General features: G+C 42.0%; 1 protein-coding gene and 1 non-coding gene across 2 annotated transcripts; one reads left to right on the top strand and one right to left on the bottom strand.

The window, feature by feature from the left end:
- Positions 1-31,827: 31,827 nt before the first annotated feature.
- On the bottom strand, positions 31,828-31,931 carry LOC111763237 (small nucleolar RNA U13). The gene has a single exon (XR_002796141.2). It is a non-coding gene; the product is annotated as a small nucleolar RNA U13 (small nucleolar RNA).
- Positions 31,932-43,808: 11,877 nt separating this feature from the next.
- LOC131280805 (proteasome maturation protein) lies at positions 43,809-45,190 on the top strand. Its single transcript, XM_058309313.1, is given in 2 exon segments — positions 43,809-44,131; positions 45,040-45,190. Coding segments are annotated over 2 exon segments (450 nt in total). The 5' UTR covers positions 43,809-43,832.
- The last annotated feature ends 11,609 nt before the right edge of the window (positions 45,191-56,799 follow it).

Here is a 56,799-nt window from a genome sequence, read left to right as displayed (position 1 = left end):
CTTTCTGATTAAAAAAAAAAGGCATTATTAATATCTGCATTAGGCTACTCAGGTTGCATTCATAAATATGGCAAAGAGTATATTTGAAAAATAAAAAAACATGAATTCCAAAAGCCAAGCCAGTTTTGAAATGGGGAAGCAGATGCATATTAGGTACTCATATGTGGTTTCTTCTTTCTTCAATGGGATCAGGTACTTAAAAATGAGAGAAGGGGAGGAGGGTTATCAATCACATTAAACTTAATCATCAGTGAGTTGATAGAGCAATCAGATTTCTCTTATATCCAAATCAAAAGGCTTTTGCCACATACTACAGTAGTTATTTTTTCAAAATGCTGACACTTACTTTGCGTATTTCAGTGCTGCCCTTCAATGCAAGTAAAAGTACCATGTACTTTCTCATTTCTTTGAATTAATTTACTTCTGCTTAAAGTAGTCATTTATTTTGTTTTAATTTACTGTTTGTTCTGAATTTGTAAAACATTTTTTAGAATGGAAAATCTTAAAAATGCAAAGTAAAAAAGGCATAGTATAAAGAATGCCCAATTATTCATCATTCAACTTCAGCAAATATCAGCTCATGACTATTTTGTGTCATCTACACTTCACCTACTTCTTCTGTATTATTTTGAAGCAAGTCCCAGGCATCCTATCAGGTCTGTAATTATTATCTGTAAATATTTCAGGGTTTTAAAAATATATATTATCTCCATATCAGCATTACCTAAAATATTGACAATAATTGATATCATCAGTTGTCTATAGACATCAAATTTTTTTTTACAGTTTGAATCAGGAACCAAATAAGGTACCCATATTGTAACTGATTGATATACATCAGGAATCTCTTGTAAATCTATTGTAGTGGTTTTCAAACTAATGTGCATTAGGTCATCTGGAGGGCTTGTTAAAACACAGATTTCTAGGCCCTACCCCACAATTTATGATTCTGTTAGTTTGGGATGGGGCTTGAGGAATTACATTTCTAACAAGTTCCTATATGGTGCTGATACCCATCTATTGATTCCCCATCATCTCTCTCTTCCCCCCATGAATTTGTGTGTTGAAGAAACTGGGTTGTTTACCCTGTAGGATGTCCCTTACTTTGGATTTTGCTGATTGCATACCCATTTTACATACTATTGGTTGTCTCTTTCTGTACCATTAGCAGCTTTGATCTGTTATTTCATTAGGCTAAAAAATTATAATACTCTAATTCTCATATTCCTTCTTTCATTAACTGGAATACTTCTATAGATAGAAACTTGCCCTCATCCACTCTTTGGTTACTCAGTGAGAGAGTTTGTTTAGGAAAGTGTGATGGTTAGGATAATGTGTCAACTCAGCCAGGTAATGGTGCCCAGTTGTTTGGTCAAGGGAACACTGGGCTAATTTTATTACAAGGGCATTTCATGGACTTTAATCACCAGTGAGTTGATTGCATAGATGGCTGGTTACATCTACAATCAACTAGAGAGATTGCCGTCAGCGATGAGTAATGTCTCATCCAATCAGTTGAAGGCCTTAAAAGGGGAAGTGATTTCAACATTGAGAGAAGGAATTCCCATCTCTGCTTTCAACAGACGACATCTCCTGGGGAACTCATCAAAGACCTTTGTTGGAGCCTGCCCTACTAAATTTGGAATTGTGCATCACCACAGTCCATGAGAGAATTTTATAAAATCTCATACTTTACAGATATCTCTTGTTGGTTCTGTTTCCCTAGAGAACCCTGACTAATTTAGAAAGAATAAATGCTTGATTACCTGGTTTTAAAATAATGAATTATTAGTACCTTCCAATGGTGACTGACTAGTTGTGTGTGTCTTTAGCAGTTCATGGATTAAACATATTTGGTGTGCTGCAATCTAGTGACGTTATTATTATTGTGGATGCTCAAATTGTCCCATTTTGGGCCAGTGAGAGCCTCTTTTAAGTTGGCTTCTGAGTACATTTGACATGACTGTAGTTGTCATTGGTAGCATTTTTGTAATAGTTTTTGCTAAGTGGCAAGATGTTCTAGAGTCATCTTGTATTTTCTGCCTGACCTGGAAGCAACATTTTCTCCAAGGAGGACTGGTTTGTTTTAATGGAAGATTGTGTTTAGAGATTTATCCAAGGACTAGGGATGCTCATTGGAAATGAGTTAGTGTTTCCTAGGCCTTTTCTGTGGACTAATATTGTAATGCATTTCATTGTTATTGTTTTTTCTTTTCTTTAAGATAAAATACATCATGATTTTCTTTCCTTTTCTTTTCTTTTACCACCCTCACCACCTGTGCGCCTGCTTACATGCCCTTCCTATTGCAACTCCGTGATTTTCTACTTATACTCTGTTCCCCACTTATATTCAGGGCTACAGAATTTTTACTTAATTTCTTTGACAAGTATTTTTATTCCATGCTAAGAATTCCACTTCTCAACATCATGTGTGATAGAATATCACATAATTACTCATTAGTATAATTCCACAATATACACCCCAAAGTCTCATAATATCAATACTATCATACCACCAACAATAAACACTTTGAATACTGAAAATTGTTTTTGGTCTTTAGGGTACCTATCACTATGGGTTCATAGTACTTACTGACATTTCAGGTTATCTGGAATAGTTTCTTTCTTTGAGGTTATGCTACTAACCCGATACATATTTATGTTCATTTGTTTGATTTTATTTTCAATAATTGCTTTTAAATTTAATTTTACTTTATAGTTATACAATGTGGTATGTAACGTTTTATTAGATTTCTTGGGTAGCCCACAAAAACACTTTTAACTTACATAGAGATGGACATCTAACCACCCTTATGACACTACTTTTATGGGTGTATCCTCACTCATAAACCCCGTAATGTGTGTGCAAAGATAGGCAGATACAGAATATTACCAGAAATAATTCTATCTTATTTTAAGTCAACAGCAGAACACAACCTGCAGTGACATTGCTCCCTTATTCTTCCCACACTTATTGGCTAAACGGAGGAGACCCAGCAGGAAGGGAATACTGCTGGGGTGGTGATGTCGCCAAAATTAATTCATTCAGGTCCTCATCACTGCCCCCTTAATTTTCCTGCAGTAGCCTTCCAAATAATCTCCTTTATTATCTCCCAGCTTCAGTTCATCCTCCATCCTACCATCACAGTGATCTTTTAAAAATATAAATCTGATTATCTTGCTCTTCTAAGTAAAGTTGTCCATTGGTTTCCAATGACCTTTAAGTAAATTTAAACTACTTAGCATACCAAATCATCCTAATCTGAATCTCCTGTCTCTTCCCATCACCATAAATCCTAGCCTCTAGTCAAGCAGATTCTGCTTTTTTTTTTTTCATGTTCTTTTTGGATTTTACTACCTTTATTTTTCTGCTTAGAATGTTTTTCCTCTTATTTGTCTGATTTTTATTTATTTCTACTTTCTCAGCTCAAGTATAACCTCCCGAAAGCCTTCTCTGATTTTTACATGGCTAGGTGAGAATTCTCCTCCCTGTGTCTTTAAGCTTTTCATATACAAATCATTTACCAGAAATGGGCAAGTCTCAACTCTGTAAGCCTTGATTGGCTCGTCTGGAAAAATGGTGTAAATAACCCAGTTGAAGTTCCCTTAACCAGCCTCCACTTAACTGACTCTTCAGATGCATTCTTTCTCATTTCCCTTGGAAAGCATGTTGACTGATGTGCACAACACGCTAAAGATTCTCAGCCATGGGAAACGAACTTGGCCCAGTGGTTAGGGCGTCCGTCTACCACATGGGAGGTCTGCGGTTCAAACCCCCGGCCTCCTTGACCCGTGTGGAGCTGGCCCATGTGCAGTGCTGATGCGCGCAAGGAGTGCCCTGCCATGCAGGGGTGTCCCCCGCGTAGGGAAGCCCCACGCGCAAGGAGTGCGCCCCGTAAGGAGAGCCGCCCAGTGCGAAAGAAAGTGCAGCCTGCCCAGGAACGGCGCCACCCACACTTCCCGCCCACACTTCCCGTGCCGCTGACAACAACAGAAGCGGACAAAGAAACAAGACGCAGCAAATAGACACAGAGAACAGACAACCGGGGGAAGGGGGGAATTAAATAAATAAATCTTTAAAAAAAAAAAAAAGATTCTCAGCCATGCTAATGCACTTAAGCTCCCACCAATAAATTGTAGTATATAACTTGTTTTATTATTTTAATCATATAATTACATAAATTGATGAAATATGAATACAAAAAAGGATATTGTTTCTATGAAAACAGGTGAATGGTTTGGAATGGCTCAATAAAAGCAAGTTTGTTAAATATAATTGTTGACTAACTTTGGATAAAATAACAGAATGATATAATAATAAAAATTTAGAAATATTCAGCACTCAGATCCTTCCTTTATGTTTTAGTTCATACTCCACCTTAAAGGAACCAAAACTAGAAAAGAGTTATATCTATTTTTGGTTTGGTTTATGCAGGAAAAAAAACAATTCAGAGGAGGGGGCAAGATGGCAGCAGAGCTGCAAGAGTCAGCTTATTGTACAGGGTAGTAAATAATCAGGGAACTATCTAAATTACCGGTTTGGGGGTCCCAGGAAACCAGAAAGAACATCCTACAAAATCCTTGGAAGAACAGAAGGAAACTACCTATCTGCAGTGGAGAGTCATGAGTAGAGCACTCCACACCATGGAGGCCAGCGTCCATCCTCTTCTGGCAGCATAAGCTGCCTCAGCAGCTATTCTCTGGCTGGTGTTGGAGGTCCCATTTCCCAAAAATGGGGGCGGAAAAGATGGTTGGGCACTGATTTCAGCTACTAAGTAAATTTGGCTGGCTAAAGTCCAATCCTAAGAACAGCTAAAATTTGAACCTGTTCAAGTTAGAAAGAGGCTGGTAGCCTCCATTTTAAGTCTGTCCCTGGCAAGAGGTGAAGAGAGGCTGATTGAAAATCACAGTGCTGGTAGGGACTGGCTTTTTTCCACCCAGGTCAGATTGCAGCCCCAGCCTGGTCACCAGGCCCACCTCCAGCAACAGCAGGCACTTTAAGTCCACACTGACTAGATTGGTGGGTAAACCTGTGGATACATATCCACTTTCAATAGGATAGAAGAGGGGAGAGTTTCTTCAACCTCTCCAGGCACGGGCAGGTGCATTCAGCCTACATGGACTAGAGTGTTATGCATTCCTGTGGATCCATCCCCACCCCTGACAGAGCAGAAGGTATAGTGCTGCCTCAGCCTCCCTGGGCAACAGCAGCCAATTTTGGCCCCCATAAACTAGTTTAGTGAACACATCTGTGGCTCCACCCCTACCCCTGGTAGGACAGGAAGGGGGTGGGGTTTCCTCAGCCTCTCCAGGCAACTGCAGGCGCTTTCAGCCTGCATGAAATGGATTGTTAGATACATCTGTGGATCCATCCCCATTCCTGACAGAGCAGGAGGAGGGACAATGTTCCCTCACACCCTCTCTGGGCAACTGCAGTTGTTTTTGGCCTGCATGGACTAGCTTGGTGGGCACACTGAACGCTCTACTCCTGCCCCTGGCAGGAATGTAGGGGAGTTGGTGCTTCATTAGTCTATATGGGCATCTGTGTGGTAAGATAGAAGAAGCTTCATCAGTTTCTGGGGCAATGTGGGCAGCTTCAGCCTCCACAGCTTACAGTACCAACTGCATCTTTTTTTTCTTTTTTCTTTTTTAATTTATTTCTTTCCCCTTCTCCCCTCCCCTGCCCCAGTTGTCTGTTCTCTGTGTCCATTTGCTGTGTGTTCTTCTTTTTGTCCACTTCTTTTGTTATCAGCGGCATAGGAATCTGTGTCTCTTTGTTGTTGTGTCATCTTGCTGTGTCAGTCTCCGTGTGTGTGGTGCCATTCCTGGGCCAGCTGAACTTCTTTTGCACTAGGCGGCTCTCCTTATGGGGCGCACTCCTTGCACGTGGGGCTCCCCTACACGGGGGACACCCCTGCGTGGCAGGGCACTCCTTGCACACATCAGCACTGCGCATGGGCCAGCTCCACATGGGTCAAGGAGACCCGGGGTTTGAGCCATGGACCTCCCATGTGGTAGGCGGACACCCTATCCACTGGGCCAAGTCCGCTTCCCCCAACTGCATCTTCAGCTCCTATTCTGCAACCAGTAAGGGAGAAAGGGCAAGAAACAGATGAAAATGACCTCAAAAAATTCAGATTGGCAAAACACAAGCCGCTAAAAAGTTCCGAAGAGGGGCTGTAGCACAAAGCCAATCAAAAATAGAAAGCCCTAGACTAAAGAGAGAAAAGAGGCCAACAATAAATACATCTAGTAAATCAGATGCTGAGACACCACAAAAAATTACAATCCATACCAAGAAACAGGAAGATATGGCCCAAAGGAAGAAACGAACCCTCCAGATGATATAAAGGAGTGGAGACATATAATTATAGATGTTCAAACAAATCTCCTTAATATGTTCAGTGAGATGGCTGAGGAGAATAAGGACATCAAGAAGACATTGGCTGAGCAAAAGAAGAATTAGAAGGCATATATAGAAAAATAGATTTTGTGAGAATAAAAGGCACAATAAATGAAATAAAAAATACACTGGAGGCATATAACAGCAGATTTGAAGAGGCAGAGAAAGGACCAGTGAGCTTAAAGATAAGGCTTCTGAAAGTGAACATACAAAAGAACAGATATTCTCAGGGAACTAAATGATGGCAAGAGATGTGCAAACATACACATCATGGGTATCCCAGAAGAAGAGAAGGGAAAAGGGACAGAAGGAATATTTGATGAAATAATAGTAGAAAATTTCCCAACCCTATCGAAGAACATAAATATCTATGCCCAAGAATCACAACATACTCCTATCCAAATCAATTTGAATAGACCTACTTCAATCATACTAATCAGAACATCAAATGTCGAAGATGAATCCTGAAAGCAACAAGAGCAAAGCAGTTCATTGCATACAAGGGATGCCCAATAAGATTAAGTGCTGATTTCTCATCAGAAACCATGGAGGCAAGAAGGCAGCAGTATGATATATATAAGATACAGCAAGAAAAAACTGCCAGCCAAGAATCTTTTATCTGGCAGATTGTCTTTTAAAAATGAGGGTGAATTTACAGATAAACAGAAAGAGAGTTTGCAACCAAGCAACCAGCTTTGCAGGAAATACTAAAGAGAGTGTTACAGACTGAAAAGAAAAGATAGGAGAGAGAAGCGTGGAAGACAATCTAGAAGTGAAGATTATATCAGAGAAGTAACTAAGAGTGGTGAAAAGATATGACAAATAAAACCCAGAGATCAAAATGGGTGAAGTAAGAACTGCCTTTACAGCAATAACATTGACTGTTAATGGATTAAACTCCCCAATCAACAGATGGTAGAATGGATAAGAAAATATGAGCCATCTATATGCTGTCTTCAAGAGACTCATCCTAGTCCCAAGGATACCAATAGATTGAATGCTGGAAAAATATATTCCATGCATACAGTAACAACAACAACAACAAAAACTCAAGTAGCTATACTTATATGGGATGAAATAGACTTTAAAAGTAAAGTTGTTATTAGAGACAAGGAAAGTCACTATATACTAATAAAGGGAAATTCACAGAAGGAAATAACAATCATAAATGAATATACACCTAACCAGATGACACAAATGACATGAAGTAAACAATGCCAAAACTGAAGGGAGAAATAGGTAGCTCTACAATAATAGTTGGAGACTTCAATACACCATTCTAATCATTGGATCTGTGCAGAGGATCAATAAAGAAGCAGCTTAAATAATATGATAAATGAACTAAACCTAATAGACATATACAGAGCAATCCACCCCAAAACAGCAGGATATATACTCTTCTCAAGTGCTCATGGATCTTTCTCCAGGATAGACCATATGTTGGGTTACAAAGCAATCTTAATAAATTTTAAAAGATAGAAATTATACAAAGCTCTTTCTCTGATCATAATGGAAAAAAGCTGGAAATCAACAACAGGCAGAAAAACGGCAACATCACAAATATACAGAGATTAAACAATACACTTTTAAACAAACAGTGGGTCGAGGAAGAAGCTGCAAGAAATATCAATAAATATCTCAAGATGAATGAAAACAAGAACATAATATCAGAATCTATGGGACACAGCAAAAGTAGTGCTGAAAGGGAAATTTATAGTCCTCAAAGCTTACATTAAAAAAGAAGAAAGAGGGAAGAGGTTGTGGCTCAATCAGATGAGCTCCCTTCTACCATATGGGAGGCCCTCAGTTTGCTTCCTGCCCTCCTTGTGAAGGAGCCTGGGGCCTCCTGCATGCCACAGAGCACTACCTGGTCCACAAAAGCACTGCAGACCACCACCCAGCCCACAGATGACACGGAGCACTGCCTGGTGTGCAGATGCCACAGAGAGCTGACACAGCAAGGTAACATAACAAAAAGAAGGGAGACAAGTGAGAAAACAGAAGAGCCTGCAGCGAATGGACACAGAGAGCATACAGCAAGCAAGCTGTAAGGGGGCAGGGGAAATATAAATAAATAAATACAGACACAGAAGAATGTACAGCCATTGGATGCAGAGAGCAGACAGCACACAAAAAAAGCCAGAAGGGTGTGTGTGTGCGGGGGGATAAAAATAAAACAAATAAAAATTAAAAAGAAGAAAGAGTTAATATCAGCAACCTAACTGCACAGCTGGAGGAACTAGAAATAGAACAGCAAACTATGCCCAAAGCAAGGAGAAGGAATGAAATAACATAGATCAGAGCAGAAATAAATGAAATTGAGAAAAAAAACCAATAGAATTAACAAAACCAAAAGCTGTTTGAGAATATCAACAATCCCTTACCTAGACTGACAAAGAAAAAAAAAAAAGGCAAGACAATGCAAACAAATAAAATCAGAAATGAAAATGGGGCCATTACTACTGACCCCACAGAAATAAAAGTGATCACAAGAGTATAATGAACAACTGTACACCAACAAACTAGACAATGTCAGTGAAATGGAAAAATTTCTAGGAACATACAAACAACTTACACTGTCCCTAGAGCAAACAAACCAATAAACCAATCACAAGCAAAGAGATTGGAACAGTCATAAACAGTCATCAAACTACTCCCCAAAAAGCCCAGGACCAGATGACTTCACAGGTGAATTCTACCAAGCATTCAAAGAAGATTGAATACCAAATCTTTACTCAAAATCTTCCAAAAAATTGAACAGGTAGGAACACTAACAAACGCATTCTATGAAGCCAAAATCACCCTAAAACCAAAGCTATATAAATATATTATGAAAAAAGAAAATTTTAGACCCATTTCCTAATGAATACAGAAACAAAAATCCTCAGCAAAATACTCACTAATCGAATCCTACAACACATTAAAAGAATTATTCATCATGAACAAGTGGGTTTTATTCCAGACATGCAAGGGTGGTACAACACAAGAAAAGCAGTCAGGGCGTCGGACTTGTCCCTGTGGTTAGGGCATCCGTCTACCACATGGGAGGTCCAAGGTTCAAACCCCGGGCCTCCTTGACCCGCGTGGAGCTGGCCCATGCAAAGTGCTGATGCGCACAAGGAGTACTGTGCCACCCAGGGGTGTCCCCCGTATAGGGGAGCCCCACGTGCAAGGAGTGTGCCCCACAAGGAGAGCTGCCCAGCGAGAAAGAAAGTGTAACCTGCCCAGGAATGGCACTGCACACATGGAGAGCTGACACAACAATTGACGCAACAAAAAGAAACACAGATTCCTGTGCCACTGACAACAACAGAAGTGGACAAAGAAGATGCAGCAAATATACACAGAGAACAGACAACTGGGGAGGGAAGGGGAGAGAAATAAATAAATAAATCTTAAAAAAAAAAAAGAGAGAGAGAGAAAGAAAAGCAGTCAGTGTTGTACCACATAAATAAATAAATGAAAGAAGAAAAATCACGTGATCATCTTGATTAATGAAGAAAAGGCAATTGACAAAATCCAGCATCCTTTCTGTATAAAAACACTCCAAAAGATAGGAATCAAAGGAAACTTTCCCAACATGTTAAAGGTCATATATGAAAAATCCACAGCTAACATTGAACTCAATGGTGAAAGATGGAAGCTTTCCCACTGAGATCAGTAACAAAAGAAGGATAACCTCTGTCACCTCTGTTGTTCAATATTGTCCTAGAGGTTTTAGCTAGATCAGGCAAGAAAAAGAAAAGTTGTCCAAGTTAGAAAGGAAAAAGTAAAACTTTCTCTATTCATAGATGATATTATCCTATACCTAGAATTCGCCTCCCCCCCAAAAAAACACACTACAACAAAGGTACTACTAGAGCTAATAAATGGATTCACCAGAGTGACAGGATACAAGATTAATATGCAAAAATGAGTAGTGTCTCTATACACTAGTAATGAGCAACCCGAGGAAGAAGTTAGGAAATGTAGAATGGTGCAGCCTCTGTGGAAGACAGTTTGGCAGTTCCTCAGGAAGCTCAATATATAGAACTGCCATATTATTCACAATTACCAAAAGATGGAAACAACCCAAGTGTCTAAAACCAATGAATGGATAAACAAAATGTGTTAACACATATAATGGAATACTAAGAAGAAATGAAATTGGGTATGTATGACAACATGGATGAACCTTGAGAATATTATGCTGAGTGAAATAAGCCAGATGCAAAAAAGACAAATATTGTCTGGTCTCACTAATATGAACTAAATATAAAGAATAAACACATGGAGTTAAAACATAGACTATAGGTTACTAGAAGATAGGATGAGGGCTAAGAATGGATACTGATGCTTAATGTATGTATAATTTTCAATTAGCTTGACTGTAAAATTGTGGAAATGGATAGAGTTTATGGTAACACATTATAATGAGTGTAACTAACATGGCTGGTTTATAAGTGGAATTGTGGTTGAAAGGGGTAATCTAGTTTTCTGTCTGTTGAAAGAAAGCTAGAGAATAATTTAGGGACTGAAAAACAGTGAATTCAGAGGTAGATGAGGGTTGTGGTTAATAGTACAAATACAAGAATGTTCTATGAACTAGAACACAGGGACATCACTATTACAAGGTGGTAAGAATATAGTGATAAATCGGAAAAATACAATTAATTTAATATATGGACTATAGTTAACAGCAATATCATAATATTCTTGCATTAATGTCAAAGGAAGTACTATACCAAATCTAAGGGTCAATAACAGTGGGTATATTAATTAGCCAAAAGGGGTGCTGACATAAAGTACCAGAAATCTGTTGGCTTTTATAAAGGGTAATTATTTGGGGTAGAAATTTATAGTCACAAGGCCCTAAAGAGTCCAACTCAAAGTTACTTCTTCACCAAACTCTATTGCCATGTGTTGAAACAAAATGGCAGGCGATGTCTGCCTGCCTGTCTTCCTCTTAAACCTCCATGGTCCCAGCTTCTTCCAATCTCAGCTATAGGCTGGCATAAGGCTCATCTCTCAGGACTTCTCAGCTACTCTGTTCTCTTCAGCTGCAAACTATCAGGCAGGCTAATCTCTCTTCCCAGGGCCTCTGCCCATGTCAGTGGAACTGCCTCTCTTTCTCTGTGTTCTCTGTGTGTCTATTTCCGTGTAAGAGTCTGTTTTATTGGCCTACCAAGGGGGTAGGGACTCAACCCTGCATGCCCTAATCTTAACATAATTTAATCAAAGGCATCTCGACTGAATCTAATACAATCAAAGGCCATCATGCCCAGAGGAACAGACCAGTTTACAAACATAATTTATATCTCTTTTTGGAATTCATAAATAACATCAAACTGCCACAGTGGGTTATGGGATTTTTTTCCTTTGGACTAAGGAAAATGTTCAGAGGTTTGTTGTGATGACAACTGCAGAACTCTGTGATAGAAGTAAGAGCCACTGAGTGTACACTTTGGATTGATTGCACAGGGCATGGGATTGTATAACAGAGTGAACCATGTGGTGGAAGATGGACTGTAGTTAACAGTACAAATATGAGAGTGTTCTCTCACGAACCATAACAAATATACAATACTAATACATAATGTTAATAATAGGAGATATATGGAAAAAATATACCAAGTGTATGCTATGGACCATAAGTAGTGGTAATAGTCTGATCATGTTCTTTCATAATCTGTAACAAATCTTACAACAGTATAAGGTTTTGGTGGAGAGGTGAGGTACAATAATTCTGCATGATTGTTTTGTAAGCTCACAACTTCTCTAATAAAAGAAATGAAAAAAAAATCAACAAACTCATACTCAAGGAAAACACTCTTGCCCTACATCAAAAGTGAGTTTGATAGCTTCACTAGTGAAATTTGCCAAACATTCAAAGAAAAGTTAACACCAATCCTTCTCAAATTCTTCCAAAGAATTGAAGAGGAGGGAACAGTTCCTAAGAAATTCTATGAGGCCAACATCAGATGAGGCCAAATACCAGATAAAGATATACAGAAAAAAAAAGAAAGAAAAGTACAGACCACTATACCTGATGTATATAGATTTTTAAAATTCTTAACAAATTACTAGTAAACTGAAACCAACAGCAAATTAAAAGGATTATACTCTATGACCTACTGGAATTTATCCTGGCAATGCAAGGGTGGTTCATTCTAAAATTGATCAGTGTAATATAGACATAAATTGAAGAAGAAAACAAGCAAATAAACCTGACACATGATCATCTCAATTGACAGAAAAGGTATTTGACAAATTCCACACCCTTTCTTTAAAAAAAACAAGGATAAAAGGGAGCTTGCTCAATATGACAAGGAGCATAAGTGAAAACCCACAGTTAATATCATATGCAATAGAGAAAGACTGAAAACTCTGCCAGAAATCAGGAACAAGATAAGAATACCTGCTTTCAAGAATATTATTCAATACTATAAAGGAAGTTCTGTCTAGAGCAATTAGGCAAGAAAAAGAAATAAAAGGCATACAAATTGGAAAGGTAGTAAAACTATTCCTATTCACAGATGATATGTTCCTATTTATAGGAAGTCCTGAAGAATCTATAGGAAAGCTATTAAAGCTAAAAAACGAATTCAGCAAAGTGGTAGGATACAAAATTGACATACAAAAACCAATAACTCCTATAACTGAACAACAAAAAGACAACCCAATTAAAAATGGTCAAAGGATTTGAATAGACATTTCTCTAAAGAAGACATACAAATAGCCAATAAGCACTTGAACAGATGTTCAACATCATTAGGCATCAGGGAAATACAAATCAAAACTGCAATGAGATACTACTTCATACCCACTAGAATGACTTCTATTTAAACAAATGGAAAATGACCAGTGTTGGCGAGCATACAAAGAAGTAGGAATTCCCTTGTGTTGTTGGTGGGAATGTAAAATGGTGCAGCCTCTCAGGAAAACAGTTTGGTAGCTCCTCAGGACGTTAGGATTACCATGTGCCCCATCAATCCCCTTCTAGGCATATACCTAAAAGAACTGAGAGCAGTAACTCAAATAGATATTTGTACATCAATGTTCATAGCAGCATTATCCACAATAACCAAATGATGGAAGTAACCCAAATGTCCATCAATAGAAGACTGTATAAACAAAATGTGGTATATACATGCAGTGGAATATTCCTTGAAAAGGAATCAACTTTTGATACATGCTACAACATGGATGAACCTTGAAGACCTCATGTTAAGTGAAATAAGCCAGACACAAAAAGACAAATATTGTGTGATCTCACTTATGGGAAACAAATAGAATATGAAAATTTATAGAGTCATAAATTAAAATAACAGGTTACCAGAAGCATGGGTGGGGGTAAGAGTAAGTAGTTAATGTTTAATAGATGCAGAGTTTGTTTGCATTGATGGAAAATTTTGGTAAAGGATTGTGTTGATGTTAGCACAACATTGTGAATGTAATTGTATACTTGGAAGTGGTTAAAATGGGAAATTTTATGTTATATCTGTTACTATAATAAAAATTAAAAGAAAAATAACTGCACAACACAAAGAGTGAACCCTCCCTAATGTAAACCATGAGGTTTAGTTAATAGTATAACATAATAATAATGGTTCATCAATTATAACAAATGTACTACACTAACGCAAAATTTTAATAATAGGGAAAATGTATGTGAGTGGGTGGTATACAGGAATTCTGTACTATTTGCAAGATTTTTCTGTAAACATACAACTGCTCTAAAAAAGAAAAATTTAAAAATTAAAAAAAAATAAAATGGGCAAAATATTGAATAAACATTTCTCCAAAGAAAATATACAAATGGCTAATAAACACATGAAAAGATGCTCATTACTGCCATTAGAGAAATGCAAATTTAAACCACAATGAGATACCACTTCATGCCCACTGGAATGGCTTATATTAAGAAAAAAGAAAATAATGAGTGTTCGAGAGGATGTGAGAAAAAGTGACCTCTATACATTGTTGGTGGGAATGTAAAATAGTGCAGCTGCTGTAGAAAGCAGTTTGGCACTTCATCAAAAAGAATTACCATATGACCTGGCCATCCCACTTCTAGGTATATATACAAAGGAATTGAAGTCAGGGAATTAAACATTTGTACACCAGTGTTCATAGCAGCATTACTCACAATTCCCATCAACCTAGTATCCCATCAACAATTATATGTATAAACAAATTGTGCTATATACATACAAAGGAATATTATTCAGCCATAAATAGGAAGAAGTCCTGATACATGCGACAACATGGATGAACCTTGTAGACTTCATGTTGGGTGAAATAAGCCAAACTCAAAAGGACAAATATTGTATGCTCTCACTAATATGAAATAATTAGAATAAGCAAATTCGTAGAGTCAGAAACTAGAATATAGTTTACCAGGGGATGGGGGAGGGATAGTGAACAGGAAGTTAGGGCTTAAAATGTACAGGGATTTTCTTTTTTCTTTTTTCCCCTTTAATTATCTATTTATAATTACTCTAGGCTAGAGCCAAAAGATTATTTTTATAATGTTCTAATGTTTGAAAGCTTTAACTTGATCTAATAAAATCTTGCTGATAAAGTGCTAGCCTTGCGGATGAACATATTTCATTTTCTTCTAGACCTGCTTCGAGGTTCATTGTATAATTTAAGAAACACTAATTAAAAATCTTATCTTCTCCTCCAATTAAAAAAGAAATAATAAACCCATTCTCTGCTTATCTTCGTAGATAGGATTTATTGATACACAATAAGGATTAGGAAGCCCCCAGAAGACTTCAGAATAACATGAAGTACTATTACATCTACTCACTAAAAATTATATGACTACAGATATAGAGGTCATAATCTCTAAAAATCTGATATGACTCAATCTTTAAAAGTTCTAGGAATATGTATATTATCTCTCCATCATGATTCTTCTCAGCTATGTTAGATCAACTCCACAGCCCCTGGTACAGAGATTAATAATAGTCAATGTCCTCTAGGAGTAGAGGAGATAAACAATAGTGAAGGTGATATATACTGCATGAGAGGTAGGTACACAAAGAGAAAGAAACCACTAATTCTCTTTAGGGAGAATTTTGTGTACTGTGCTAGCAAAAAATAGTAAAACCCTTGCTTCAAGGAGCTTATGTATAGATGAGGAGGCATTTAAATGAACCAACTAAGTATGGTAACTATTCTGATGAACAGAATGTGTTATTGGAGCATATTTAACATAGAGGAGAACATTTAATGCAGACTGTGGTCAAGGAAGCGTTTCTGAAAGAGGTGACAAGAGCCAGATTCTGAAGGATTTATTGGAGTTGGGAAGAGAAAATGTTGGAGGAGTATAGATTCTGAGAAAATATGACAGTGTGAATATAGTACATCTCTTATTGTCTGCCCAACTGTGGTGATTTGAAGCAGTATGTATCCCAGAAAAATCATGTTTTAAAGTTAATTCACTCCTGTGGGTATAAACCCATTTTAAGTAGGACCTTTGGTGAGGCTATTTCAGTTAAGGTGTGCCCCATCTCATTCAGAATGGGTCTTAATCCTATTCCTGGAGTCCTTTATAAAGGAATGAATACACAGAGAGAAAGCCATGGAAACAAGAAGCTGAAAACAGCAAAACCAGAAGACAAGAGAGACCAGCGGACGCTGCCTTGTGCCTTGTTATGTGGCAGAGGAACCAAGCATTGCCCAGTAGCTAGTCTTCGGGAAGAAAGCATTGCCTTGATGATGCCTTGATTTGGACATTTTCCTGGCTTAAAACTGTAAGCCAATAAATTGCCATTGTTTAATCCAACCCATTTCATGGTATGTGCTTTGAGCAGCCTAGGAAACTAAAACACCAACATCCCTTCTTCCTTTTATGATAACAGCACTCTGCTTTCCCATAGGAAACCATACCTCCCCTACTTCATGTGGGTTTGGAGGGCAGCCAGTCAAATTGTCCCTTCCTCCGCAAAGGTGCACATTTAACCAAGTGTGGCCAATTAGAATGCTCTATCCTCCTGACCCCAGTGATTGGGTTCCAGGATGGGCACATGAACCAAATAAAACCAACCAGGAACTACAGTGACATTTGGTATGTGGAAGCTAGAAAAGAGGGGCCTCTCGTCCTTTTGGATCCAGAGCTATAAGCATGTAGGCTTGAACATTAGCCATATTTCCTAATAAATGGAGAAACTGAAAAATGAAATCAATAAATATATGGAATTAGAGCAGGGGGCAGGCAGTTAGATAGCATTATTTGAGCACCTGAATTTTAACCATGGCTGAAGAAGAAACCACCCTTGGACTTCCCAACTACACTAAAGGAAATACAGGAAAAGGAGCACGCTTTGGAGAAAAGATCTTGAGTCCAATTTTAGAAAAAATGAATGTAAGAAGCTTGTGTAACAGCTAGGTTAAAATGTCTAATCTGGATATATGTTTCTGTGGCTCAGAAGGCAAATCAGAGATGGAGTTATGTATTTGGGAATCATCAGAATACAAGTGAATGTTGGAATCATAGGCTTGGCTGTGATCCACCAAGAGAATGTATAGATTACCAGGGAAGAAGAACAAATCCTGGTAAACATTATCATGTTTAAGAGAGGCAAAAGCTCCTACATAAAATAAGAGGAAAATCCAGAAGATAGGGAGGCTATATGAGCTGAAGATGAGTAAATTTTCAAGAAGTAGGCACCATTGAATTTTCTCTCATATACCCCATGCCCAATCCATCAGCAAACTCTGTTGGCTCTACTTTTTTATCATTTCTACCTAAACTGCCAGCTTGGTTAACATCACCTCACCTAGGTTATTGCTCTATCATCCTATCTGGTTTCCCTGGTTCCTCTTTCCTATTCTTAACAGCAGCCACATACCATTCCTTGGAAAAGTAAGCCCAAACACTAACTTTGCTCAAGACCCTACATTGGCTCCAACTCAGAATATAAAACCTCCACTGAATTGGTCCAGAATCTGCCTGGAGCCCTTGCAACATTCTCTGTTCACTTTAGGAAAGAATGGGGAAATGAAGAGGGCCACAGCTTTGTTCAGACTCAGTTGTGAAGCTGGGGCCTCACAGCAGCTTATCCACAGCCCGGAGCATATACCTATTTTTCTATTTTTCACTGCCTGCCCCTGCAGTTAACAAAAATATACTCTTCCTTCCCTTTCTCTAACTCTCTGAAGCTCTTCCTTGCTTAGACAAACCTATTTCTCCTACTGGCATGAAAAAGAATGATGGCTCTTTTTGTTTCATATGCACTTTTTTTTTAAGGGTAAGAAATTTCTTCCCAGAAGATACCTGGCCTCTTCACTGCTCATTGGCTAGAACTGGGTCACATGCCCACCCCTAAACCAATCAGTGCTAGGGGGAATAAGACAGCCCTGACTGGCTTAGTCTACCCATGATTACCTGAGTCATGTAGGGGTGGGCTAGACATTAGAAGAGAATTGGGGCTCTGCAAGCCTGGAAAAGGGAGATATGGCTTTTGAGAAGTTTACAAATATTTAGGGATGTGATAGTGATTTAAAGAAGCACTCTAGATAGAAAAAGGCTAACTGAGGGGGCAATTAGGCTCTAGGCTTCTGTGGTTTGGCAGCCTCTCTTACGGTTTATCTTGCTGTTTGCTGCCACCTGGTGCAGGGATATTTCTGTCATTAAGACCAAGTACCCAGCCTCAAGTTTTGGGCACTGAAGAAAGCAGCTTCGTAGTAAAGATCTCAGAGCTGCAATAGATATTAGAAAATGTGCACCTTGTTCTTGAAACTCCTTTGTTGCAGGGGTTTGCTTTTTCTAGTTTTCGAACTTTTGTCTTTTCACCCACTCAACCTATTGCTTATGTGAGTGTGCCACCTAGTGACGGTAATTGGCCCTCATCATGCTTCAGGGAAATGAAGTCCTCAGTTTTTGGAGCTATCAGGGGAAGGGAAACAGGCAGAATGGATCCCATGCTGAAAAGATTCTAGAATGGGAACTCTAATGTGGCCCACAGGAGCTCCCTGTAGTTGAGCAGGAAGACACCGACCTCCTAAATGCAGGATAGGATTTACCATATTTTTCCATTCCTAGACTCTCCTGCCACTCCTCAAACCTCTCAAAATTCTTCCATGATTAAAACAAAAACAAAAACCAAACAATAAATAAACAATAAAAGAGGTTTGCTTTCATCTTAGTGTGGTGACACACCTTAAAAATAGGAGAGAAAGAGAGCAGTTGGACCCAGAGCACCCTTATCCTACTTGCCCCGTCATCATTTTCTTTCCTCTGATTACACATCTTCATTCAGTCTAGCCCTTCTCCTGCTGGGCTCACTTTTCCCCAGTCATTCATTTTCTTCCCACTGAGTCCTCTGCAGCCCTCTTCTTTGCAGAGACTTTTTTTTTTTTTTAATACTCTGTCTGTGTTGGTGAAACCAAAGTGGACTGGACCTGAGCATTGTCCCCTGCATCCAGATCATATTTACCTCCCATCCAATTTGTCTTTTCCCCTTTTTTCCCCCAGCTCCATTTTCAAAATTGACAGATTTTCTTTTTTCTGTTCTCTGGGTCTCTGATATTAGGAAACCCACCAAGTCATATGAGGAAAATCACTTTGTTTTTCTATCGTTTGTTCCCGCTAGTATTAGTGTCCGTTTTTAAAACAGATTATTTTTTATAACAGTTTTTGGTTTACAGAAAAGCAAGCATTAGTGCTTTTTCCTCTGCATTCCTCTTTCCTACCACACTGCCAGGCAAGCACTCTATTTCAAGGTACCAAAAACAAAAAACACCTACGATGTAAGGCATTCGCTTAGTAGATTAGGACCTGATATTACTGGCTGAAAAGCTGGAGTCTCCTCTTATACTATGGCAAAACATTAGGTAAAACTACTGATATGGTAACTTGAAAGGCACACACAATTCGTACTGTGCTGTTACCTCTATGGAAGGTAATTGGAAAGAGCCAGAATGTTAAGTCTGAGTTGGCTGCTGCTTACAGTTTGTAGCTAAGTATTAAAAGAAAGAAATAGCACAGGTAATCTCTTGGGCTTTAGGCAAGCAGAGGAAGGAAAAAAGAGTACAGAAATTTGAGACCTTCTGGATATAGAAAAAACAACTGCTTTTGTACCAAACAATAGCAGAAGATGAGACTTGTAGCTCAGTGGCCTCTACTAAGAAATCCCAGACAAAGTTTTCTTTCTCATCTATGCCTATTGTTTTCAGGTAGCTTCGAGGCAACTGCCATGATATTGAGAAAGAGGCTTGGGGATGAGGTAGTAAAGAAATGAAAATGACTGAAGAACTCTGTCTAGAAAAGACCTCTGGGTGTGGCTACTGACACAACTAGATAGAAGCAAATAGATATAATATCCTCTTTTTTTAGATTTATTGATTTCTTGCCCCTCCCTCCATTGTCTGCTCTTTGTGACCATTCACTGTGTGTTCTTCTGTGTCTGCTTGTATTCTCATTAGGTGGCTCTGGGAACTCATCCTGGGACCTTCCAGAGTGGGAGAAAGGTGACCATTCTCTTGCATCACATCAGCTCCCTGGTTTTTGCTAAGTCTCTCGTTGTCTCTCCTCTGTGTCCCTTTTTGTTGTGACATCTTGCTGTGTCAGCCCTCCATGTTGGCTGGCATTCCTGCATGGGGAGGCATTTCTGCACCAGGTGGCACTCCTGTGCGGGGCGGCACCTCAGGTGGGCCAGCACTCTGTGTGGGCTGGCTCTCCACAAGGGCCAGCTTGACTTCACCAGGAGGCCCTGGGTATCAAACCCTGGACCTCCTATAGTAGACAGGAGCCCAATTGCTTGAGCCACATCCATTTCCCTTAAATATCTTCTAAGTTTTTGAAGTGAGAGTATTATTGATCAAAGCACAGGAAGCCTGGCCTAAAAAGTCTTTGTTGACAAAATACCAAAATGACAGAAAAAGTCCTGCATTATCAGTAGTTACTTCAAATGTAAACAGATTAAATTCTCCAGTTAAAAGTCAGAGAGGCCAGCAGAATGAATAAAAATGCAAGACCCACTATGCCTTTTATAAGAGACCCACCTTAATCCAAAGATACAAATAAGTTGAAAGTGAAAGGATGGGGGAAAAAGTTACATGCAAATAGTTACAAAAGAGAGATGGGGTAGCTTTACCCATACCAGATAAAATATAGACTTTAAGTAAAAAACAGTTACAAGGGATAAAGGTAATTACTATATGCTGATAAAGAGGTCAATTCAATAAGAATGAGTGGACTTGGGATCCTTATCAAAAATCAGTTGGGGGAGGTTGACTTGGCCCAATGGTTAGCACATCCGCCTACTACATGGGAGGTCTGCAGTTCAAACCCCAGTCCTCCTTGACCCATGTAGAGCTGGCCCATGCACAGCGCTGATGCACGCAAGGAGTGCCGCGTCACGCAGGGGTGTCCCCCATGTGGAGGAGCCCCACAAGCAAGGCGTTTTAGTTCTTCTTTCTTTCAGTGTTCCATGTACAAGTTCTTTGCATCCTTGGTTAAATATATTCCTAGATATTTTATTCTTATTTCATTTTCTGTTGAACACCCCTGCATCCTGGGATAAATCCCAGTATGCCATGACATACAATCCTTTTACTGTGCTCTTGTGCCTGGTTTGTTCATATATTGTTGAGGATTTCTGTATCTATGTTCATAAGGGATATTGGTCTCTAATTTTCTTATATATTTTTTTAATATTTTTATTTTATTTTATTTTTTATTTCTCTCCCCTTCTCCCCAGTTGTCTGTTCTCTCTGTGTCTATTTGCTATGTGTTCTTTGTCTGCTTCTCTTGTTGTCAGTGGCATGGGAATCTGTTTCTTTTTGTTGCGTCATCTTGCTGTGTCAGCTCTCTGTGTGTGCGGCACCATTCCTGGGCAGGCTGCACTTTCTTTTGCACTGGGCGGCTCTCCTTACAGGACACACTCCTTGTGTGTGGGGCTCCCCTACCCGGGGACACCCCTGAATGGCACAGCACTCCTTGAGCGTATCAGCACTGCGCATGGGTCAGCTCCACACAGGTCATGGAAGACCAGGGTTTGAACTGTGGACCTCCCATATGGTAGATGGATGCCCTAACCACTGGGCCAAGTCCGCTTCCCTAATTTTCTTATATTTTTATCTGACTTTGGAAATAGGATAATGCTGGTCTCACAGAATGAGAAGTGTTCTCTATTCTTCACTTTTTTGGAAGAGTTTGAGAAGGATTGGTGATAATTCTTCTTTGAATGTTTGGTAAAATTCACATTGATTCCTGGTCCTGGAATTTTCCTTTTTGGGAGGCTTTTGACTATTGATTCAGTCTTTTTCTTGTTATAAGTCTGTTGAGATTTATTTCTTCTTATGTCAGTATAGGTAATTTTTGTGTTTCTAGGAATTTGTACACTGCATCTAAGTTATCTAATTTATTGCCATATAATTGTTTATAGAATCCTCCTATAATCCAAGATTTCTGAAAGGTCAATAATAATATCCCCCCTTTCATTTTCTTCTTTTTTTATTAGAGAAGTTGTAAGTTTACAAAACAATCATTCATAATGTGCGGAATTCCCATATATCACCCCTCCTTAGAACATGATCAGACTATTACCACTAACCATTGTCCATAGAGTACACTTGTTATATTTTTTCCATACTCCTCTTTTCATTTTTTATTTTTGTTATTTGTATTTCTTTGTGTTCTTTGTCAATCTAGCTAAACGTTTGTCAATTTCATTGGTCTTTTCAAAGAACCAGATTTTGTTTTTTGTTGATTCTTTTGTCTGACTTGTGTTTCTTTTACTTATTTCCACAGTAATCTTTTTTCCTCCCCCTCCCTCCCATCCTGCTGTTTTTGCTATCTGTGTCCATTTGCTGAGTGATCTTCTGTGTCTGTTTCTTGTTTTTTCTCCTCTAGGCTATAACAGGATTCAATCCTGGGGACCTCCGATGTGGTAGAGAGGTTCCCTGTAACTTGCACCACCTCAGTTCCTGGTTTCTGTTGTGTCTTGCCTTGACTCTCCCCTGCATCTCTTTTTAGTTGTTGTTGCATCATCATCTTGCTGTGTCACTTGCTGCACAGGCCTGGCTCACTCCTTTACCAGGAGGTCCTAGAGATCAAACCCGGGTCCTCCCATGTGGTAGATGGATGCACAATCATTTGAACCATATCCACTTCCCCACATTAATCTTTATTATTTCTTTCCTTCTGCTCACTTGGGTTTATCTTGCTCCTATTTTCCTAGATCTTCCATGTGTAAGGTTAGGTCACTGATTTGAGATCTTTCTTCTCATTTTTTCTGCCTCTATAAATTTATTTTATATTTACATTTTGTATAGATGGAATAGTTTGTCTCATATATTAAATTTTAAAATTTTTTGTCTCATTTTTAAAAGTAAGCATTTACAGTTATAAAATTCTGAGGAGTGCCTTTGTTGCATCCCATACATTTTGTTATGTTGCATTTTCATTTTCATTCACCTCAAGATATTTCCAGATTTTCCTTGTGATTTCTTTTTTTCTCATTGTTTAAGAATGTATGTTTAATTTCCACATATTTTTAAATTTTCCAGTTCTTCCTCTGTTTATAAATTGTGGCTTCATTCCATTGTGGTTAGAGAGGTTGTTTTATATGATTTCACTCTCTTTTAAATTTATTGAGACTTGTTTTCTTATGTAACATATGGTCAGTTCTAAAGAATGATACATGTACACTTGAGAAGAATGTGTATTCTGCTGTTGTTGGGTGAAGTATTATATGTATGTTTGTTAGGTCTATTTGATGTATAGTATTTTTCACATCCTCTGTTTTTTTACTGATTTATCTACTTGTGAATGTGGTATATTGAAGTCTCCTACTATTCATGTAGAACTGTATATTTCTCCCTTCAAATTTGTCAAGGTTTGCTTCATATATTTTGAGGCTCTTTGTAAGGTATATATTTTTATTAATTGTAATACTTTGTTAATAAGCTGACCTTTTTATCAATAGATAATGCACTTGTTTGTCCCTTTAACAGTTTTTGACTTAAAGTATATTTTGTCTGGTTTTAGTATAGCCATTTCCAACTTCTTTATGTTACCATTTGCATGGAATGTTTTCTCACTTTCAACTGATTTGTGTCTGAATTTAAAGTGATACTCTTGTAAACAGCATATAATTGGGTCATGCTTTTTTATCCATTCTGCTAATCTCTGCCCTTTGACTGGAGAGTTTAACCCATTTATATTTAATGTAACTACTGACAAACAGAACTTCTGCTGTTTTGCTCTTTGGTGTAAGTCTTATACTTTTTTTGTCCCTCAATTCTTTCATTACTGTCTTTGTATTTTAGTTCTTCATTTGTAATGAAACTTTTAGAATTCCTTCCTGCTTCCTCTGCATTTTTCAGATATTTTCTTTGTGGTTTCCATACAGCTTAAATTTAACATCTTAAATCTAAAACACTTTAATTTGATATGGTATCAAATTAACTTCAATTGCATATGTAAATTATGTTCCTATACCCTGCCATCCTCTCATATTTTTGTTGTTCATTTCATAAATTACATGTTCATATATTATGAGTCCAAAATCATAGACTTATCATTGCTTTTTTATGCATTTGCATTTTAGATCTTCTAAGAAGTAAAAAGTAGAGTGACAAATGAAATATACAATACTAATGGTATTTATATTTACCCCTATCATTATCTTTACTGGAGATCTTTATTTCTTCACGTGGTATTGATAGGATATCTAGTGTCCTTTCCATTCAACATGAAGAATTTCTAAAATAATTTCTTATATAGCTGACTTAGTGGCAAAGATTTCCCTCAGCTTTTGCTTCTGTGGGAATGTCTTAATCTCTCCCTAACTTTTTTTTGTAAGATTTTTTTAAGTAGGGAAGTTGTAGGTTTACAGAAAAATCATGCATAAAATGCAGAATTCTCATATATCACCCTATTATTAACACCTTGCATAAGTATGGTACATTTGTTAGAATACATGAAAGAACATTTTATATTGTACTATTAACTATAGTCCATCATTTAAAATAAGGTTCATTGTTTGTGTTGTACAGTCCTATTGAGGCAGGTTACTACAGGAAAATGAGAAGATGAGCTACAACATGGCTGACAGGCAACATGGCCACGAGACCCCACTGAAAACTTGATCCTGACCTTGAGGTCCCAGTTGGGACTATTTCTGGGGCTGAGGGGAGTCCCCAGATATCCCGAACAGTCCTCATCATTGGTTCCTATCATTGGTGGGGTAACCAACAACAGCTGGGCCCCTCCCCTTAGCACTAGCAAGGGGAGGGATAATTAGCGGCTTAAAAGGTGACCACACAAGACAAACACTCTCTCTGACCACATCAAATCTTGGTGCATATTTCCATCCTTCTCTCCCATTTCTCAGCATGCTCTCTTCTTTCCCCCCATTTCTCAATAAATTCTTTTTACTGGCCTAAGTAAACTGGCATGTTTTAAAATTCTTTTATGCAACATAGCCAAGAACTTAGAGGAATCCAACACTTACCCGGCTTCATTTGGTGAGTGTCAGCCAGGAGTTCTAGAGGCAGTAACACTTTCTGACACCTGGCAAGGACTGATGAGTCTAAACTTTTAATTATAATCAGTCTGTGCCCTCATTTGGTGCTGTCATTTTGCAGGGGGTTCCTAGATAGGCTCCCACAGGACATAAACTTGGTCTGCCCAGATGTCTGGCTCCCTCTCAGAGGTGGTAGGGGTGAGCCCCCATGCTATGTAGATCCAAGGAGATTCTGGGTGGTGGGTAAAACTCCTTGAAACCTGATTGGGCATGTGGCCTAAAGCAGGAGACTGCTGAGAATCTACCAGGCCTTCTCTGTGAGTTCAGAATGGCTACCACCTGTTGTATCATTTTCTTAGGCCGCTAGTTAACTCCTTTTAATTTTAATTAAAAGTGCCTTTGATCTTCCAACTACTGCTGTCATTATTTTGGGTCTATGAGATGCTTTAGAATGCCTCATAACCTAAAAATGCATTTCATTTGTTAGTGAGGCATAAGTCCCACCCTTGGCGCACTGAGGCTTTACTCCTTCTCAGCCCTGGGAAGGCACTGAGATTGTCTCTGGGAACCCCCCGCCCCAGGCTGCTTGCTGGCAAGTCACAGAACAATTAGTCTCTAGTTTTTTAATGGGCTTTTAATGTCAGTTTTAACTACGGAAGTAAAATCCTGGGAGTTTCCATGAGATGACCTTACTCATGGCTAACTCCTAAGATCTCTGCAAAGTAGGCAAAAACTTTTAAAGATCCATAGCTAGTCCCTTTCCTAGCAGGAAAGCCTGGCTTGGCGTTTAAAGTCTGGGAACTGGACCCAGAAGTCTCCCAAGACCTCTAAGGATCTGGGGACACCCAGAGACATAAAGCACCCGATCGCCAATGTGGGGACAGTGAGCAGGGCACCCTGATTTCCAGGGTGTGCTGGCTTGATGAACAATCCAGTCAGGTCTAGTAGTGGGATGCCACCCAGACTGATGAACATGTTTTATCCTCCCCTAGGATACTGGGCAGCTCTTCCTGCATTCCAGCAGACTCCCCATTGGGTGCCTTCTCAGAAATTGGGACAACCTGCCTACTGATGGTCTAAAAATAAAAAGGCTAACCTTTTCCTCCCACAACACATGGTCTAAAAATAAAAAGGCTAATCTTTTCCTCCCACATCACATGGTCATAGTATGGTCAAGAGTAGGCTCTGTATAGGGCCTTGAACTCCAGTTAAAAGAGGAGAGGACAGACAGATCTGAAGACCAGATCCCTAAAAGGGGATGAGGAAATGTACTACCAAACCAATCAATTTTATTTTCTTTAATAGAAGAAGTTATTTTAAATTTTATTTTAAAATCCTCCCCCTACCCACCCACCCACGGCTCCCTTGTCTGTCTGCTCTTTGTCTGTTGGTCTTCTTTAGGAGGTACCAGGAACCAAACCCAGGACCTCCCATGTGGGAAGTGTGTGCCCAACCACTTGAGCCACTTCCACTCCCTGATGGTTGTGTCGTCTGCTGGTTGTGGCCTCTGCTGGTTGCAGCATCTGCTCTTTGCAGCAGTTGTGGCATCTGCTGGTTCTGGTGTCTGCTGCTTGCATTTTCTTCTCATTGTGGTGTCTTGCTGGCTGTGGCACCTTTTCTTCTTTAGGAGGCACCAGAAACCAAACCTGGAACCTCCCATGTGGGAGGCCCAATTGCTTGAGCCATAGTCACTCCCCTAGAAAGTTGGGTATTTTGTTGTTTTGGTTTTTTTTTGAGGTACTGGGGGCTGGGGATTGAACCCAAAACCTTGTATGTGGGAAGCCAGGGCTCAACCACTGAGCCACATTGGCTTCTCTGAGTTGATTTTTTCATTTGTTTTTTCAATTTATTTATTTATTTATTCGTATTTTATTTTTTTCATTTGTTTTGCTTGTTGTTGTTTTTTTTCAGGAACCAAACCTGAGGCCTCCCACGTGGGAGTTGGGTGCTCAATGGCTTGAGCCACATCTGCTCTCCCTAAACCAGTTTAAATAAGTTCAGGAAAATTACTCAGAGGCAGAATCTAGAATCCCAGCCTTATTTCAAAGAAAGTTGGTAGAGGCAATAAAAATGCCCTTGTGGTAGATGCTAACTCTAGAGAAGGACGGATCCTCCTAGGAAAGCTGCAGAAACATTCCCTCGGTCCCCCAACTTCCATTAACTCCCTTTTAGAAACAGCCATCTCAGTTTTCAACAATCAAGACCACATCACCAAGATGAAGAAGGTAAGGAGGGAGGGCACAGGGCGGGGACAGGCTCACCTTCTAGCTGCCACCATTAACGGCACCGTCACGTCAGGGTTACCCAGATCCAGGCTCCCTGTCACCAGGAACCTGGCCCCAAGCTGCCTCACCACGTGGACTGCTGGGGCTTTACCCCAGGGGAGGACGGAAGGGGCCTGAAGCCATGTGTGAACCGTCAGCCAGAGTAGCCCCAGGTGACCCTTGATGGGGCAGGTGATTTCTTAATTAACATGGGAGCCAATTGGGCAGTCCTAGCCTGCACCCCGGACCTCTCCTAACCTCGGTTGTGCCTAATGAAGGGAGTGAATGGGGGATTAAGAGTGAGACTATTTTACTAAACCTCTCCCCTGTAGAGGAAGGAACCTCCTCATGTGCCATCAATTAAGATTAAAAGGTTCCTGGCTATTCCTAGCTCTCTATTTCCTTGTAACGTTCCAATCCTTCCAGCAAAAAAACAAAAAAACGAAAAACCCTTGCAGAGCTTTACCCCTTATGGGAGGAAACTAATGGGATACAAGCCCTAGAGCAGCCCCAATTCGTGTCTCATCAGGGGCAGGCCTTCTCTGGACCCCTTAGCTCTACACTTAGCAGCTGCCCAGGGATGTTCCTGGAGGAAGTAAGCTGGAGGTGAAGCTGGCTAGTAAGACAGGGAATCAATAGATGGATCTGGAACCTGGCAAGAAGTCCACATGGACATCAATATCCTCACAATGGCTGCTGGAAGGCACCCCAAGACCTCCTCAGGAAGCCAGGAGAAGCCCCAGATATTCCCCAAAGACTTTATTATTGGGCCCTCCTGGGGGAGTGATGGGAGGGGTAATCAATCAAAACAGCAAACAGCTGGAACCCCTTCCCTGCCGTTAGCAAAGCGGAGATAAAAAATTAATGGTTTAAAAAGCAAGCACGGAGATCTCTTGCTGTCTTACCTTTGCATCCGTTTTTGCCTTCTGTACCCTGCTCTCACCATTCCATGATGAACACGCAAGTAAAACCTGGACATTTTTAATCTATAATGGGGAATTGTAGTCTGTAAATCAGCCCTCTTTATCAATCTTTAGCCCCTTCCTCTCTGCTTGGGACCCATGATCTGTTCTTTTCTCCCATTTCTCTTCCCTCCCTACCTTAATGAATTACTGGCCTAACTCACCCGACATGCTCTTGAAATTCATTTCTGCAGCATAGTCAAGAACCTACACAAATCCGGTTACATATTATCCCACAAGAGGTTTCTGCCATGGACAGACACTGGGAGCTTTGCGTTTAGGTGATTCTAAAGGCAGGTCTGTCCGTAAACTAAGCTGAGTGCGTAAAATGCTCTCTTCTGTTCTAATCTGTGCTTGCTTTAACTTTGTCAGTCTGTTCAAGCCTAGGAACTCATAAGTCAATTTTCGGATTCGCCTGTTAAAAATTGGATAATGGTGAAAGGTAACCTAAAATTAAATCTTAAAATATCAATACTATCTTGCAATGGAATTTGATGTATAAAAGAAACCATATGGAATTAGATCAACTGCAGGAAAAAGAAGAAAAACTTAGAAAAGTTGTTACTAATAAAATTGTTTTAGTTGCTTAGTTAATAAACAGAGGTGCCCAAATTGTTTTTAAGTGGAAACTTACTAGAAACTGTAAGAGTTAAGATCATTATATAGATGCCTTTATATTATAAAACAGCAGGAGGATAATATCTGAAATTGCTATAAGTGGATGGATTTAGCCTAGAACCTACTATTGTGATATTTCTAAACTGAGTTTACCTTTGCTTATGGTTACTCCAGGTTTAGCCACACCCCTGCTTTAGCTCACTAGCTCCATCTGCCCTTAGACTTCAACTGTTGTGATGGTTATTATAAACTGAGTTTGCTTTTGATTATGGTTACTTCAGGTCTAGCCTCACTCCTTGCCTTTGTTCATGGTTTTTTTTTTTAGATTTTATTTATTTCTCTCCTCTCTCCCCTTCCCCCAGTTGTCTGTTCTCTGTGTCTATTTGCTGCGTGTTCTTTTTTTTTTTTTTTTTTGTCCACTTCTATCCTTATCAGCGGCTCTGGGAATCTGTGTCTCTTTTTGTTGCGTCATCTTGTTGTGTCAGCGCTCCGTGTGTGCAGCACCATTCCTGGGCAGGCTGCACTTTCTTTCATGCTGAGCTGCTCTCCTTATGGGGGGCACTCCTTGTGCATGGGGCTCCTCTACGCAGGGGACACCCTTGTGTGGCATGGCACTCCTTGCGCGCATCAGCACTGCGCATGGGCCAGCTGCACATGGGTCAAGAAGGCCCTGGGTTTGAACCGCGGACCTCCCATGTGGTAGACGGACGCCCTAACCACTGGGCCAAGTCTGCTTCCCTGTTCATGGTTATTTCATGACAACTTCTGTCCCCCATGGTTCATGGGAAAGCAAACTTCAGACACTCCTGTCTTCTGTCCTTCCACTGGTGCCAATAACCATACTTTCTCTCATGACTCCAAGCGTAGACCAAATTGCTGCCTGGTGGAATTCTTGACCCTTGGGGTTAAACAACCACTCTTCTAGCCCAGCGGCTGCTGGAGTCCTGTTATCTCCAAGGACTGGGAGGTGGGCAAGGCCTCCCGTCTCAAGTGTTAGGGCTCCTAAAAGTGGCAATTCATGAGAGAACCAGTTTCCCTGAGGCTTCAGTGACCTCAGTGAGTATATACTGGAATTAGTGTTTTTCATTCAAGGTCTGCCAAAGTCAAAATGGGAGATAAGCAAAGTTCTGAAGTAAAGGAAAATTGTATTTTAAAGCATTGAGAACAATTTGGTTATAAGCCAATAATTAAAAGAAATGAAATTCTTGTGCAAAACCACATGGTCACAGTGCAGATTAATTAGAAATAGCTTTCAAAGAATCTTTTAAATGCTGTTTTACAGTTAAACTTATTTTGTAAAAGAATGAAAGTTATAAGTAATTTTAGTGAGTTGTGCCTAACTCTTTTTGTGTCTGCCTACTTGCACAGTGTTTATTTTAATACGTTGGGATGGTAATATCAAATTAACAAGTGAAAATTCTTAAAAGAGCTATAGTAAAATTGTTAAAAATTAAATATGCAGTTATATATGTGAATGAATATTCCTGGAGCCCAAATTAGGCTAAGAAGGATGGAACAGTCATATAAAAATCTGAATATAGAACATATTGGGAAAGGGGAAAAGATTTTCCTAAACTCTTTGACCTACCCAGCCCCCAGGGGCTCCTCTTTATAAGAGGTCTTTGGAAGGGACTAGGTGTGGCAGATTAAAACTCTGTCTTCTAGGCTGGGGAATTAAGAATCAGTTTGCCGTATAATTCCCCAGTTTAAACCTTTATCAGTCTTAAAATAATAGTGGTTAATAATCCAATTGACTGGGAAACGGACTTTGGCCCAGTGGTTAGGGCGTCCGTCTACCATATGGGAGGTCCGCGGTTCAAACCCCGGGCCTCCTTGACCCGTGTGGAGCTGGCCATGCGCAGTGCTGATGCGCGCAAGGAGTGCCGTGCCACGCAAGGGTGTCCCCCGCGTGGGGGAGCCCCACGTGCAAGGAGTGCGCCCGTGAGGAGAGCCACCCAGCGTGGAAAGAAAGAGCAGCCTGCCCAGGAATGGCGTCGCCCACACTTCCCGTGCCGCTGACGACAACAGAAGCGGACAAAGAAACAAGATGCAGCAAATAGACACCAAGAACAGACAACCAGGGGAGGGGGGGAATTAAAATAAATAAATAAATCTTTAAAAAAAAAAAAAAATAATCCAACTGACAAATTTCAGTAAGTAAAGGAAAAGTCTTGAAAGTTTTGGAAAGATCTTTTCTAATTTATGATTAAAACAAATTAAACAATTATATTGCAGAACCTAGCAGTCAGTATGCTTTTAAGATTATTCACAATTTTAGAATTTTATTAAAGAAAAGAGGTTTTAGGCTCCTATAAATGAAGGAAAAAAAATGGTCCCTGCATAAACTATAATGCTTTCAATTTTATTTAGCTGGGGTGTAATCTCCCTAGATTTATTGGATACCAATTAAATAAACATTATACATATTGTTAGAGGTATCTCCCTTACAAGGTTTACAATGGTTAACAAATACTGACTTGCATTCCTGTGATATAGAATGGCCTCCCATCCAGAGCCTACATGTTCAGAGAGAGCTCATTTCCTCACAAGAATAGACAAAGGAGCCACGTGGCACCACCAACCCCTCCCACATCCCTAGAATTCACTACCCCTAGCCCAGCACCCCCTAGTCATATGAGAGGAAAAATTCACCTCTACAGTTCCCTATTGGCCCTCGGATCTTACCCAAGCCTCAACCCCCTCCCACTGACTAAGCATTTTCCTGCCTATAGAGGCACTGTATAAATTCATAACTACCTCTGCCAGGGGCAGGCTGAAGCCTCTCTTCAGACCCCCACCATGATGGCAGGGGGCCTATAGTCTATTCTTCAGATCCCCTCCATTGAGAGAGCTTCTGCCTGCAACCATCAGTCTCCTTGTCCCAGTGAGTGCCTTTTCTCTAACACATATTAAATCTTTAAGGTGATGAAAATTTTAAGTTCATGTCTAATGAAATTAAGTAAAAGAAGGAAATGTAGATCTGTCTTCTCTTCAATGGATAAAGTAAATTTCATTGGTTGCTAATTGTAAGCTTACTTAAAAGTAAAGTAACTTCTAGTTAATTATAAGAAGTTTGTAAAAGCATCTTCATTTTTTTTTTTCTTGTCCTTTTTTCATGTCAGTTGGGTAATGTGCCAACCTCATAACAAGGCTTGAGGGAGGCCCATCTCACACAAATGTGTGAATACCCATTCATCATGCTTATGACTCACAAAAAGATCAAAAAGCTTCTTCTAAACTGAAGCATTTAAATGGCTAATTCCAGGAAGCCATTATTAATTAGAAACTTAAATTGATATTAATAACAAAAAGTAACTTCATAACAGAGAAACCTGTCAGAGGCCCCTTTAATCTCCATATTAAAGTGGTGGTTAGGACAGATAATCTTGATTCCATCGGGAAACCTAGATTCTCATAAAATAATTGAGAGAGTAGTTTTCCTGTGCTGCTAAAGTAAGTTACCTGTTAATTGGGAAGCAGATGTGGCTCAAGCAACTGAGTTCCCACCTACCAACCACATGGGAGGTCCCTGGTTTGGTTCCTGGTCCCTCCTAAAAAAGACAGTGAGCTGAGCGACTGGCAGGCAAGGCAAGCTGACACAACAAGATAACATAACGAGAGACATGGGGAGGGAAAACAATGAGAGACACAACAAAGCAAAGAGCAGAGGTGGCTCAAGCAATTAGGCACCTCCCTCCCACATCAGAGGTCCTGGGTTCAGTTCCAGTGCCTCCTAAAGAAACAAGGAAGACAGAGCAAGTGCAAACAACAATAGGGTGGGGAGAAATAAAAATAAATCTTAAACTGTTAATTAACATCATCCTGGTAAAGGTGTAGAAGTAAAAAGCAAAGTACGGGATAGTCAAGTTATTTGATATGTTATACATTGCATTGGAAGAGTTTAGAAACTATAAAGATGAAAAGAGAGAGATTTCAAAACTCTCTTGTGCATTCAAACCAGGTATTCAGTACACTGCATGCTGCCTCTCCATTTGAGTTATTGGCTAGGGTGGTCACTAAAACCCCTAAAGCTATGAAAGTATCTGCTACATCTCTGGTTATGCTCCTGAAGTGGAGCATTTCAGATTCAGACTCCTGCAGCAGGTGGTGATGGCTTGATAAGGCCAGACATACAATTGACATTGCCTCCAGTCTGGCTCTGTTTCATGGTACCAAAGGGTGCTATATACCAGGGCAGTGAAACACTGGAGCCTTACCTTCCTAGTCTCTGTCTAGCATCAACAGTGCTGCAGCATGCTGGCTGTGTAAGGGGCATAGCAAGTGGAGCAATGATTACCAGAGTGATGTAAGTAGAATTTAAACACAATTGGCATTATAGTCTGCTCCCATGGAGAGATAACATGTATGGTATTGCAAACCTGGAGCTTAGATCTATTAACTGCAGCTCAAAGAGGAACTTGTGCACTGATTTGCATTAAATACTGTACCTATATGCCTGATGATTATGATTATATCTCTTCCATTGTAGATCTTATGCAGAAGGATATTGAACATGTTAAAATTTTTGATAAATTTAATTCATTTTTGAAGTAGTTGATGAATGTACCTCTAAGATAAAGAAATGGTTCTCTCAAGCAGTCTTTATTTTACTTGCCATATGCTTACCTTTTTGTTGTCTATACTGTCTTTGTGGGTGTATGTCTAGGGCAGTGCCTCTCCTCATACCTCTCCTAGCTGTCCTAAGTATAACCACTGCTGTGGGAACTGGGGTTGGCAGTTTATACCCAAACCCAGCAGTTCTACCACAATCTCTCCCTAGAGTTAACCAATAGCATAAAAGAACTCAAGGAAGAATGCTGTTTTCCATCAACTTTGGGAAGATGCAGCCTATGAAGACACCTGATCTTTCTCACTCTCATGGTCCTGTATGTCATGGCTCGCCCCATCTTCTTTATCCTTTTAAGAGGGCCATATATCTCAAAATTCTAACTAAGTTTATTTCTTACAGAATCCAAGCTTTATTAGTTATGCAGGGATTTCATCCGTTCCAACCAGGGTGCTGGACCCATCTTCCCTTAATCACCATAGAATAGCCAGAGAGGTTTAAATTGTTAAGGTGATGGAAATCTTTAAGAAGTAGACAGGCAGGGACTACTGGCCTAACCAGCAAGAAGTAACTACAGAACAATAACCACTGCCCCTCAACACTCCCTTAAGAATAAGGGCATGAACTCTCTGAGAAGAATTGAGGCAGGTTAGTACAGGGAATTAAGGAGGAGAAGACGAGCAACAACATGGCCAACTGACAACATGGCCACAAGACCCCACCAAGACCTTGACCTTGAGGTTCTAGGTGGGACTCTTTCTGGGGCTGAGGGGAGGCCCTGGATATTCCAAACAGACCTCACCATTGGCCCCTACCATTGGTGGGGTAACCAGTAACAGCTGGGGTCCCTCCCTTTAGCATTAGCAAGGGGAGGAATAATTAGTAGCTTAAAAGGTAACCACACAAGCCAAATCTCTCTCTGCCTAGAGGAACCTGCATCAAATCTGAATGCGTATTTCCATCCTTCTCACCCATTTCCCAGCAAGCTCTGTTTTTTCCCCCCATTTCTCAAATTCTTTTTACTGGCCTAACTAAGCTGGTGTGTTCTTAAATTCTTTTCTGCAACATAGCCAAGAATCTAGAGGAATCCAACAGTTCCGCAGCTTCATTATGTTTTTAAATATTTTTATTCTAGTAACATATCTACAACCTAAAATCCCCCCCTTTAAGCATGTTCACACATGTAATTCAGTGCTGTTAATTATGTTCACAATGTTGTGCTACCATCACCACCATTCATTACCAAAGCTTTATGATCAACCCAAATTGAAACTCTACAATTTAAGCATTAACTCCTCATCGCCCACCCCTAAACCATCCTGAGATAATCTATATTCTAGATTCTGACTCTCTAAATTTGCTTATTCTAATTATTTCATATCAGTGAGGTCACACAATATTTGTCCTTTTGTGTCTGGTGCCCCATTCTACCCTCACACCAACAATGAAAGAGAACTCCTACTTCTCCACATCCTCTCCAAGACTTGTAATTTTCTGTTTTCTTAATAGCCACCATTCTGGTGGATATATAATGGCATTTCATTGTCAGTTTGATTTACATTTCCATAATACCTAGTGATGTTGAACATCTTTTCATGGGCTTTTTGGCCATTTGTGTATCTTCTTTGGAGAAATGTCTACTCAGGTACTTTGCCCATTTTAAAAACGAGTTGTTTGCCTTTTCATTTTTGAGTTGTAGGATTTCTTTATAGTTTCCAGATATTGAACCCTTATCAGATATGTGGTTCTCAAATATTTTCTCCAATTCAGTAGGCTGACTTTTTAATTTCATGATAAAGTCCTTCGATGCAGAAATATTTTTAACTTTGATAAGGTCCCACTTATCTATATTTTTCTTTTGTTGCTTGTGCTTTTGGTGTAAAACCTAAGAAACCATTACTTAACACAAAGTCCTAAAGAGGCTTCTCTACATTTTCCCCTAGGAGTTTGATGTTACTTGTTCTTATATTTAGGTCTATGATAAATTTTGAGGTGATTTTTTGTGTATGCTATAAGAGAGGGATCCACTGTCATTCTCTTGCACATGGGCATCAATTTTCCCAGAACCATTTATTGAAGAGACTATTTTTTTCTTGTTGAGTGGACATGGCACCCTTGTCAAAAATCAATTGACCAGTGACGCAGATGTGGCTCAACCAGTTGGGTGCCCACCTACCATAGGGGAGGGCCTGGGTTCAGGTCCCAGTGCCTCTTAAAAGAAGATGAGCTGTCACCACCCCCGCCACAGTGAGCTAGATGCCACACCCAGAATGGATGCCACAAGCCAGCAGATACTGTAACCCACAGGGAATGGATGTGACTCAGACTGCAATGAGCAGAGAGACGAGAGAACTATCTGAAGGAAGTGGGGGGGATAAATAAAAAAATCTTTTAAAAAAACCTTTAAAAAATGAACTTAAAATGACTAAAAAAAAATCTTTGAAAAAAATCAATTGGCCATAAATGTGAGGATTGATTTCTGAACTCTCAATTCAATTCCTTTGGTCTATATGTCTGTTTGTGAGCCAATACAATGCTGTTTTGATTCTGTGGCAGTTTGATATTATTTATGAATTCCAAAAAAAGATACAGATGGTTTGTAAACTGGTCTGTTCCTCTGGGTGTGATACCCTTTGTATTAGATTCAGCTGAGATGCCTTTGATTAAATTATGTTATGATTATGGCTTTGATTCGAACATGTCATCAGAGCAACTTAATTTGAGTACCCACCTCCCCTTAGTGGGCTATATATATGGACATTTCCTCAGGGAGAAGGTGGAAACAGATACACAGAAAAAGACATGGTTTTGACACTGTTGCCCTGGGGAAAGTTGAGCCATTCACCTGATGGTTTATAGCTGACTTTGTGAAGAGAAGAGAGCAGCTGAGCCCAGAAAGAAATGAGCCCTTGGAAGAGAGATGAGCTTTATGCTAGCCTACAGCTGATATTGGAAGAAACTAGACCCATGGTGCCTTAAGAGGGAAGGGTAGGCTGAACCCTTGCCGACGTCGCCCACCATCTTGCGTCAACACCTGGCAACAGACTTTGGGTGAGGAAGTACATCTTACGGTACCTTGAGTTGGATTCTTTAGGGTCTTGTAACTGTAAGCTTCTACCCGAAATAAATACCCTTTATAAAAGCCAAGAGATCTCTGGTACTTTGCATCAGCACCTTTTTTGCTGACTATACAATTACTATGGTTTTGTAGTAGTAAGTTTTAAGATCAGGAAATGTGAGTCTTCCAACTTTGTTCCTCTTTTTCAAGATGGTTTTGGTTTTTATGGCCCCTTACACTTCCAAATAAATTTGAATACTGGTTTTTCCATTTTTGCGAAGAAGGCTGTTGGAATTATGATTGGAATAGAGTTGCAGTGTAAATTGCCTGAAGTAGAGTTCACATCTCAACAATATTTAGTCTTCCAATCCGTGAACACAGAATATCTTTCTATTTATTTAGGTCTTCTTTGATTTCTGTGTATAGTCCTTTTTTATTTTTTTAAAGATTTTTTATTTTTATTTATTTAATTCCCCTCCCCTCCCCTGGTTGTCTGTCTTCTGTGTCTTTTTGCTGCGTCTTGTTTCTTTGTCCGCTTCTGTTGTCATCAGTGGCACGGGAAGTGTGGGCGGCACCATTCCTGGGCAGGCTGCTCCCTCCTTCGCGCTGGGCGGCTCTCCTTATGGGTGCACTCCTTGCGCGTGGGGCTCCCCTACGTGGGGGACACCCCTGTGTGGGGCAGCACTCCTTGCACGCATCAGCACTGCGCATGGGCCAGCTCCACACGGGTCAAGGAGGCCCGGGGCTTGAACTGCGGGTCTCCCATGTGGTAGACGGACGCCCTAACCACTGGGCCAAAGTCCGTTTCCCTGTGTATAGTCCTTTACATCCTTGGTTAAATTTATTCCTAGATATTTCATTCTTTCAGTTGCTATTGTAAATGGATTTTTAAAATATATCTTCTTCAGATTTTCATGACTAGTATATAGAAACACTAATGAATTTTGAGAGATGATCTTTTACCCTGCCACTTTGCTGAAATCATTTATTAGTTTCAGTAGCTTTGTTGTGAAATTTTCAGGATTTCCAGTATATAGGATCATGTCATCTGCAAATAGGGAAAGTTTTACTCCTTTTCCAGTTTGGATGCCTTTTTATTTTTTCCTCTTGCCTAAGTGGTCTAACTAGAATTTCCAGTAAAATGTTTAATAACAGTGGTGACAGTGGGCATTCTGATCTTGTTCCCAATCTTGGCAGGAAAGCTGAGTCTTTTACCATTGAATATGATGTTAGCTGAGAGTTCTTTATAGATGCCCTTTATCATTTTGAGGAGATTTCATTCTACCCTAGATTTCTACATGTTTTTATTTAAGAAGGGATATGGTTTCATCAAGTGCCTTTTCCACATCGAGATAATTTTTCCTTTGTTATGTTAATGTAGTGTTGCTGAGCGGGGAGGTCTCAGTCTCGCTCAGGCCCAAGAGTTGGGGGGGGGGGTCAGCTCCTACCGAACCGCCGGCGGGGGGTGCTCCAGGGATAGAGCACCGGGGCTCTCCAGGCGTGGGGGACGCGCGGTTAGGAAAGAACCATGGAGACCGCCTGAGCGCAGGAACAGGTCTGCTTTATTACGGAAGTACACTTAGCTATATAGGGTTGGGTAGAGGGAGGGGCGTGATGAAGGGAGGGTTGGCTAAGGGGCGGCTGTGGACAGGCTGAAGCTGATGGATAGACCTGAGGTAAGCAGTTACTGGGGAAGAGGGCAGATTGTGGGTTGGCAATATGGGCGGGACTGGCGGGAAGGGTGGCGGGGGCTGGAAGGGGAGGAGGGGCGGAGAAAGGCGGCAACAATTGTTCCTTTTGTTTTAAAAAGAAATTGAAGCAACAAGTTTTGGTGCGCACGGTGGGTGTGAATGGCTCGGCGTGCGCAGCAACAAAAGACAAGGATTATGAGGAGGAGGAGGAAAAGGAGGTTATAAGGACGGGTACTGGAATAGGATGAGGGGTGGGGGGAGACCACGAGGACCGGCTGGCCGTGAGCGGACGACATAGCATCTGGCCAGGACGCATGTGCCCGCCATTAGGGTCGGCGCACGCCGGCGCCTGGCGCGTGCCGAGCCTTGGCAGCGAAACGGGCCCGTGATGCCCCTGAATCCCTCACCCGAGGGGGAGGAATAGTTGGGGAGAAGTGAGGGGAGGAAGACAAGAAGCTATAGGCGTGCGGTCTGGAGTAGGTGGCGCGGGCGGAAGGGGCGTGGTGGACGGCGGGGGGGGGGACTCAGCGGTGGCGATGCATTGGTAGTGAACTTGTACAAAGGAGAGGACAGTAATAGTGCACTGGGTCATGGCATCCTCTGGCGGAGGATGGGCACATGTAGGAACCTGTGGCAGCGGGGTTGTGTCCCCCCCACTCATAAGACGGAAGGTTCGTGCGTCCAGTGAGGTTGGCGACATCAGTAGTGAAAGAGGGGGCGGAGGCGGTTACGTTCGAGGCGAGGAGTCTTTTTTGTTGCCAGAGGGAGAGCGTCCAATTGAAGGGCTGGTGACTCGGGTTGGCGGCGGCTGGGAGAACGAGGGAAGCCAGGACGAAGAAGACGGCCGCGAGGCTGTATGGAGGCATCATCTGACGGTGTGGCATCTGGCGGCTTGACACAGAAGCATCAGCGAGGTCATTCCCTTGAGCCAGCGGTCCTGGTAGGCCAGAATGGCTTCTGATATGAGCAATGAACCAGGGCTGTTGCCTCGCTTCAAGAAGTCGCTGTACGAAAGCGAGCGCTCGATCAATGTTTGAGTCACCCAGTAAGAAAGTGGCAAGCGGGAGGCTGCGGCACACTTGAAGAGTGTATAGGCTGTCAGTGAAGATGTTGAGAGACTGGTTTGGGTGGAGGTTAAGGACTGCAGCAACAGCTAGAAGCTCGCCCACTTGAACAGAAAAGTCATTTGCGAACAGCAGTTGCCGTGGCTCAGGATTCCCAGGAGTGTATATGATGGCAGCAAACGCCGTTTTTGAGGCATCTCTAAAGGCAGTGATAGCCGAAGGGATCGGGTTCCGTGTGGGCAATGGACGGAACGGGTTGGAAAACACCAATTGAGACATTCCCTGCAGCAATCGGTGATGAGGATAGTGGTTGTCAAAGGAGCCGCGAAAGAGCTCTACCAGGCTCTGCATTTGGGCATTGTTCATGATGAGGGAGGTAACTTCCTTGGCATCTAAAGGCCAAACAATGGTGTGTGGCGAGATGCCATACGTTTGTATGGAGAGAAGTACTAAGTCAGTGGCCAGCGCGATCCAGGCCCTTATGAAAGGGCAGATTTTCGGGAGTTTGCTCTTTGACGTATGCAGAAAAAGGAGAGGGCCATCTTGCCACAAGAGACCTGTGGGAGTGATTGGCGTTGGCAGAACTAAAGCCAAAATTGGAAGGTTAGGGGAGAACCGCTCCAGGTGGCACTGCTGCAGAGCGGCGCTAACTTGCTGGACGACTTCTCGAGCAGCAGGAGTGATGGTGATGCTGTGGGTGGCTGCAGTTGGTGGACTGTCTTTGGTCTGCAAGAGCTCGAAGAGGGGTTGCATCTGCGCTGTTGTGATGGGCAGCGCCGAGCGAAGCCAATTGATTTGTCCGCAAAGTTGTTGGAGTTCAGTCAGCGTCATCTTGTGAGAGACATGAATTTGTGGGCTTGTGGGCTGAATGAAGTGATGAAAACGAAAGCCCAAAAATTGAAAAGGAGGTTGGAGGTTTATTTTGTCTGATTGCACGGTAAGTCCGAGGCTTGAAAGGTTTGTCATCACTGCAGAGAGTAGGTCATTGAGGAGCGCGCTGGAGCTCGCTGCTAAGAGAAGGTCATCCATATAGTGGAGAATGTATGTTTGCTCTGGATGAAACTTTGAGCGCAGCGGCTCAATGGCATGGTTGACATAGAGCTGACATATGGTTGGGCTGTTCTGCATACCTTGCGGTAGCACTCGCCATTGGAATCGAAGGGCTGCGCCCTGGTTGTTGGTGCGTGGGACTGTAAACGCAAATCGCGGACAGTATCGCGGGTGAAGAGGAATAGAGAAAAAGCAGTCCTTGATGTCAATGGTTGCTGCATGAAAATGTTGGGGGACTGCAGTGGGGTGTGGGCATCCTGGCTGAGGTGACCCCATTGGTTTGATATGCTTGTTGATCTCGCAGAGATCGTGGAGAAGGCGGTATTTGCCAGTGCTCTTTTTGCTGATGACAAAGACTGGTGAATTGTAGGGACTAGTGGATGACTCTATATGCCCTGCTTGTAGCTGCTCTTCGACGAGGGCAGAGAGAGCTTGCAGCTTGTGAGCTGGCAAGGGCCACTGCTCGACCCAGATGGGCTCCTCTGTGTCCCATTCCAGAGGGATAGGGTCAGGTTTTGAGATGGGAGCAGTGGCCCCTAGGAGGGGGGCAGGCAGCGCAGCTGAGAAGGCTTCTGTGGTGATTCGGGCCTTTAACTGGCTGAGGACATCTCTCCCCCATAAGATGGTCTGGACTGACGAGAGGACGAGTGGGCGAATTTGGCCTTCATGGCCTTCTCGGTCGCTCCAATGCAGAGGCTGGGATGTTTTCCAGGAGGTAGCGGCTCCCGTGGCGCCGATGACTTGAGGGCCGGTTTCTAGGGGCCAGTGATTGAATGCGGTGATTTCGAAGGGAACACAGGAGACTTCAGCGCCAGAATCTAGAAATCCATCGAACCATTGCCCATTGATTTTGAGCTCTAGTGAAGGTTTCTGGCGGCGTGTGATGGGCATTGTCCACATTATGGCTTGGGAATTTTTCTGGGGGCCTCTTGGGGGTGGGGCTGAGGCCTGCCCCGCTGGAAGTTTAAAGGCTGCTGGGAACCTTGGGCGGCACGGCAGTCGTGGGCCCAGTGATATCCTTTCCCACAACGCGGACATGGCGTAGGAGGGCCCCTTGGCCGTCGCAACGGCGGGTCTGAGCGAGGCGCTGGGCCTGGCTGGGAGCACTCGCGGATGAAGTGGCCGGGCTGGCCGCACCGAAAGCAGACAAGTGGGGCCGGATGAAACAGCCATGGCAGAGGTAAAGGCAGCGGTGAGTGTTTTGACTTGTGGGTCGACGTCATGGCAAGCAAGGACCCATTCGTGCAGAGCTTTGTCGCATATGGGAAGGACTATGGCCCGGAACGGCGCAAGGCACCCATCTATAATAAGTTCTTTGGCCAGTGCAAACTGGGCATCCTCGCTGGAAATCTTCCGCTGACAAGCTTCCAGGACGCGGACGACAAATGCTGGGAAAGTTTCATTGGGGTCCTGAAGCAGCTGCGTGAGCTTGGTGGGCTGCTTGGTGGAAACTAGAGAGAATGACCGCTGGACGAGGACTTTTACCCGATGCCAAAACCCTGGGTCAATTTCGAGATAAGAACGAGGGTTTGCATAATTGTTGGTACCCGTGTATGCGTCAGAGGGATCGAGGACGCCGGCTTGGGCATTCTCCACGATTTGCCGGTCAACAGCCACTTGGTAATGGGAGCGCCATTCAATAAATTGACCTGGCATCAGGATGGCACGGGCTAGTGCAATCCAGTCATATGGGAGAATGAGTTGGGTCCCCAACTCCTCAAGTAGTTGTTGCGCATAAGGGCTGCCAATCCCGTCTTCCTTTACAGCTTTGCGGAGGGTTCTGACCTCTTCCGTTGTAAAGGGTAACCAAGTTTGGGGTCACTGCTGTGTGGGCTGAGGATTCAACAGATATAGCTGGGGGGCTTGAGAAGGCGCGGCACTGGGGACTGATGGAGCAGCCAGGGCAGGTGAAGGGCTATTGCCGTACGGCGGCGGCGAGGGATAAGCGGAACATGGGTGAGAAAATGGCGACTTAGCGGCTTCCGGGCGACAACAAAATGGTGGCGGGACCCTTCCGGGTGCCGGCCAAGATGGTGGAGCAGCCACATCCGGTGGCAGACAAAATGGCGTGAGGGGCGCTTCCAGTTTAGTGGAAGATGGTGACCATGCAGCTTCCGGGCCCAAACCGGATGCTGACTGGGCAGGAAGAGGCGGGTAGAGGCGGGAGAAGGAGGATACCGGCGGAGAAGAAGCCAGATGTGCGCCATCTTGGGCAGAAGTGGGGGAAGAAGGCGGAAGTCCGCCATCTTGGGGAGCGGCAGGAGTGGTTTCTGTTGGCTGCAGGGAGCTCGGGCGGGGAGGTTCGCGCTCAAGAGCAGCAGCAAGTTGGTCAGACAGAGAGTCAGTGTCGGCGGGCTCATCGGGATCACAGTCTAGAGGCCGTTTGGGAGAAGCTTCATAAACGGCTTCGGTTGGAGCGCCAAGGAGACAGGCGCGAATGGCAACGAGAACGGGTAAGAGGCCTGCTGGGAAGGTGCGTTTCTCGTGCTCCATGGCGGAGGTGACTCAATCTATGAGTCGCGAGTATGTGTCCGGGCTCCAGAGTTGGCAGGTGGCGAGCCACGGATTAAAAGGAAGCAAGAGATCCCAGTACTTTTGGAGCTGCCGCAAGGAGACGCGGACTCCATTGGCATCGAGCAGGGCAGCAAGGGCCCTGACTTGTGGCGCCTGACGCAATGACAAAGAGGCGCCCATGACGGGATAGGGACGGGACGACGGCGAGGGGTCCCTTGGGGCTCGTCCGGGCGAGGGGTCCCTACCTGGAGAGGAGGACAATCACAGCAGCAGCAGCAGCAGAGAGGGGCCGGGGGAGGAGCTGCCACGTTGGGCGCCAGTTGTAGCTGAGCGTGAGGGTTTCGTCCTCGCTCAGGCCAAAGAGTCGGGGGGGCTTGCTCCTGCCAAACCGCCGGCGGGGGGTGCTCCAAGAGGGAACACCGGTTCTCCAGGCGTGGGGGACGCGCGGTTGAGGAAAAACCACGGAGACCGCTTGAGCGCAAGAACAGGTCTGCTTTATTGCGGAAGTACACTTGGTTATATAGGCAGGGAAGGGGGTGGAGTATGAAGGGGAGAGCAGGGCGGAGGGGTGGCTGCGGATTGGCTAAAACTGGGGGGGCAGACCTCTGGTAATACGCCGTAAGCAGTTACTGGGGAAGAGGGCAGATTGTAGGTTGGTAATATGGGCAGGACTGGCGGGAAGGGTGGCGGGGCTGGAAGGAGAGGAGGGGCGGAGAAAGGCGGCAACAATGTAGTGTATTGCCTTAATTGGTTTTCTTATTTTGAACTACCCTTGCATACCTGGAATAAATCCCATTTGATCACGGTATATAATTTTTGTAGAATGCTGTTGGATTTGATTTGCTAGTATATTGAGGATTTTTGCATCTATATTGATAAGAGAAATTGGTCTGTACTTTTCTTGTAGTATCTTTATTTGGCTTTGGTATTAGGGTGGTATTTGGGGTTTGTTGAGCAGGGGATCAGGGAGTTGAATGATAACACAAAACACAACAACATACATATAATGGGAATTCCAGAAGAAGAAGACAAGGGAAAAGGGGCAGAAAGAGTAATTGAGAAAATAGTAGGTAAAAATTTCCCAACTCTCATGAAAGAAATGAATTTACATTTCCAAGAAGTAAACCGAACCCCAATCAAAATAAATCTGGGAGGTGTTGCGGACAGTGGACTGAAGATGAATGCCAGAGGACTTGGATCTCAGCTAAAGGACAGCATTCCAGTTACTGAACTTTCAGCAAGTGGCCCTTTTGAAAGTCAAGATCTTCTTCGGAAAGGTTTTCCATGTGTGAAAAATGAACTTTTGCCCAGTCATCCTCTTGAATTATCAGAAAAGAATTTCCAGCTCAACCAAGATAAAATGAATTTTTCCATATTGAGAAACATTCAGGGTCTGTTTGCTCCCCTAAAATTACAGATGGAATTCAAGGCAGTGCAGCAGGCTCAGCAGCTTCCATTTCTTCCAACCTTGCGACGGTTTGCTCGGTCGGTAGAGGTGGGGTCTGGCTGCGGACGAGGGGTCGGTCCAGCTCTGGATGAGGGGTCGGTCCCGCTTGGGACGAAGGGTCGGTCCCACTTGGGACGAGGGGTCGGTCTGGCAGCAGACGAGGGATCGGTCTCACAAGGGGTTGCGCGGTTCGGCTGACGGGGTCGCCCGGCGAAGCCGGCGACGAAGGGGTCGCCCGGAGAAGCAGGCGACGAACTGGGGACAGGGAGGCCAGGCCCTTGTCGGGGGCTCTCAGGACTGGAGGGCGCACGGCAGAAGAACTACCGTGGAGACAAGGTAAACACGCAAGTCCACTTTACTGAGGGAGAGGCAACAGTTTTATAGGGGCTGGGGAAGGCTGATTGGTCGAAGCCACGCCCTGTTCTGATTGGTTGCCGGCGAAAGGTCAGTGGGCGGTACCGGACGGGGGAGGGGTGGTGGTTAGGGATTGGCTGTCGCTGTTGCTGGGGGAAGGGGCAGGGTTTAGGGATTGGTGGCTGCTGTTGCTGGGGTGGAGGGCAGACTTGAGTTTCCTGCCCACGCCTGGCTGTTGCTGCTGTCGGGGGAGGGGAAAAGGGCGGGCTGGATTTTTCCGCCCACACCTGGCTGTTGCTGCTGTCGGGGGAGGGGAAAAGGGCAGACTGGAATTTTCTGCCCTAGGGAGAACGAAGAAGAAGGGTGCCGCCCCACAAGGCAGCGGGTGGCGCCATCCGGGAGGAGGGGCGGCCGCGGAAGCATGGCTGCCGAGAAGGGGAGACCCGAGGGCACTCTGCGCCCATGCCGAGCTTCCTTCAGGGGTGGCGGTGAGTCCGACCAGCCACCCTATTATGGGGGCAGCGGAATTAGGCCTACCGCGGCCGCTCCCCTGCCAGGCCAGCAAACCACACTTCAGCCCGAGGGGTGACCGCACAACCTCAAACCTTTCACTGGATATTTTGAGGGGTAATGATGAGACTATTGGATTTGAAGATATTCTTAATTATCCATCACAAAGTGAAACAATGGGAGAACCACACTTGATGGTTTAATATAAACTTGGTTTACTGTAATCATTTGTGCTGTTAAGGAAAAGAATAGAGTGACTGCAGCTTGTTTATAGTTGTCTTCTTACTATAATTTGATAAACACAACATTAAAAATACACATGAGAAAAACATAAAATAAAAAAATAAATCTGAATAGACCTACTTCAAGACACATAGTACTAATAATGTCAAATGTCAAAGATAAAGAGAAAACTCAGAGCAGCAAAGGAGAAGTAAACCATCACATAGCAAGGATGCCCAGTAACCAAGGAGACAAGAAGACAGTGATATGATACAATTATATACTGAAAGAGAAAAACTTCCAGTCAAGAATTCCTTATCCAGCAAAATTGCCCTTCAAATATGAAGGTAAGAATAAAATATTCACAAACAGAAACTAAGAGAGTTCATAAGAAAGAATCCACCTTTGCAGGAAATATTAAAGTAAGTGTTAGAGCCTGAAAGAAAAAGACAAGAGAGAGAGGCCTGGAGGAGAGTAGAGAAGAAAGAATAGCAGAAAATATCACCAAAAGAATAAAAAGACAAAAATATGATATGGCATATGAAAACTAAAGAATAAAAGTAGAAGTAAATAATGCATTTACAGTAAATAATTAAATTCATTGAATGTGAATGGAATGGATTAAACTCCCAATCAAAAGATATAGGGAAGCAGATATGGCTCTAGTGAGAGGCCTTCCGCCTACCATATAGGACCTGGGTTTGATCCCTGGGGCCTCCTGGTAAAAAAGAAAAAAAGAAACCATGCCTGTGTGGCGAACTGAGTGCCCATGTGGCCTGCCAGTGCCCGTGCAGTGAGCCAGTGCCTATGCAGGTGAGTCACGCTGCAAGATTATGATGGAACAAAAGAGAGACAAAGGGGGCAGTCAAAATGAAGCACAGCAGAGACCAGGAACTGAGGTGGTGCAATTGACAGGGAACCTCTGTTCACATTAGAAGTCCCCAGGATTGAATCCTGGTGAATCCTAGAGGAGAAAGATCAGAAGAGAAGATAGAAAGAGAAATAGATACAGAAGATCACACAGCAAATGCACACAGACAGCAAAAACAGCAGGGTGGGGAGAGGGGAGAAAAAAATTTATATGCTGACAGAATGGGTAAAAAAAAAAAAAAAAGCCATCCCTATGGTGCTTACAAGAGACTCTCCTTAGACCAAGGGATACAAACTGGCTGAAAGTGAAAGGTTGGAAGAAGATACTCCACACAAATAGTAACCAAATGAGAGAAGGGGTGGCTATACTAATATTGGACAATATAGACTTTAAATGCAAGGAAGTAATAAGAGATGCAGAAGGCTATTATATATTAATAAAAGGGATATTAATAAGGAAAATATAACAGTCATAAATATCTATGCATGTAACCAGTGTTCCCCAAAATACATGAGATAAACTCTGGCAAAACTGAGGGGAGAAATAGACATCTGAACAATAATCATTGGAGACTTCAACACACCACTCACATCATTAGATAAAACAACTAGACAGAAGATCAACAAGGAAATAGAGAACTTGAACAATATGATAAACAAGTTAGACCTATCAGACATATACAGAACATTGCATCCAAACACAGCAGGTTATATATTTTTCTCAAGTGCCTACGGATCTTTCTCCAGGATAGCCCACATAATAGGTCACAATGAAGTTCTCAATAAGTATAAAAAGATTGAAATTAAACAAAGCACCTTCTCAGATCATAATGGAATGAAACTGGAAATCAATGATAGACAGGAAAGAGGTAAATTTGAAAATATGTGGAGGCTAAATAACACACTCCAAATAATCAGTACGTCAAAGAAGAAGTTGCAAGTGAAATCAGTAAATATATTGAGACAAATGAAAAAGAAAACACAATTTATCAAAACTTATGGGATACAATGAAGGCAGTCTTGAGAGGGAAATTTATAGCCTTAAATGCTTATATTAAAAAGAACAAAGCTGAAATCAAAGATCTAACTGAACATTTGGAGAAACTAGAAAAAGAACAGCAAACCTGTATTAGCCAAAGGGGTGCTGATGCAAAGTACCAGAAATCTGTTGGCTTTTATAAAGGGTATTTTTTTGAGGTAGAAGCTTACAGTTACCAGGCCATAAAGCATAAGTTACTTCCCTCACCAAAGTCTGTTGCCACATATTAGAACAAGATGGCGGCCGATGTCTGCAAGAGTTCAGCTCCTCCTCCCAAGAATCCATGGTCCCAGCTTCTTCCAATATCAGTTGTAGGCTGGGATAAATCTTGTCTCTCTCCCAGGGTTCATTTCTCTCTGGGCTCAGCTGCTCTGCTCTTTCCACAAAGCCAGCTGTAAGATATCAGGGGAATGACTCATCTCTCTTCCCAGGGCCTCTCCTGTGTTTAATGGAGGCTTCCCTCTTTCCTCACATACCTGTATCTCTGAGTGCTTACTTCCCAGGCTCCAGGATCAAAACCCCAACTATCTACTCTGCCTTTTGTTTTCTCTGAGTGTCCACCCACCAAGGGAGCAGGGCTTGACATCCTACTGTCATAACCCAGTAAAAGCCTTAGTCATAATTTAATCAAGTAAAAGCAAAATCTCTTAGTTCAATACAATCTAAGGGTATCACTAGCCTAGAGGAACAGACCAGTTTACAAACATAATCAGTATTTCTTTTTGGAATTCATCAATAATATCAAACTGCCCCAAAACCAAAGCAAGCAGAAGGAAAGAAATAATAAAGATTAGAGCAGAAATAAATGAAATTGAGAACAAAATGCAATAGAGAAAATCAACAAAACCAAAAGCTGGGTCTTTGAGAAGATTAATAAAATTGACAAACCCCAGGTTAGACTAACAAAGAAAAAAAGAGAGAAGATGCAAATAAATACAATCAGAAATGAAAGGGGGGAAGTTATGACTGACTCCACAGGGGAAAAAAAGGATTATAAAAGGATATTAGGAGAAATTGTATGCCAACAAAGTAGACAACCTAGATGAAATGGACAAATTCCTAGCAATGCACAAACAACCCACACTGATGCTACAAGAAATACAAAAACTTAACAAACCAATCACATTTAAAGAGATTAAATCCATCACCAAAAATCTCCTAATAGGGAAGCAGCTGTGGCTCAAGCAATTGAGCTGCCATTTACCATATGGACCACCCAGGTTCAATCCATGGGGCATCCTGGTAAAAAAAAAGAAAGGCATTCCAGACCTGCACAGAGAGGTGCAGGTCCCTGCATGGCATAGAGAGGAACAGGCCCCCACGTGATGAAGTGATGCACTAAAAAGATGACACAACCAGATTTAAAAAAAACAATTTCCTAACAAAGAAACGTCCAGGACCAGATATTTAAACTCTTCCAAAATTGAAGAGTAGGAAAAATTACCCAACACTTATTTTGAAGCCAACATCACCCAAGATAATGACACTACAAGAAAAGAAAATTACAGACCAATCTCTCTAATGAACATTGATGCAATAATTCTCAACAAATTCTTGCAAATCAAATCCAAAAGCATCTCAAAAGACTTATACATCACAAACAAGTGGGATTTATTCCTGGTATTCAAGACTAGTTCAACATAAGAAAGTCAATCAATGTAATGCACCTCATTAACAAATTGAAGGAAAAAGCTACATGGTCATCTCAATTGATGCAAAAAGGCATTCAACAAAATCCAGCATCCTTTCTCAATAAAAACATTTCAAAAGATAGGAATAGAAGGAAAATTCCTTAATATGATAAAAGGTATAAATGAAAAACCCACAGTCAATATTGTACTCAATGGGGAAAGTTTGAAAGATTTCCCACTAAGACCAGGAACAAGAAAAGGAGACCCACTGTCACCATTGTTATTCAACATTGTACTAGATGTTCTGGCTAGAGCAATTAGACAAGAAAAAAAAAAAAGGCATCCAATAGGAAAAGAAGAAGCAAAACTCTCGCTATTTGCAGATGATATGATCCTATATTCAGAAAACTCTGGAATTTCTATGACAAAGCTACTTGAGCTAATAAATGAGTTCAGCAAAGTGGCAAGATCCAAGATGAACACACAAAAATCAGTAATGTTTTTGTACACTGGTATTGAACAATATGAGGAGGAAATTAGGGGGGAAATTCCATTTACAATAGCAATCAAAAGACTCACATACCTAGGAATCAATTTAATCAAAGAAGTACAGGACCTATATGCAAAAAACTACAAAACAATGCTAAAAGAAATCAGTGACGACCTAAACAAATGGAAAGATGTTCTATGTTCATGGATTGGAAGGCTAAATATCATGAAGATGTCAATCCTACCCAAACTTATTTATAGATTCAATGCAATATCAATCAGAATTCCAACAGCCTATTTTACAGAAATAGAAAAGGCATTACCAAATTCATTTGGAAAGGAATGTGCATCTAAATAGCCAAAACCACTCTAAAAATGAAGAGCAACATGGGAGGAATTTCACAGCCTGACCTTGTAACATATTACAAAGTTACAGTGGTTAAAACATCATGGTGCTAGCAGAAAGTTAGATACACCAATCAGTGGAATAGAATTGCAAATCCAGAAATAAACTCTCACCTCTATGGTCAAATGGTTTTTGAGAAATCTACCAAGTCCATGTTAACAGTACAAAACAGTCTCTTCAACAAATGGTGCTGGGAGAACTGGATGGATATATATAACCAAAAGAATGAAAGAAGACTTCCATCTCACTCCCTATGCAAGAATATACTAAAAATCAAAGACTAAATATAAAAGCCAGGACCATAAAACTCCTAGAAGATGTAGGGAAACATCTTAAAGTTCTTGAGTTAGGTGGCGATTTCTTGGACCTTACACCCAAAAGAAAATATAGATAAATCCTTAAAATTAAACACTTTTCCACCTCACAGAACTTTGTCAAAAGAGTGAAAAGGATGGTCACTCAATGGGAGAAAATTTTTGGAAATCACATGTCCAATATGGGTTTAATATCCATTATATATAAAAAATGTTACAACTCAGCAATAAAAAGACAAATGACCCAATTAAAAAGTAGGCAAAAGACTTTGAATAGATATTTGTCCAAAGAAGAAATACAACTGGCAAAAAAACACATTAAAAATGTTCAACATCACTCATGATTAGGGAAATGCAAATCAAAACTACAATGAGGTATCATTTCACACCTGTCAGAATGGCCACTATTAAAAAGACTGAGAGGGAAGCATACTTGGCCCAATGGATAGGGCGTCCACCTACCACATGGGAGGTCCGCGGTTCAAACCCCGGGCCTCCTTGACCTATGTGGAACTGGCCCACGCGCAGTGCTGATGAGCGCAAGGGGTGTCCTGCCGTGCAGAGGTGTCCCCCGTGTAGCGGAGCCCCAAGCGCAAGGAGTGCGCCCCGTAAGGAGAGCTGCCCAGCATGAAAGAAAGTGCAGCCTGCCCAGGAATGGTGCCACACACACGGAGATCTGACACAACAAGGTGACGCAACAAAAAGAAACACAGATTCCCAGTGCCACTGATGAGGATAGAAGCAGTCACAGAAGAACACACAGCAAATGAACACAGAGAGCAGACAAAATATGGGGGGGGGGGAGGGGGGGAGAGAAATAAATAAAAAATCTTAAAAAAAAAAGAACTACAAATGTTGGAGAGGATGTGGAGAGATAGGAACACTTATTTACTGTTGGTGGAAACAGAATAGTACAACTACTGTGGAGAACTGTTTGGAAGTTTGTAAAGAAGTTGAATATAGAGTTGTCACATGACCCAGTAGTACCACTACTGGATATATACCCAGAAGAACTGAGAGCAGTGACATAAATAGATATCTACACACTGATGTTAATAGTGGCATCATTTACAACTATCAAATGTTGGAAACAACCCAAGTGTCCATTAACTGATGAATGGATAAGCAAAATGTGGTGTATTCACATGATGGAATATTATGCAGCTGTAAGAAGAAATGAATTTGCAAAGCATATGACAACATGGATGTACTTGGAAGACATTACATTGAGTGAAGCAAGCCAGACACAAAAGGACAAATACTGTATGATTGTGTTACTATAAACTAAATATATTGTGTAACATATTGTATGATTCAATTTATATAAAATGTAAATATAAATAAAACAATAGAGAAAATCAACAAAACCAAAAGATGGTTTTCTGAAAAGATTAATAAAATGGACAAACCTATAGTTAGATTGACAAAAAAAAAAATGCAAATAACTAAAATCAAGAGTGAAAGGGGGACATTACTGTGGATAATACAGAAATAAAAAGGATTAAACAGGATACTGTGAACAACTGTATGCCAACAAATTAGCTAAGCTAGATGAAATGGAAAAAAGTCTTAGAAGTACACAAACTACCTACACTTACTCAAAGGAATAGGAGATCTGAACAGACTAGTAATAAGTAAAGAGATTGAATCAGTAATAAAAACCTGCCAATAAAATATAAAATTTTGCAGCCACTGTGAAAGACAGTTTGGTGGTTCCTGGGAAAGCTAAGTATAGAACTCCCATATGACCTGGCAATCCCACTACTAGTATATACCCAAAAGAATTTATTTTTATCTATTTATTTTTTTAAAGATTTATTTTCTTTCTTTGCCCTTCCCGCTCCCCCCTGCCCCCAACCGCCATTGCCTGCTCTCTGTGTCCATTTGTGATGTGTTCCTCTGTGTCTGCTTGCACCCTCAGCAGCACCGGGAAACTGTGTCTTTTTTTTTTTTTTTTTTTTTTGCACCATCTTGCTGTGTCAGCTCTCCGTGTGTGTGGTGCCATTCCTGGATGGGCTGCGCTTTTTTCACACAGTGTGGCTCTTCTTGCAGAGCACATTCCTTGCATGTGGGGCACCCCCGTGTGGGGGTACCCCTGCGTGGCACAGCACTACTTGCGCTTGGCAGCTCTGCACATGGGCCAGTTCACCACATGGGTCACAAGGCCCTGGGTATCGAACCCTGGACCGTCTCATGTGGTAAGTGACTGCTCTATCAATTGAGCCATATCCGCTTCCCCCAAAAGAATTTAAAGCAGGAACTTGAACATATATTTCCCACAGATGTTCATAGCGGCATTATTCACAATTGCCAAAAGATGGAAGCAACCCAAGTGTCCATCAACCGATGAATGGATAAATAAAATGTGGTATATACATACAATAGAATATTATTCATCCATAAAAAGGAATGAAGTCCTGATACATGTGACAACATGAATGAACTTTGAAGATATCATGTTGAGTGAAATAAACCAAACACAGAAGGACAAATATTGTAAGGCCTTACTGATTTGAAATACCAAGGAGATCCCCACCATCTTGCTTCAACCCGTGGCAGCTGACTTTGGTGAGAAAGGACCTCTTATGGTACCTTGAGTTGGACTTTCCATGGCCTTGAGACTGTAAGCACAATGGAGGCCTCCATGCAAGTGCACTGCAGGGGCAGAGGTCCTGGAGGCCTTCACTGGAGGAAGCCATGCTGTGGGTGTGGCAGCCAAAAGAAGAGAGAAAGACAGGCACACAGATGTCAGAAGCCTACACCTGGTATTACCAGGCAGTCTCCCATGCAAGTACTCTTTACCTTCTGACATCAGAGGACATCAGGTGTCTTCAGGCTGGTATAACCCCATTTGTTCCAGCTCCTGCAGCCTGGTGCCTCAAGCATCATGTTACATAGCAAGGACAGGGGAGCATTGTCCAGCTGCAGGGCCTGAGGTCCCCTAGTGCCCAGCTCCAGGAAAATGGGCCCCTCCTCAATGCCACCAGCTCCCTCAGTGCCCCTGAGGGCCAGGATCATGACTGGAAGGTGATCTGGCCTTGGTAGTGCCAGATCATCTGTCTGGCTGACCAGAGGCTAAGGATCAAGGGCCCCTGCAAGTTCCAATAAGGCATGCCTCTGCTTGGTTTATGACACACCACCAAGTAAGACATCCTCAGTGGGGTTTTCCCTCAAGCCTTTGGCAATGCCCCAGCCTGCTGAGCTTCGCTCATTCCCTGGAAGGCCCCCAACTCCTTTCAAACCACCGTGCACATGCCATTCCTAGTCCATTCCTGACCCTGTGGTGACCAATTTGTCAGAAACATGCAGTGACAAAACTTCTATCACTGAGGCCAATGGAACTTGTCAGACCTATGGAAGTACAGGTCTCAGTGACTCCTACCTACACAGATGGGAGTCTCTTGCGAAAAGAAAGTGCTATTGGATGTATAAGCACTTGAATTTTGGACATGTGCACTGTAGCAGTTTGGCGATTTTATGACTTTGTCCCAAGATGAACTATTCATTTAAATTGGATTGTGACATGATTTTGTACTAGTATTGTTACTGAAATAAGGTTTTTTGAATATTGTAGTACCTTTTTGGAATTCGGAGGGTGGAGTGTAGCTGTTTGAGTTTGTTTATGAATTCCAAAAATAGATATTGGATTATGTTTCTAGACTAGTCTGTTCCTCTGGGCATAATAGATTATATTGGATTCAGAGGTTTCACTTTTACTTGATTAAGTTATGATTAAGGTTTTTTGTTTTTTTCGATTTTATTTATTTTTTAAATTTATTTTTCTCCCCTTCCACTGCCCCCCGCCCTTCCCAGTTGTCTGCTCTCTGTGTCCATTCGCTGCATGTTCTTCTGTGACTGCTTCTATCCTTATTAGCAGCACTGGTAATCTGTGTTTCTTTTTGTTGCATCATCTTGTTGTGTCAGCTCTCCATGTTTGCAGCGCCATTCTTGGGCAGGCTGCACTTTCTTTCGCGCTGGGTCACTCTCCTTACAGGGCACACTCCTTGCGCATGGGGCTCCCCTACGCGGGGATACCCCTGCATGGCAGGGCACTCTTTGCATGCATCAGCACTGCATGTGGGCCAGCTCCACATGGGTCAAGGAGGCCCGGGGTTTGAACTGCGGACCTCCCATGTGGTAGGCAGATGCCCTATCCATTGGGCCAAGTCTGTTTCCCATGATTAAGGTTTTGATTGGGCCACATCAGTAGGATGTCAAGTCCCCTCCCTCTTGGTGGGCAGGGACTCACAGAGAAAACACACAGCAGATGAAAGAGTTGGAGTTTTTTATTCTGGAGCCCCAGGAAGTAAACACACAGAGAAGTAGATACATGAGGAAAGAGAGAAGGCTCCATTAGACATGGCAGAGGCCCTGGGAAGAGGCATCCCAGAGAGAAATGAACCCCAGGAGAGACACGAGACTTATCCCAGCCTACAGCTGATACTGGAAGACGCTGGGACCATGGAGCCGGAAGAGGAAGAGGAAGGCTGAATGTTGGCAGCCATCTTGCTCCAATTCATGGCAACAGACTTTGGTGAGGGAAGTAACTTATACTTTATGGCCTGGTAACTGTAAGATTTTACCCCAAATAAATACTGTTTATAAAAGCCTACAGATTTCTGGTATTTTGCATCAGCACTCCTTTAGGTAACTAATACAGTGTTGATGCAGCACAAGTGGGACTTACCCTAGCTATGTAAGGGTGGTTCAACATAAGAAAATCAGTGCAATATACCACATTAATAGAATGAAGGGGAAAGAACACATTATCATCTCAATTAGTGTAGAAAAACCATTTAATATTACTAAACACTCCTTGATGAAAAACACTCAGAAACCCAGAAATAGAAGGAAACATTCTTAACGTGGTAAAGGGCATGATTGAAATACTCACCACTAACATCATACTCAATGGTGGAAGCCTGAAAGCTTTCCTGTTAAGGTCAGGAACAAGACACTGTCAACACTGCTACTGAACATTGTACTGGGACTTTAGAACAAATAGGCAAGTAAAAGAAATAAATGGCTTACAAATCAGAAAAGAATAAGTAGAACTTTCCCTCCTTGCCAGTGGCACCATCCTACATGTAGAAAGTCCTGAAAACTCTACGACAAAGCTATTAGAACTAATAAATGAACTTAGCAAAATGGCAGGGCACACGATCAACACACATCAGTAATGTTTCTATACAGTAATAATGAACAATCTGAGGATGAAATCAATTAAAACATTTTATTTACAATAACAAGTATAAGAATCAAATATCTAAGAATAAATTTAACCAGATATGTGAAGGAATCCTACTGAAAACAAGGAGGGACTGAGTGTGCAAACCTCTTGCTGACTGTTCTCCGATGGTCTCTCTCTCCCCCTCCCTCCTCCTCCCCTTCCCTTCCTCCTCCCTCCTCCCCATCCCCCCCATCTCCTCCCCTCCTTTCCCCTCCTCTCCCCCTCCCTCTCCCTCCACAGCTGCTTGTGTTCTGCCCTGGGTCTCTGTGGACTTAGGTCCGTGTGCCTGATATGTGTGGATTCTAACTCACTGTGTGTGGCTCCATGGTCTGTATCTACTGCAGAAGGCACCCAGGCCATGCTGCCTCTGTGCAACTCTTACATTGCAGGGGTCCAAGTGAGGGAAAGGAGTCTGGACTGGAAGGTCTGAGATGAAAATCTCTTACCTGATTTTGGAGATTATTTTTCTTTTTCCTCAATTCAGTGTTTTTAGAGTCCTTTTCTGGTCTATATTGTCATCCTGAGTTTCAAGCAAGTTATGTCCTTTTATTAGTTGATTCTGAGGGGAGACTTTTCAAGGGGATGTGTCACATTGCCATGTTGATGACATTGTGTGTGTGTGTATGTATGTGTGTGTTTAATGCAGTTGTAAGCTTCTAGGGGTTAGGCTAAGAGTTGGCTATTATCCAAAGACATTATATTTTCCATCTGCAGGATGTGTCCAAGAATAGAGCACTACCAAAGGTAAAACCAAACCAAAGCGACAGTGTGGAGGTTGGAGGCTGGGGGCAGGGCAGGCGGGAGGTGAAGGACCTTAGATCCCACTGGGTTCCTAAGGGCTCCCTCCTTTGGGAGGCCTGAATATGGGGGAAGGGGATACAGTTGCTTTTCTTCTATCTTCGTTCTCTGGGGAAGGAAATGTAGACATGGATGGGACTTCAGTGGCACCTAAGCTTGGCTTTTAGTAATTGTGAGGTAGGCAGTTTCTCTTTAGCTTCTTCGTCCCCTTTAGCAAAGATATCACTCCTTCCTCTCGGTGTCTCTTTCCACCCCACCTCTGCCTTCAACATGCCCACATTACTTCTCTTTTGGAACTCCTGCTCTTTGTGGTCCTCCTTGTCTCTGGTTTTTCACCCTGTCCTTATACAGCCTGGCCTTTTTCATTTGCCAGGACTGCTATAACAAATACCACAGGAACGGTTGACTTAAACAATGGGAATTTGTTGTCTCATGGTTTTGGAAGCTAGAAGTGCAAAACCAAGGCTTTATTCCTTAAGTGTGTAGCATTCTGGTGCTGGCTTACTACACCTTAAGGTTCTTAAGGTCTTTGGTTTGCAAGTCTGCCTCCATCACATCGCTTCTCCTTCCAGCTTCTATGTCTCCTGCTCAGTCACCTCGGTCTGTGTTTAGATTCCTCTCCTTATGAGGACTTTAACAATATGGATATAGCCCACCTTGATTCAACTTGGTCTCATCTTAATAGGGTCTTCAAAGAGCATATTCATGAATGACTCCACACCTTAACTAATAATACCGTCTTCAGATGTCCTATTTGTAAGTGTGTTTACCCTACAGAATGTGAATAAAGACTTGAACATGTCTTTTGTGGGAGACATAATTCAATTTCCAACA

The sequence above is a fragment of the Dasypus novemcinctus genome, chromosome 13, assembly GCF_030445035.2.
Source record: "Dasypus novemcinctus isolate mDasNov1 chromosome 13, mDasNov1.1.hap2, whole genome shotgun sequence".
Lineage (NCBI taxonomy): Eukaryota > Metazoa > Chordata > Mammalia > Cingulata > Dasypodidae > Dasypus > Dasypus novemcinctus.
The sequence above is the reverse complement of the archived record's forward strand: the minus strand, read 5'-3'. Positions and strand labels throughout refer to the sequence as shown.